Source organism: Bombina bombina, chromosome 1 (genome assembly GCF_027579735.1).
Source record: "Bombina bombina isolate aBomBom1 chromosome 1, aBomBom1.pri, whole genome shotgun sequence".
Lineage (NCBI taxonomy): Eukaryota > Metazoa > Chordata > Amphibia > Anura > Bombinatoridae > Bombina > Bombina bombina.
The window spans coordinates 364,418,165-364,490,253 of NC_069499.1; positions in this window are offsets into that span (position 1 = coordinate 364,418,165).

Consider the following 72,089-nt stretch of genomic DNA (forward strand, 5'->3'; position numbering starts at 1 on the left):
ACCTCTCCTCTCATCCATCTCCTCCTTTTCCTGCCCTGATCAATCTATCTGCCACTATAATTCCACCATTACATCGGTCCTTGACAATCTCTCTTACCATAGCTGGAAATCACACACTCATCCTCAGCCCTGACATACTCCTTTGACACGGTACCTATGCAGATGTTCCCATACTGCTAAGTGGCACTGGAGAAAATCTCAGAGTTCAGCTCACTACAAGTTCATCTTGAACTCCTACTATTCTGCCATAAATCACTATAAGCAACATTACTTCTCTACTCTTATCTTTACTTTCTTCAAACCCAAAATGTCTGTTCTCCACATTCAATACTCTTCTCCGCCCACCCCCACCTCCTAACACAACTTCTCTGTCAGCTCAAGAATTTACCAGCTACTTCAATAGCAAATCAACTCCATTAGAAACTAAATCAGCTCTCAACATACTTCCATTCTCTCACCTCCTCAAATGCTTGCAATCAACCACAACCTACATAGCCATAAATGTAGCTCTTTCTCCCCTGTAACTGAGGAAGAAGTCTCTGCACTTAAACTGTGCTCTCATCTCACTACCTGTCCCCTTGACCCTATCGACCCTATCCCCTCACAGCTACTCCGCTCCCTCTCTTCTACCCTTACCCCTATACTAACACACATTTTCAACCTCTCACTCTGTATATTTACCTCATCTCTGAAACATGCACTGGGCACACCTCTCCTCAGAAAACCTTCTCTCGATCCAACCTCCCCATCCAACTAATGCCCTATTTCCCTACTCCATCTTCTCTCAAAGCTTCTCGAAAAGCTAGTATATGCACACCTATCCCATTTCTTTACATTAAACTCCCTCCTTGACCCACTGCAATCTGGATTTTGTCCCCATCACTCCACAGAGCAATCAAACAATTGTTACAGCAATCGTTAAGGTTACCATCGACCTATTTACTGCAAAATCAAAAGGCCACTTCTCTTTGCTTATCCTCCTTGATCTGTCCGTAGCTTTTGTCCACCCTCTTTTGCTCCAAACCCTCCAATCCTTCAGCATTTGTGATACAGCCCTCTCGTAGTTCTCTTCCTACCTGTCTAACCGTAACTTTATTGTCGCCTTCTCTGGGGCTTCCTCTGCCCACTTTCTGTTGGTGTACTGCAAGGCTCCATCCTCGGTCCCCTTCTCTTCTCAATCTACACGTCATCATTAGGTTCCCCAAGTCCCACGGGTTCCAATATCATTTGTATGCCGACGACACCCAAATCTACTTCTCTGCACCAGACCTATCTCTTTCCTTGCTAACCCAAAGTCCTCTCACTACCTCAAACTAAATCCCTCCAAAACTGGGGTCCTTATTTTCACCCCTTCTTCCAAAATCTCCACCCCTAATCTCTCTAACTGTTGACAGCTCCATCATTACCCCTATTATTATTATTATTCTTTATTTATAAAGCGCTGACAGATTCCGCAGTGCTGCCCATGGGTACAAGGATAACAGTACAGTGGAGAAACAATACGATAAGACACCTACCCTGCATGCCTGCTGTCTTGTGGTCGCACTTGACTCCGATCTTTCTTTCACTACTCACATTCAGTCATTGGCTAAATCATGCCACCCCAACCTTAAAAACATCTCTAAAATTAGACATTTCCTTACACAAGACACAACTAAGATTTTAATCCACTCTCTCTCCTTTCCCGCCTCGACTACTGCAATTCTGTCCTCTCTGGTCTCCCTAGCTGCCGCCTAACTCTTTTTGAAATCCATAATGAATGCCTCAGCCAGGCTCATCTTCCTTACAGAATATGCTACTGTACCTGGGGAACATATCTGGTAAATATCTAGTTGATATGTATCATCGTTTAGTTTCTATAGCACTTTTAAATTTAATCCCATTATAGTCTATGTGCATTCCATTATGTCATTCACCCTTGTCATTCCATAGAAAGCAGCTATAATCTGATGTAATCTCACTTTCAGAATATGCTAATGTACCTGGGGAACATATCTGGTAAATATCTAGTTGATGTGTATCATAGTTTAGTTTCTATAGCACTTTTAAATTGAATCCCATTATAGTCTATGGGCATTCCATTTTGTCATTCACCCTTGTCATTCCATAGAAAGCAGCTATAATCTGAAGTAATCTCACTTTCAGAATATGCTACTGTACCTGGGGAACATATTTGGTAAATATCTATTTGATATGTATCAGAGTTTTAGTTTCTATAGCACTTTTAAATGTAATCCCATTATAGTCTATGGCTATTATGTATCATAGTTTTGTTGCTTAACACTTTTAATTTTACATCCCATTAAAGTCTATGGGCATTCCATTTTGTCATTCACCCTTGTCATTCCATAGAAAGCAGCTATAATCTGAAATAATGTCACTTTCAGAATATGCTACTGTACCTGGGGAACATATCTGGTAAATATCTATTTGATATGTATCATAGTTTAGTTTCTATAGCACTTTTAAATGTAATCCCATTATAGTCTATGTGCATTCCATTTTGTCATTCACCCTTGTCATTCCATAGAAAGCAGCTATAATCTGAAGTAATCTCACTTTCAGAATATGCTACTGTACCTGGGGAACATAACTGGTAAATATCTAGTTGATATGAATCATAGTTTAGTTTCTATAGCACTTTTAAATTGAATCCCATTATAGTCTATGGGCATTCCATTTTGTCATTCACCCTTGTCATTCCATAGAAAGCAGCTATAATCTGAAGTAATCTCACTTTCAGAATATGCTACTGTACCTGGGGAACATATTTGGTAAATATCTATTTGATATGTATCAGAGTTTAGTTTCTATAGCACTTTTAAATGTAATCCCATTATAGTCTATGGGCATTCCATTTTGTCATTCACCCTTGTCATTCCATAGAAAGCAGCTATAATCTGATGTAATCTCACTTTCAGAATATGCTACTGCACATGGGGAACATATCTGGTAAATATCTATTTGATATGTATCATAGTTTTGTTGCTTCAACACTTTTAATTTTACATCCCATTAAAGTCTATGGGCATTCCATTTTGTCATTCACCCTTGTCATTCCATAGAAAGCAGCTATAATCTGAAATAATGTCACTTTCAGAATATGCTACTGTACCTGGGGAACATATCTGGTAAATATCTATTTGATATGTATCATAGTTTAGTTTCTATAGCACTTTTAAATGTAATCCCATTATAGTCTATGGGCATTCCATTTTGCCATTCACCCTTGTCATTCCATAGAAAGCAGCTATAATCTGAAGTAATCTCACTTTGAGAATATGCTACTGTACCTGGGGAACATAACTGGTAAATATCTAGTTGATATGTATCATAGTTTAGTTTCTATAGAACTTTTAAATTTAATCCCATTATAGTCTATGGGCATTCCATTTTGTCATTCACCCTTGTCATTCCATAGAAAGCAGCTATAATCTGAAGTAATCTCACTTTGAGAATATGCTACTGTACCCGGGGAACATATCTGGTAAATATCTAGTTGATATGTATCATAGTTTAGTTTCTATAGCACTTTTAAATGTAATCCCATTATAGTCTATGGGCATTCCATTTTGTCATTCACCCTTGTCATTCCATAGAAAGCAGCTATAATCTGAAGTAATCTCACTTTCAGAATATGCTACTGTACCTGGGGAACATATCTGGTAAATATCTATTTGATATGTATCATAGTTTAGTTTCTATAGCACTTTTAAATGTAATCCCATTATAGTCTATGGGCATTCCATTTTGTCATTCACCCTTGTCATTCCATAGAAAGCAGCTATAATCTGAAGTAATCTCACTTTGAGAATATGCTACTGTACCCGGGGAACATATCTGGTAAATATCTAGTTGATATGTATCGTAGTTTAGTTTCTATAGAACTTTTAATTTTAATCCCATTATAGTCTATGGGCATTCCATTTTGTCATTCACCCTTGTCATTCCATAGAAAGCAGCTATAATCTGATGTAATCTCAATTTCAGAATATGCTACTGTACATGGGGAACATATCTGGTAAACATCTAGTTGATATGTATCATAGTTTTGTTGCTTCAACACTTTTAATTTTACATCCCATTAAAGTCTATGGGCATTCCATTTTGTCATTCACCCTTGTCATTCCATAGAAAGCAGCTATAATCTGAAGTAATCTCACTTTCAGAATATGCTACTGTACCTGGGGAACATAACTGGTAAATATCTAGTTGATATGTATCATAGTTTAGTTTCTATAGCACTTTTAAATTGAATCCCATTATAGTCTATGGGCATTCCATTTTGTCATTCACCCTTGTCATTCCATAGAAAGCAGCTATAATCTGAAGTAATCTCACTTTCAGAATATGCTACTGTACCTGGGGAACATATCTGGTAAATATCTATTTGATATGTATCAGTTTAGTTTCTATAGCACTTTTAAATTTAATCCCATTATAGTCTATGGGCATTCCATTATGTCATTCACCCTTGTCATTCCATAGAAAGCAGCTATAATCTGAAGTAATCTCACTTTCAGAATATGCTACTGTACCTGGGGAACATATTTGGTAAATATCTATTTGATATGTATCAGAGTTTAGTTTCTATAGCACTTTTAAATGTAATCCCATTATAGTCTATGGGCATTCCATTTTGTCATTCACCCTTGTCATTCCATAGAAAGCAGCTATAATCTGATGTAATCTCACTTTCAGAATATGCTACTGCACATGGGGAACATATCTGGTAAATATCTAGTTGATATGTATCATAGTTTTGTTGCTTCAACACTTTTAATTTTACATCCCATTAAAGTCTATGGGCATTCCATTTTGTCATTCACCCTTGTCATTCCATAGAAAGCAGCTATAATCTGAAATAATGTCACTTTCAGAATATGCTACTGTACCTGGGGAACATATCTGGTAAATATCTATTTGATATGTATCATAGTTTAGTTTCTATAGCACTTTTAAATGTAATCCCATTATAGTCTATGGGCATTCCATTTTGCCATTCACCCTTGTCATTCCATAGAAAGCAGCTATAATCTGAAGTAATCTCACTTTGAGAATATGCTACTGTACCTGGGGAACATAACTGGTAAATATCTAGTTGATATGTATCATAGTTTAGTTTCTATAGAACTTTTAAATTTAATCCCATTATAGTCTATGGGCATTCCATTTTGTCATTCACCCTTGTCATTCCATAGAAAGCAGCTATAATCTGATGTAATCTCACTTTCAGAATATGCTACTGTACATGGGGAACATATCTGGTAAATATCTAGTTGATATGTATCATAGTTTAGTTTCTATAGCACTTTTAAATTCAATCCCATTATAGTCTATGGGCATTCCATTTTGTCATTCACCCTTGTCATTCCATAGAAAGCAGCTATAATCTGAAGTAATCTCACTTTCAGAATATGCTACTGTACCTGGGGAACATATCTGGTAAATATCTATTTGATATGTATCAGTTTAGTTTCTATAGCACTTTTAAATTTAATCCCATTATAGTCTATGGGCATTCCATTATGTCATTCACCCTTGTCATTCCATAGAAAGCAGCTATAATCTGAAGTAATCTCACTTTCAGAATATGCTACTGTACCTGGGGAACATATTTGGTAAATATCTATTTGATATGTATCAGAGTTTAGTTTCTATAGCACTTTTAAATGTAATCCCATTATAGTCTATGGGCATTCCATTTTGTCATTCACCCTTGTCATTCCATAGAAAGCAGCTATAATCTGATGTAATCTCACTTTCAGAATATGCTACTGCACATGGGGAACATATCTGGTAAATATCTAGTTGATATGTATCATAGTTTTGTTGCTTCAACACTTTTAATTTTACATCCCATTAAAGTCTATGGGCATTCCATTTTGTCATTCACCCTTGTCATTCCATAGAAAGCAGCTATAATCTGAAATAATGTCACTTTCAGAATATGCTACTGTACCTGGGGAACATATCTGGTAAATATCTATTTGATATGTATCATAGTTTAGTTTCTATAGCACTTTTAAATGTAATCCCATTATAGTCTATGGGCATTCCATTTTGCCATTCACCCTTGTCATTCCATAGAAAGCAGCTATAATCTGAAGTAATCTCACTTTGAGAATATGCTACTGTACCTGGGGAACATAACTGGTAAATATCTAGTTGATATGTATCATAGTTTAGTTTCTATAGAACTTTTAAATTTAATCCCATTATAGTCTATGGGCATTCCATTTTGTCATTCACCCTTGTCATTCCATAGAAAGCAGCTATAATCTGATGTAATCTCACTTTCAGAATATGCTACTGTACATGGGGAACATATCTGGTAAATATCTAGTTGATATGTATCATAGTTTAGTTTCTATAGCACTTTTAAATTCAATCCCATTATAGTCTATGGGCATTCCATTTTGTCATTCACCCTTGTCATTCCATAGAAAGCAGCTATAATCTGAAGTAATCTCACTTTCAGAATATGCTACTGTACCTGGGGAACATATCTGGTAAATATCTATTTGATATGTATCATAGTTTAGTTTCTATAGCACTTTTAAATGTTATCCCATTATAGTCTATGGGCATTCCATTTTGTCATTCACCCTTGTCATTCCATAGAAAGCAGCTATAATCTGAAGTAATCTCACTTTGAGAATATGCTACTGTACCCGGGGAACATATCTGGTAAATATCTAGTTGATATGTATCATAGTTTAGTTTCTATAGAACTTTTAAATTTAATCCCATTATAGTCTATGGGCATTCCATTTTGTCATTCACCCTTGTCATTCCATAGAAAGCAGCTATAATCTGAAGAAATCTCACTTTCAGAATATGCTACTGTACCTGGGGAACATATCTGGTAAATATCTATTTGATATGTATCATAGTTTAGTTTCTATAGCACTTTTAAATGTAATCCCATTATAGTCTATGGGCATTCCATTTTGTCATTCACCCTTGTCATTCCATAGAAAGCAGCTATAATCTGAAGTAATCTCACTTTGAGAATATGCTACTGTACCCGGGGAACATATCTGGTAAATATCTAGTTGATATGTATCATAGTTTAGTTTCTATAGAACTTTTAAATTTAATCCCATTATAGTCTATGGGCATTCCATTTTGTCATTCACCCTTGTCATTCCATAGAAAGCAGCTATAATCTGATGTAATCTCAATTTCAGAATATGCTACTGTACATGGGGAACATATCTGGTAAACATCTAGTTGATATGTATCATAGTTTTGTTGCTTCAATACTTTTAATTTTACATCCCATTAAAGTCTATGGGCATTCCATTTTGTCATTCACCCTTGTCATTCCATAGAAAGCAGCTATAATCTGAAGTAATCTCACTTTCAGAATATGCTACTGTACCTGGGGAACATAACTGGTAAATATCTAGTTGATATGTATCATAGTTTAGTTTCTATAGCACTTTTAAATTGAATCCCTTTATAGTCTATGGGCATTCCATTTTGTCATTCACCCTTGTCATTCCATAGAAAGCAGCTATAATCTGAAGTAATCTCACTTTCAGAATATGCTACTGTACCTGGGGAACATATCTGGTAAATATCTATTTGATATGTATCAGTTTAGTTTCTATAGCACTTTTAAATTGAATCCCATTATAGTCTATGGGCATTCCATTATGTCATTCACCCTTGTCATTCCATAGAAAGCAGCTATAATCTGAAGTAATCTCACTTTCAGAATATGCTACTGTACCTGGGGAACATATTTGGTAAATATCTATTTGATATGTATCAGAGTTTAGTTTCTATAGCACTTTTAAATGTAATCCCATTATAGTCTATGGGCATTCCATTTTGTCATTCACCCTTGTCATTCCATAGAAAGCAGCTATAATCTGATGTAATCTCACTTTCAGAATATGCTACTGCACATGGGGAACATATCTGGTAAATATCTAGTTGATATGTATCATAGTTTTGTTGCTTCAACACTTTTAATTTTACATCCCATTAAAGTCTATGGGCATTCCATTTTGTCATTCACCCTTGTCATTCCATAGAAAGCAGCTATAATCTGAAATAATGTCACTTTCAGAATATGCTACTGTACCTGGGGAACATATCTGGTAAATATCTATTTGATATGTATCATAGTTTAGTTTCTATAGCACTTTTAAATGTAATCCCATTATAGTCTATGGGCATTCCATTTTGCCATTCACCCTTGTCATTCCATAGAAAGCAGCTATAATCTGAAGTAATCTCACTTTGAGAATATGCTACTGTACCTGGGGAACATAACTGGTAAATATCTAGTTGATATGTATCATAGTTTAGTTTCTATAGAACTTTTAAATTTAATCCCATTATAGTCTATGGGCATTCCATTTTGTCATTCACCCTTGTCATTCCATAGAAAGCAGCTATAATCTGATGTAATCTCACATTCAGAATATGCTACTGTACATGGGGAACATATCTGGTAAATATCTAGTTGATATGTATCATAGTTTAGTTTCTATAGCACTTTTAAATGTTATCCCATTATAGTCTATGGGCATTCCATTTTGTCATTCACCCTTGTCATTCCATAGAAAGCAGCTATAATCTGAAGTAATCTCACTTTGAGAATATGCTACTGTACCCGGGGAACATATCTGGTAAATATCTAGTTGATATGTATCATAGTTTAGTTTCTATAGAACTTTTAAATTTAATCCCATTATAGTCTATGGGCATTCCATTTTGTCATTCACCCTTGTCATTCCATAGAAAGCAGCTATAATCTGAAGAAATCTCACTTTCAGAATATGCTACTGTACCTGGGGAACATATCTGGTAAATATCTATTTGATATGTATCATAGTTTAGTTTCTATAGCACTTTTAAATGTAATCCCATTATAGTCTATGGGCATTCCATTTTGTCATTCACCCTTGTCATTCCATAGAAAGCAGCTATAATCTGAAGTAATCTCACTTTGAGAATATGCTACTGTACCCGGGGAACATATCTGGTAAATATCTAGTTGATATGTATCATAGTTTAGTTTCTATAGAACTTTTAAATTTAATCCCATTATAGTCTATGGGCATTCCATTTTGTCATTCACCCTTGTCATTCCATAGAAAGCAGCTATAATCTGATGTAATCTCAATTTCAGAATATGCTACTGTACATGGGGAACATATCTGGTAAACATCTAGTTGATATGTATCATAGTTTTGTTGCTTCAACACTTTTAATTTTACATCCCATTAAAGTCTATGGGCATTCCATTTTGTCATTCACCCTTGTCATTCCATAGAAAGCAGCTATAATCTGAAGTAATCTCACTTTCAGAATATGCTACTGTACCTGGGGAACATAACTGGTAAATATCTAGTTGATATGTATCATAGTTTAGTTTCTATAGCACTTTTAAATTGAATCCCTTTATAGTCTATGGGCATTCCATTTTGTCATTCACCCTTGTCATTCCATAGAAAGCAGCTATAATCTGAAGTAATCTCACTTTCAGAATATGCTACTGTACCTGGGGAACATATCTGGTAAATATCTATTTGATATGTATCAGTTTAGTTTCTATAGCACTTTTAAATTGAATCCCATTATAGTCTATGGGCATTCCATTATGTCATTCACCCTTGTCATTCCATAGAAAGCAGCTATAATCTGAAGTAATCTCACTTTCAGAATATGCTACTGTACCTGGGGAACATATTTGGTAAATATCTATTTGATATGTATCAGAGTTTAGTTTCTATAGCACTTTTAAATGTAATCCCATTATAGTCTATGGGCATTCCATTTTGTCATTCACCCTTGTCATTCCATAGAAAGCAGCTATAATCTGATGTAATCTCACTTTCAGAATATGCTACTGCACATGGGGAACATATCTGGTAAATATCTAGTTGATATGTATCATAGTTTTGTTGCTTCAACACTTTTAATTTTACATCCCATTAAAGTCTATGGGCATTCCATTTTGTCATTCACCCTTGTCATTCCATAGAAAGCAGCTATAATCTGAAATAATGTCACTTTCAGAATATGCTACTGTACTTGGGGAACATATCTGGTAAATATCTATTTGATATGTATCATAGTTTAGTTTCTATAGCACTTTTAAATGTAATCCCATTATAGTCTATGGGCATTCCATTTTGTCATTCACCCTTGTCATTCCATAGAAAGCAGCTATAATCTGAAGTAATCTCACTTTGAGAATATGCTACTGTACCTGGGGAACATAACTGGTAAATATCTAGTTGATATGTATCATAGTTTAGTTTCTATAGAACTTTTAAATTTAATCCCATTATAGTCTATGGGCATTCCATTTTGTCATTCACCCTTGTCATTCCATAGAAAGCAGCTATAATCTGATGTAATCTCACTTTCAAAATATGCTACTGTACATGGGGAACATATCTGGTAAATATCTAGTTGATATGTATCATAGTTTAGTTTCTATAGCACTTTTAAATTTAATCCCATTATAGTCTATGGGCATTCCATTTTGTCATTCACCCTTGTCATTCCATAGAAAGCAACTATAATCTGATGTAATCTCACTTTCAGATTATGCTACTGTACCTGGGGAACATATCTGGTAAATATCTATTTGATATGTATCATAGTTTAGTTTCTATAGCACTTTTAAATGTAATCCCATTATAGTCTATGGGCATTCCATTTTGTCATTCACCCTTGTCATTCCATAGAAAGCAGCTATAATCTGAAGTAATCTCACTTTGAGAATATGCTACTGTACCCGGGGAACATATCTGGTAAATATCTAGTTGATATGTATCACAGTTTTGTTGCTTCAACACTTTTAATTTTACATCCCATTAAAGTCTATGGGCATTCCATTTTGTCATTCACCCTTGTCATTCCTTTTAGTACACCCCCCTGTCAATACATTAAAGGGGTATTAAATACATTATTTGCATATGCAAGCCTTATATATGCATAACTTAAGGGACATTCCAGCCAAAATTTAAATGCACATAGATGAATTACATATTTGATTAGAAACATATTTGCAATAAACATGTATTATTTAAAATCCTTCTGGTAAAAGTTATTATGGTTAAGTTTTAATGTTAACATTTTTCTCTGCATGTGCATGTGAAACATAGCTAGATATTGTCAGTGCACCAGCATTTTAAATACTGTAGCTGCTCAGAGCACCAGTGGGGATTGTACCATGTCAGCAATAACAAAATTAGTATTTACCAGATGGTACAAGCACCTTAGGGCTCTCTGAGCAAGTGCTGTGTTTAAAATGCTGGTGCACGGTGCATATTTAAATACACTTTTAAAACAGCTATAGCTTTTATTAGAAGTTAACACATGTATATTACAAAAATGCTTCTGTTCAAAACTGAAATGCATTCATGTGGATTTCAATTTTGACTGGAATGTCCCTTTAAGTATATAGTGTCATCCATATGAAAAGGTGCTTTGGACATTCTAATATACTTTGCTGGGAGAAAAAAAATAGTTCTGACAGTGTTGTGTTATTCTGAGGTTATTTTTCTGATGTTTTTATAATTTTTTTTCCCATTTTTATTCCTTTTTCCCCTTTTTGTTCTTATTATCTTCCTTCATCTTTTTTTTATTTTCTTCCTTTTTCTTATGTTTTTCAGTTTTCAATATATATTGCCATTTATCATTGTATTAACATTTGTTTGTGTGTTCAATACTTTTATTAATGGTTAAAGGGATATGAAACCTATTTATTTTCCTTTCATGATTCAGATAGAGCATGCAATTTTAAGCAACTTTCTAATGTACTACTATTATCAATTTTCTTAGTTCTCTTGAAATCTTTATTTAAAAAAACAAGAATGTAAGGAGCCGTCCCATTTATTACTCAGCACCTGAGTAGCGCTTGCTGATTGGTGGCTACATTTAGATGCCAATCAGCAAACGCTACCCAGGGTTCTGAACCAAAAATGGGCCGGCTCCTAAGCTTACATTCCTGCTTTTTTAAATAAAGATACCAAGAGAACAGACAAATTGATAATAGGAGTAAATTAGAAAGTTGCTTAAAATTGCATGCTCTATCTGAATCATGAAATAAAAAATGGGGTTTCATATCCCTTTAATATTGCTAAGTATGTTGTATACCTGATACCTGTCTTCAAAATTCCTGAAAAATCATTTAGATATAAATTTGTTTAATTTTTAAAGTTAAAGTTTTGCATCTCATGTCATATCCCATGTCATATATTACTCGCTCACTTGCTAATAAGGACAACATTCCCAACCTTCCCGGATTCTGCAGGATTGTCATGGGTTAGCAGATCTGCCTGTTAGTTTGCCCATTGGTAGCATCTTCGACCAGGGCGGAGCAAAGGCAGTTCCTAGTTTTATGAAAATTGTATGAAGCTTATGCACAGGTCTAAGAAATAACTGAGTAGCCTGTAATTATTATTATTATTATTATTTACTGTATTTGTATAGTGCTGCAAAATTCCTGTAGTGCTGGGTACAATGTTAGGAGTATACAATGACTAGGTTTTATGATAAAATACAAAACATAACCACTAAACAAATCTAGTACAGGAGGAAGAGGGCCCTGCTCCGGGGAGCTCACAGTCTACAGGTTTAGGGTGCAGAGACATAAGGTTTGGGGTAGCTTGTTACATTAGTTGTAGTTGCAGCAGTAAGTCAGGCAGTTCATGTATTAGTTTGGTTCGGATGAGGGATGGAGGAGAGATGGTAAGCCTCTCTGAATAGGTGGGTTTTGAAGGCGCGTCTGAAGCTATACAAGGTTGGAGACAGTCTTATGGAGCGGGGTAGAGAGTTCCAGAGACAAGGAGCAGCACGTGAGAAGTCTTGGAGACAGGAGTGGGACGTAGAGATAACAAGAGTGGAGAGACGTAGGTCAGAGGTTGATCGAAGAGGACAGATTGGGGAATATTTGGAGATGAGAGCGGAAAAATAGTTGGGAGTTAGACTGTTGAGTGCTTTGTAAGTTAGGGTTAATACTTTAAATTGTATTCTGGAGTGTATGGGGAGCCAGTGTAGAGACTGGCAGAGAGGAGCAGCTGATGTAGATCGGCGACTTAGGTGGATGAGTCTAGCTAAAGCATTTATAATAGATTGGAGGGAGGCGAGGCAGTGTTTAATCAATGCGTGACAAAATGAGGGAATGAATTAGTATTTTAATAGACTCAGGTAGTTAGGTACATACTTAGTTATGCAGAATGCACTCCAGGGGATAGAAAAAAAGTCAAATTTATATAGAAAATTACAAGAAAAGCAGGGAAAATAAAACAATGGAGCTAACTCTATCTTGTATCTGTTAAAAGGACAGTGAAGTCAAAGTTAAATTTTCATTATCTAGATGGAGCTTTCAATTTTAAACTTTCCAATTTACTTGTATTATCAAATTTACCTTGTTCTTTTTGTATCATTTGTTAAAGGGTAAACCTATGTGGGCTCATGGGACCTATGCAGATTTATGTGCCTTTAGCATTTCATGGCAGCAGTTTTTTCAATCTTTGTAGCACTGTTATTCCCAGCTGACATAAAGTGCTAAAAATGCATGCACACTCCTGAGATCCTATAAACCCACCTAGGTTTGCTCTTCAACAAATTATACCAAGAGAACAAGTCAAATTTGTTAATACAAGTAAATTGGAAAAATGTTTAAAATGACATGCTCTATCTGAATCACAAAAGTTTCATTTTGACTTTATTGTCCCTTTAACTTCTCACCCCATAGAACCTCTTCCACTGTTAAAGATACGAGCATCACAAAAACGTTTACAAAAATTACATAACAAAATAATTAATATTAGAGAAAACAAAATACCCTCTATAAAAGAGCCCATCTAACATATGCACAAAAAAGTTGAAAAAAGTCCAACAAGGAAAAAAAAGAAAATGAAAAACTTTACAACCTTGCCATGTTTGACATATCAAGACCAGGTTGTGTGAGATTCATTACAGGGGGTCACATTTATCTAAATTTAGGCGAAAAAATCCCGACCATGCCTCAAGAATTCTCAAGAGTTCCCAAGGTAACAACTTTGTTCACATCTGCAAGATTGCAGAACCACTTTTGCAAAAAAAAAAATTAAAAAGTTTTGCGGTTGTAATTTTTTTTTTCTGTGTTGGTTGCGGTTTTCATTTGCTATGCAAGATATCACACTCAAGTCAAAATTAAACTTTAATGCTTCAGATAGAGCAGCAATTTTAAACAACTTTCCAATTTACTTCCATTAACACAATGGCCCCTATTTAAGAAAGTCTGACGGACCTGATCCGACAGTGCGGATCAGGTCCGCCAGACCTCGCTGAATACGGCGAGCAATACGCTCGCCATATTCAGCATTGCACCAGCAGCTCACAAGAGCTGCTGGTGCAACGCCGCCCCCTGCAGACTCGCGGCCAATGGGCCGCCAGCAGGGGGGTGTCAATCAACCCGATCGTACTCGATCAGGATGATTTCCGGCGATGTCTGTCCACCTGCTCAGAGCAGGCGGACAGGTTATGGAGCAGCGGTCTTTGTGACCGCTGCTTCATAACTGCTTTTTCTGGCGAGCCTGCAGGCTCGCCAGAAACACAGGGCATCAAGCTCCATACGGAGCTTGATAGATAGGCCCTAATGTGCAGTCTTTTTATTTTTTACACTTTTTGAGTCGCCAGTTCCTACCGAGCATGTGCAAGAATTCACAGAATATACGTATATGCATTTGTGATTGGCTGATGGCTGTCACATGATCCACGAGGAATGGAAATATACATAACTTTGAAATTTGTCAGAAAAAAATCTACTACTCCTTTGAAGTTCAGACTAAGGGGCCTATTTATCAAGCTCCGTAAGGAGCTTGATGCCTCATGTTTCTGGCGAGCCTGAAGGCTCACCAGAAACACAAGTTATGAAGCAGCGGCGGACAGACTTCGCCGAAAATCAACCCGATCCAATACAATCAGGTTGATTGACACCCCCTGCAGGTGCAATGATAAATGCTGAGAGCGTATGCTGTCGGCATTTATCGATGTGCGGCAGACATGATCCGCAATATCAGATCATGTCCGCGCGTACCTTCTTAAATATGCCCCTAAGTGCTATTGCATTGTCTTTTTATCATACTTTTATTGATTATGTAAATCTACTGTATTTACTGGTCCACTAACAAAGCACTGGCAAAGATAGGTGAAACCAGCCTCAATACATTTTGAAAATGATCTCGTCTAATTAACAAGGTCCCTCAGCAGCCTAAAGAACATCCATGCATCTAACCCAATTGATCAGTAAAGAGAAAAAGTCGTTGTATATGGGGCAATATAATTAGGAAACTATCCTGATATAATTTGTGTACCACTGAAGTTTCAAAGGACATTCATTGCCTCTACTGGAGGATATATGTGGCTTTAGCACCCTTCGCCCCTCTCCTTGACAACATAACTAATGATTAATGTCCAAAGAACAGAAAAAGTTATTATTCAACTTAATAGACACTTGAAAGTGAAGACATTCTTGCTCCTCTGGCTACATCTCTGTCCACTGAGCTAAAGCTTCACATTGTCTTGCATTACCCCTGTATCAGCTATTGACTGGGCTGCAGCCAAACCAGAGCTCCTAAAGGAATAATTCATTAGAGCATGCATTATAAAGGCAGTGGAGAGTACCAAAGGCAGCTGCGCCTTTGCAAAAAGAGCCATATGCAGCATGGTAAAGAATATGCTCATATTCAGGAATTAATTCCCTTATTTACCAGAAACATGAATGTAATAAAGTTATAAAACTCAATGTATCCTTCCTGGTAAAATATTTTATAAATAAATAATATTTGTGTTCAAATTTTCAGTCTAATGTAATCAACCCATGTCCCAGGAAGTGCACCCATCTGAGGAAGCAATCAACATTCTTTAAGCAAATGTGAAAGCCAGGACTAATTAGCAATGGTACTAGTTACAGAAGGTGATCACAGAGACCAGAGGCCCAGTGCATTACTCATGTACCACAAACCAGCAACAAAAAACACTGATCATTTCACCTTGCCTCTCACTGTTTTATTGTAATTGGCTCATGCTGTGAACATAGAGTAACCTTTCACCTACTAGGTGCTAGAAGTGCTTCAGATGAGTGATGTGAGATTGTTATTTAGCAAGACACTGTACTGTTAATCAGGGCCCTTTATCAGAGACATAGACAGCCGATGATTTAACTTGATGACTTTTACTGGGAATACTGCTTTGTTTGTGATACCTTCAAAAGATCGGAAGGCTTTTCTTATGCATCAACTTTTGTTTTTTATTCTGTAAAAGGGCGACATTTTAACACTTTGCAGTAGATCACAAACGTTGTCAAAGGGAAGCTGTAGTAAGGCAAATAATAGACTCTTAATAGTAAATGCAATTTAAATAAGATTTCACAAACTGGAATTTGTGGAACTGGCACAACCAACTGCCTCTAACCGAGTGCAATAAGCAATGGGCCAGATTACAAGTGGATCGCTATTTAAAGCTCCTGTTCGAGCGTTAAGTGCACTAGAAGTAAGCTTTTTGCGCTTGTCGGGTTGTGCTCCTATTGCAAGTTGAAAGTAAACTGTTTTCGCTCTCACGCTAACCTGACGAAAAAAGACAAACTTAAAATATTGTGTGAGCGTTTATATATTTTCCCATAGAAGTCAATGGAGCAAAAAAGTGAAAAAAACACCATACTCGTGGACAAACCCGATCGCATAATATTCTCATGTGCGCTAACCCGACATGAAAATATGAATATTTTACGTTTCAGTGTTCTGCACATTGAAGAATATGTTCAATATATTCATAATGACATATTTCTACATACAGGGAGTGCAGAATTATTAGGCAAGTTGTATTTTTGAGGATTAATTTTATTATTGAACAACAACCATGTTCTCAATGAACCCAAAAAACTCATTAATATCAAAGCTGAATAGTTTTGGAAGTAGTTTTTAGTTTGTTTTTAGTTATAGCTATTTTAGGGGGATATCTGTGTGTGCAGGTGACTATTACTGTGCATAATTATTAGGCAACTTAACAAAAAACAAATATATACCCATTTCAATTATTTATTTTTACCAGTGAAACCAATATAACATCTCAACATTCATAAATATACATTTCTGACATTCAAAAACAAATCAGTGACCAATATAGCCACCTTTCTTTGCAAGGACACTCAAAAGCCTGCCATCCATGGATTCTGTCAGTGTTTTGATCTGTTCACCATCAACATTGCGTGCAGCAGCAACCACAGCCTCCCAGACACTGTTCAGAGAGGTGTACTGTTTTCCCTCCTTGTAAATCTCACATTTGATGATGGACCACAGGTTCTCAATGGGGTTCAGATCAGGTGAACAAGGAGGCCATGTCATTAGATTTTCTTCTTTTATACCCTTTCTTGCCAGCCACGCTGTGGAGTACTTGGACACGTGTGATGGAGCATTGTCCTGCATGAAAATCATGTTTTTCTTGAAGGATGCAGACTTCTTCCTGTACCACTGCTTGAAGAAGGTGTCTTCCAGAAACTGGCAGTAGGACTGGGAGTTGAGCTTGACTCCATCCTCAACCCGAAAAGGCCCCACAAGCTCATCTTTGATGATACCAGCCCAAACCAGTACTCCACCTCCACCTTGCTGGCGTCTGAGTCGGACTGGAGCTCTCTGCCCTTTACCAATCCAGCCACGGGCCCATCCATCTGGCCCATCAAGACTCACTCTCATTTCATCAGTCCATAAAACCTTAGAAAAATCAGTCTTGAGATATTTCTTGGCCCAGTCTTGACGTTTCAGCTTGTGTGTCTTGTTCAGTGGTGGTCGTCTTTCAGCCTTTCTTACCTTGGCCATGTCTCTGAGTTTTGCACACCTTGTGCTTTTTGGGCACTCCAGTGATGTTGCAGCTCGGAAATATGGCCAAACTGGTGGCAAGTGGCATCTTGGCAGCTGCACGCTTGACTTTTCTCAGTTCATGGGCAGTTATTTTGCACCTTGGTTTTTCCACACGCTTCTTGCGACCCTGTTGACTATTTTTAATGAAACGCTTGATTGTTCGATGATCACGCTTCAGAAGCTTTGCAATTTTAAGAGTGCTGCATCCCTCTGCAAGGTATCTCACTATTTTTGACTTTTCTGAGCCTGTCAAGTCCTTCTTTTGACCCATTTTGCCAAAGGAAAGGAAGTTGCCTAATAATTATGCACACCTGATATAGGGTGTTGATGTCATTAGACCACACCCCTTCTCATTACAGAGATGCACATCACCTAATATGCTTAATTGGTAGTAGGCTTTCGAGCCTATACAGCTTGGAGTAAGACAACATGCATAAAGAGGATGATGTGGTCAAAATACTCATTTGCCTAATAATTCTGCACTCCCTGTATATCTGATGGTATACATATATACACATATTATAAATACAGATGTACATGCATATCCATCTTTAGACATGTATATGTATGCATCTCTATGGTAAAACCAGACACCTGAGACCTCATATCTTTGAGCCCTTATAACTTTTGTGTGCAATATTTTTTTTAAATATTTTTATTAGTGCTTTTAGAGTGTAACTGTACATTGTGATGCATTTTTCATGTGTTTTGAGACACTTTTTTGTTTTGCGAAACAGTTAACCAGAGCTCTGATGATTCGGTAATCATTCTAGCATAAATCGCAATTGTGCTCAAGCGATCATATTTACTTTCAACCTGTAATATGAGCAGTAAAACCGATGAGCGCAAACACCCGCGATAAACCATTCATCGCTTGCGCGTAACTATTAGCGATCCACACGTAATCTAACCCAATATTGTTAAAAATCGATATTGGTTGTTAGCGTTACTTTGAAGACTCCTACCTAATCACTTGACTAAATGATGCTAAAGGTCTTGAAAACAGTTGTAATATTATTGTAAACCTAAATGTTTTAGATTTTATTTTGTTGGACTTAAAATGTAACTGTCTTGTTGAACAATATAGGTATCATAGGTTGCTCCAGATTATAGTTATAAAAACCCACATTTTAAATACAGGTAAAAAACACTTTATCCAAACTGCTTGGGACTGGAAAAGGTTTGGATTTCGGAATAGTTTGGATTTAGGAATACTTGCATCTGTAAAATGAGACAGTTTGTAGAGGATATAGAACCAAGTGTAAACAACAATATGTTATGTCATTTAGGTAATGTTTACATGTCATAATACAGCTTATACATGTAACCTTAAGGTAGTTTTATATCATTTGTAATACTTTTGTATACATAGTACCCTCAGAAATATAGTATAGTATTGTAATAAAAAATGTCATATTTGTTGTTTTAAATAATATGGGCTATTTGCATTTTCGAACACAGAAAAACAGGTAGGGAAATTTATAATTTTTGATCATTTTTTTAAAATATTAATTTAACACGGTTTAATTTAAGAATAAGTTTGGATTTTGGAATTATTGATTTGGGGATTTGTACCTGTCTGATAGCACCCATTTTTTTTATTTTTATTTTTTTGTAAGGTTACACTGACACAAAACTATTGTTCTGTATTACCAGAACAGTTAATTTTTCTGACCAATAGACCTTCCCTTTTTAAATTTTGCTTGTATACATTTTATAAAATGCCTAACAGGAACTCACCCTCTTCCATCTTAAAAAAAAAAGTAAAGGCTGGTCATTTATAATTACACACATTTCAATGTTCTTCACATAGGGAAATATGTTCTAAGTATTTTTTTATAGATATTCCTATATATATATCTGTATATAAGTATACCTAAGGCTATATATAATCATATATTTGACCAAAAAATTATATATATATATATATATATATATATATATATATATATATATAATATATATATTTATTTATTTAAGAATAAATAAAACATATTCTTCTATGTGAAGAACACTGGATTGTTTAGTGCTCTTTACTAAATGCGTTTTTTTTGTAGTTTTCACGCTCCATTGAAGTCTATGGGAGAATACATTAACGCGGTTGCGATATTCGAAGTCCAACTCTTAGTGCGCGTTGGATTTTTGCTGTTTCCCTAACTTTTTACTTGCAACGTGTAATACGAGTGCAACCCGAAGTGAAGCAAAAGATCGCTCCACTCGTAATCTAGCCCAAAATCAGCTATTTCAAATGAGAAAGTAAAGGAGAATGAGCTATTTGTAAACAATTTAATACACTTTAGTCAGTAAAATGAATAATTGGGAACATATTAAAGGGAAGAAAATATAAGTGTACACTGTCCCTTTAATTTCAAGAACACCATATAACTGGTCAGATTTCCCAAAAAAAGCTGAAATGATCATGCCTAGCACAGAAAAAAAGGTTTAGTAGACCACTGCCTATATTTACTTACCTTCTCTACTTTTTCACTCTTATATCTTAAGATCTTCCATTGAGTGTATTTATGTACATATATGATAGCAAAATACAAAGCTCTTCATATAGTAATAATATGTTGTAATATAAAAATGAGTTCTCCTTTCCTATTATCATAGTAAGTCAGCCATTTTGTTTAACAATTCAGCCCATATACCTTTTAAAACAATGTAATAAAAATACCATATATGTGCACAATTATGTATATCAATGTTTATATTTTTCCCGACTCCATGGTGTGAGAATGCTTTCCCATAGTATTATATAAAATAGACCCCAATTAGTGTTTCATACTATGTGATAGCTTCCCTTTTCCTCTCTGTTCTGTGATCTCTAAAATGTTCACCTCATTTTTCTCATCTCCCATCACCCACTGCTATCCTCTTGCCACCTCTCTGAAAGATGTTATATAGGCATTAGTGGGGTCACATCGAGTCATGTCATGTGGAATCTGAATACAACACATTATTATTCAACTGTTTACATATTAGAGAATAGGTCAGGTCAGGAGGATCACTGAATAATTGCTTTAATGTTCTTATAGCTCCAAGGCAATGTTGCTGACAACACAGAAACCAACCCCTTTGAGACAATTTAAAAATATTACTTTTAAAAATGTAAAAATACAGATTAAATCATTTGTAATATACTTTTGCATAACAAAGCCACATGTAGGGTTGAGTAATATTTGTAGACAGCAGCTGACTCTCGTTCAGGTCAAGATAAGTAGCATGTTTGACTAATATATGGGTTTACTAAAAGTCATTAAACTACAAATAAAGTTATATTTGTGGAACAAATAATCCACTACATCAGCCCTGCTTTCTAAATGATATACATTGTGTGTTTTTTAATATGATATTTTAAGAGGGGCCATTTGCAGAAAAATAATAGTTGACTTGTGTGCCCCTTTATGGTTATAGGTGAATTGATCAGTCAGTATAAAAGGGAGAGAGAGTGTAAAAAAAAGTCTAACGATAATTCACATCTTTGAATCTTGGAAGAACCATGTGATAAATAAACCCATAGCATAGAGGATATCACCGTTCAAAGCAGGTACTAGAGTGAATTATACAAATGAAAGTCACGTAATGTTACCAGCCTTTTATAGGTTTTGGTTCATTTTGGTCATTTGGAATAAATAAACTAAGCATGGAATTTCTCTATTAGTCCAGTCTATTTTGAAAAAGCAAAAACAACAAAAAAGAAAGTTCATCTTAAAGCAAAGTTAAAATCTTTAGATTTATGGTAGTATTTGTCATGAGATGCAGGACACAGCATAGAAGGTACAACGCTATTTTATTGCAGAGCATAGAAGTATACAGCTTGCACAACACATCTAACTTGGTAACTGACACATAGACAATAACGGACCCAAACCACGCCCCCATTCGGTGACGTCACTTCCGACTCTCATCACATCTTCCCCCTTTTCAAAGGACAAAGCATACATTTTTTTTTTCATTTGAATACATCAAATAACAAGGTATACAAGAAGCATACAAAAAATAGTTTTGTTTAGTATACAACAAATAACAAGTTAAAGAGAATATCTGTATAAACAACATGAATTACATCCTAACTTGAACATCGGGGTAGACTACCCTAGTCCACAGTGACCATGGGATTATTCTGCCCATACTTCCGGTCACTGCTCTAACTAGTGCTAATCCCGATATCTGGCTGGAAGTTTCACCACTCTTTCACTTGATGTAATTCTACACAAACTGTCCTCTGATACAGAAGAATGTGATTGAGAGTCTGCTGGAGACAAAGACGTATCCCTGCTGTGATCTTGCTGAGGGGAAGGCACCCCTCGTAAAACAGGGGATCCCACCGGCGGTGGTACTGAGGCATCCAGTTCCAAACTCTCAGGTACAGGCTGAAGATGTTTTCGATTTCGACGTGTGACTGTCCCTCCATCAGTAAGGACTACATAAGACCTTGGTTCTGGAGAGCGTCCAATTACTGTAGCAGGGGCCTTCCACTTCTTCTCATCATCCAGTTTAATTCTGACACTTTGCCCCGCATTCAGCTCCTGCAAGGGCCTCACAGAGTGTCTCCTGTCGTAGAAGAATCGATAGCCCCTTTTTGCCTCTTTATCCCTCCTAAGGACCTTGTCCCGAGGAATAGAGCTAGTTGGCTGGAAGACACCCACAGAGGGTAAGGTGGTGCGAATCTGACATCCTAGCATCAGCTGTTCCGGGCTAAAACCTGTGGCTTGAATGGGAGTCGCCCTATAGGACAAGAGGGCTAGGTACGGCTCAGATTGCTTCAAAATGAACTTTGTTGTTTGAACTGCCCTTTCATCCATTCCATTGGCCTGCGGGTAATGTGGACTTGACGTGGAATGGACAAAATCATATTCACTGCTGAAAGAACTGAACTCCATGGAAGCAAACTGCATACCGTTATCACTCACTAACTCCATTGGTATGCCCCACCGGGCGAACAAGCTCTTGAGACAAGTGATAACGGCTTGACTTGTGATCTCATTCAAGGGTTCAATCTCCAAATACCTGGAATAGTAGTCAAGCATGACTAGGTACTTTTTCCTGTACAGTTCGCACAAATCAGCAGCTATTTTCTGTCACGGGCCTGCAGGCAGTGGAGTAGAAATTAAGGGCTCCCTTCTCTGAGTAGGCCGGCGTTCCCGGCAAAAGGCACATTTTGACACATGGCTTGCAATGTCAGAACTGATCCCAGGCCACCATACTGCCATAGCTGCCCTTTCTCTGCACTTTGTAATGCCCAAGTAGCCATCATGAATCCTGCTTAACATCTCCTGCCGCATGCTAACAGGAATAACAACAGCACCAACCCATCCAGCTCTGTGAGCTGCAACCTTTCTGACTGGTAAGAACTTAAAGACATCCAGGCTGTCTGGCTCTCGGGCCAACCTTCTTTTATGTACTTAATAACTTCTTGAAGGTCTGTATCTAAATATGTCTCCTTTCTTATTTGTTCTAGCTTTCCTGAAGAAATGGATTTGGAGGCCAGAACTGAATCTACATACACTTTCACATCTGATTCCGTTGAAGATTCTTCAGCAGCAGCCAGCGGGAGCCTGGAAAGTGTATCTGCCACTACCAGTTGTTTCCCTGGCACATGCACTGCCTAAACATTGAACCTGAGCAGCCTCATCAGAAGTCTCTGGCATCTTAGGGGTGTTTTGTCAATATCAGTTGATTAGAGGGACTAGCGGTTTATGGTCAGTCTCCAGACTAAATTTCTCTAAACCCACTAGGTAATGCTGGAAGCGCTCACAGGCCCAAACTGCAGCCAGGCACTCTTTCTCAATTTGGGCATATTTCGACTCAGCAGCCATCAGTGTACGGGAACAGTAGGTGATGGGCTGTAGTTTGTTCTCATTCAACTGCAGGAGGGCGGACCCTAACCCATAACTGCTCGCATCAGCACTAACCACAGTCTTTTTGGAAGGGTCATAGAACCCCAACTCTGGGGCAGACCCCAGCAGGGACTTGACCTGCACAAAGGATTCTTCCTGTGAAGGTCCCCAGACCCAGGCAGCATCTTTCTTTAGCAACTCTGTGATAGGGTGTAGTATTGTGGATAAATCTGGAAGGAACCTGCCCACATAATTTACAAGGCCCAATATTTGTCTCAGCTCATGTACATCAGAAGGACTTTTCATCTGTTCAATAGCACGGATTTTATCGGGGTCCGACTTGATGCCATCCCCATTGATGATATGCCCAAAGTAACATAACTCAGCTTTCCTAAAATGGCATTTCTCCTTATTTAATTTCAGCCCTGACTCTCTAATGGTCTGCAGCACACAGCTCAATCACTGGTTATGTTCTTCCATTGTAGACCCATACACCAAAATCTCGTCCATGACGACTGCCGTGCCCTTGTGGTCTCTTAGGAGAGAACTCATCTCTCTTTGAAAGATTTCAGGAGCAGAGGATATTTCGAAGGGGAGTCTGCAGAAGCAAAACCGACCTACCGGTGTAATGAAGGTAGTCAGTTTGCGGCACTTTGGATCTAGAGGTGTCTGCCAGAAGCTGCTGGAAGCATCCAGTGTAGAGAAGAACTTCGCCCCAGCCAATTTCAGAGCTATGTCTTCAAGTGTCAGCAGCACATATCTATCTCTCTTCACCGCCTCATTCGGCCTTTTCAAGTTTACGCAGATGCGTACCTCCCCATTTTTTCTTCGCAACAGGCACAAAGGAGGCACACCAGTCAGTTGCTTCAACAACCTCTTCGATGACTCCCTTATTATTCATACGCAGAGGTTCCTTCTCCACTTGAGGCATGAGCGGGAACGGAATTCTATGAGGAGTGGTAATGCTGTATGGGACTGGATTGCAATTCAGGAGGCCCAATTCACCGAACATGTCTTCTGAAATCTCATTCACTCTGGCGACCAGGCCCAAACCACAGGCTGCTTTTCTGCTCAATAGGTTGTTAACACACTGACCTCTAACCACATGTACCCATATGGTGAATTTCCTCTGCTTGTACTCGCAGCTGGCAAGAAATTTCCCCGCACAATCAATGTGGCCACCAGTACTATGAACTTTTTTGTAACTTTCGCCAGCTGAGGCTGTCAAGGCAGTTTTATGAATGCTGCAAAGGACATAACAGTCATGTCTGCTCCTGTGTCAATCTTAAAGGCAACTTTGGCTCCGATTACAGTAAGAGTAACCCCCCAATCTTCATCTGAACATGACCGTTCAACAACAGCCCCAACAAAGGACACTTCTTGACCCTCCTGGTCACTATCCACCTGCATCTCTTTAATGTATTCGGTTTTACACAACACTTCAAAATGACCCATTCGGTTACATTTTCTACATCTTTTATCTTTAGTAGGGCATACAACACTCTGATCATGGGTCCGGTTACACCGCATGCAGCGAGCATGCTGCGCCCATCTGCTTCTGGGCCTATCTGTTGCCCTTGGTCTACCACTCACACTGTGCCTTTCACTAGCAGCTCTCCTGAACTGCTGCACTTCATCCACAATACTCTCAGACCTCAGATCACTTTGCTTTTTTACCAGTTCACTCAGACGGGCCATCCTAATAGCCCCATCTAACGTAAATTCAGCCTCCAACTGTAGCTTCAGTGAGACTTCAGCATCTGCAATTCCTATGACTATTCTGTCTCTGATTTGTTCCTCTTTAGCAACACCAAACTCACAAAACTCAGCTGGTTCATACAGACTGTGCACAAATTACTCCACAGATTCTCCCACACGCTGGGCACGTTTGTGAAAACAAGTCCTCTCATGAATCACATTTCTTTTGGGTTCAAATTATTCCCCTTCTTGGAAAGTAAAGGCATTGAACACTGGCTCCATATCTTTCCCCATAGAGTATAAAAGATAATTAACTTGTACTTCACCACTCTCCTTGTCCAGCTTGGAAGCAATCCTGGAGCGTTGAAACCGCTGACGCCATGTGGGCCAAGCTGCAGGCTGAGAGAAATCAAAAGGCTCAGGTGGGTTAAACTTCGACATCGTCATTAATTAGGAAACAGAAGCGCAGGCCAGTACTTCTGACACAATATCATGAGATGCAGGACACAGCATAGAAGGTACAACGCTATTTTATTGCAGAGCATAGAAGTATACAGCTTGTACAACACATCTAACTTGTTGTCAGGGTGCCAGGAATCAGACTGAGACGAGAAGTGCAAAAATAATCACACCTTTATTAATAGCAAAAAATAATAAAAAAAGTCCACATGTCAAATAACAAGCCAGGAGTCAAAACCAGAGCTGGTAGTCAGACGAGCCGAGTCAGGAGCCAAAGCGAATAGTCAGACGAGCCGGAATCAGGAACAAGGAAAAACAGCAGAGTCAGGAACAAGCCAGGGATCAGGAACCGGGAAGGACATCAGGCAGCCAAATAATACATAGGAGCTTACACAAACAGGTCTGTGACAACGCAAAGGCAAAGCATACTGAACAGAGGCCCTTTAAACAATAAGTGATGACATCACAATTCTGAGACTGCATCCTGTCTCACATGGATGATGCACAACAGTCTGGCCATAAAAGGAAGTGCAGGCAATGAGCAGCATCCCCCACAATGCACCAAGTCAGGAAGAGAGGCGAGTAAAATGGCTGAGAGAAGCACAAGGCAAACACAACAGGGAAAAAACCCTGACAGTACCCTCCCCTCAACGACCCCTCCCCCACGGGAGGACAAAAGGCTTATTGGGGGAACGGGCATGGAAGGCACGGTGGAGGGCAGGAGCATGAACATCAGAGGAGGGAACCCAAGAACACTCCTCCGGACCGTAGCCCCTCCAGTGAACCAAATACTGTACACGGCCCCTGGACATACGAGAGTCAATAATGCTGCTGACCTCATACACAGTGGATTACAAACCAATGGTTTCAAGAGGGAGACATGAAAAACATTGGAGATGCACATAGCAGGAGGAAGGTCAAGAGCGTAGGCCACAGGATTAACCCGTCGGAGTATTCGAAAAGGACCAACATAACGGGGAGCCAATTTATTGGAAGGCACACGAAGGTTCAAGTTGTGGGAGGACAGCCAAACTCTCTTGCCAACCTGGTAGGAAGGTGCAGGGAGATACCTACAATCAGCCTGGAACTTTTGGCGCTGCATAGAACGATGAAGGCAATCCTTAATCTGCACCCACGTGGAACGCAGTTGCCGGAGATGCTCCTCCAAAGCCAGAATACCCTGAGACATGAATGAATCGGGCAACAAGGATGGTTGAAACCCATAATGCGCCATGAACGGGGATAACTTGGAGGAAGCATTAATAGCACTATTACGAGCAAACTCTGCCCAAGGTAACAGTTCAGACCAATTATTGTGGTGATCTGAGACATAGCAACGGAGGAACTGTTCCAGAGCTTGATTAGACCGTTCCGCAGCCCCATTGGATTGAGGGTGATATGCCGAGGAGAAGGAAAGCTGGATCCCCATTTGACCACAAAAGGAACGCCAAAATCTGGAGACAAACTGGCTACTCCGGTCCGACACTATCTCCTTGGGTAACCCATGTAAACGGAAGACCTCCCGGGCAAAAATTGAAGCAAGCTCCTGAGCGGTAGGCAGCTTCATCAAGGGAATGCAATGTGACATTTTAGAAAAACGGTCAACCACCATAAGGATAACAGTATTGCCATTAGAAACAGGGAGCTCGACAATGAAGTCCATGGAAAGATGTGTCCAAGGACGCTCACCATTAGCAATAGGTTGAAGAAGACCCACAGGAAGACGTTGAGGAGTCTTATTCTGTGCACAAACTGAGCAGGAGGCAACATACGCAGCAACATCAGAACGAAGACCTGGCCAACAGAATTGTCGAGTGACAGACCAAATCATTTGGTTCTTGCCTGGGTGACCTGCGGCTTTAGGATAGTGGTAAGTGTGCAAAAGTTAAGTTCGAAGATTCTCAGGAACAAAACACTTACCACTAGGTTTCTCAGGAGGTGAATTAGTTTGTGCACCCAGGATCTCCTCCCCCAAGGGAGAAGTTAAATTAGTACGTATGGTAGCCAAAATATGGTCAGGAGGTATAACAGGAGTAGGTGCAGACTCCTCCTTGGACAGAGGCAAAAATTGTCGAGAGAGGGCATCAGCCCTAACATTCTTACTACCAGGCAGGTAGGACACCACATAATTAAACTGAGACAAAAATAGCGCCCATCTGGCCTGTCGGGGCGACAAACGTTTTGCTTCAGATAGATAAGTTAAATTCTTGTGGTCAGTAAGAATGAGCACTGGCATGCTAGTACCCTCGAGAAGATGCCTCCATTCCTTAAGTGCCAAAATTATAGCCAGTAATTCCCTGTCACCAATTTCATAATTGCACTCCGCTGGAGACAATTTCCTAGAGAAGAAACCACACGGATGCAAGGAACCGTCAGGCATAGGACGTTGAGTCAAGACGGCACCTACTCCAGTCTCAGACGCATCAACCTCAAGAACGAAAGGCAGGACAGGGTTAGGATGAACCAGAACTGGAGCGGCATCAAAGGCAGTCTTAAGACTATCACAGGTTTTAATGGCAGTAGGTGACCAATGGAGTGGATCATTCTCTTTACGGGTCATGTCTGTGATAGGTTTGACCAAGGAAGAAAAGTTTTTAATAAATTTCTATAGTAATTGGTGAACCCCAAAAAACGTTGAATAGACTGAAGACCAACTGGGCGAGGCCACTGCAGAACTGCAGATAACTTGTCAGGATCCATGGAGAACCCTGCAATGGAGATAACATAACCTAGGAAGGTTACTTGAGTCTGATGGACCTCACATTTCTTGAGTTTACAAAACAGGCCATTCTCACGTAGTCTCTGAAGAACCCGTGTAACATCAGAACGATGAGCCTCAAGTGTGGGTGAGTGTATGAGGATGTCGTCTAAGTACACCACAACACACTGTTGCAACATATCTCGTAGGACATCATTAATAAATTCCTGGAAAACATCAGGAGCATTACATAGGCCAAAGGGCATTACAAGATACTCATAATGTCCGCTCCTGGTGTTAAATGCTGTTTTCCATTCGTGGCCCTCCTTAATCCTAACGAGATTGTACGCTCCTCTCAAATCAAGTTTAGTAAAGACCGTAGCTCCCTTGAGGCGGTCAAAGAGTTCCGTAATAAGCGGAATAGGGTAAGCATTCTTAATGGTAAGACGATTAAGACCCCTATAATCGATACATGGTCTTAACTCGCCACCCTTTTCTTTCACAAAGAAGAAGCCAGCCCCTGCAGGAGAGCAGGATTTGCAGATGATCCCCCGTGACAGAGCATCGGCAACATACTCCTCCATAGCACAATTCTCTGCAACAGACAGAGGGTACACCCGGCCCCGAGGAGGAATAGCTCCGGGTTGCAGGTCTATGGCACAATCGTAAGACCGTTGAGGAGGCAACGTACCGGCACGCACCTTGTCAAACACGTCTAGGAACTCTCGGTACTCCTCTGGCAATTGAGATACCGAAGCAGTGCACCAGACTTTAACTGGTTTCCGAAGACAAGTGGAAATACAATGCGGGGACCACAACAAAATTTTGGACCTGCGCCAGTCGAGACTGGGATTGTGCTTTTGGAGCCAGGGATAACCCAGAACAACCGGTAAATGCGGAGAGTTTATCACCTGGAACTGGAGGGTTTCAAAATGGAGAGCCCAAACAGCCATGGACAACGGAGCAGTTTCGTGAGTAACGAGTGCGGGCTGAAGGGGCCTGCCATCAATGGCCTCAATAGCAAGCGGAACGGACCGAGGCAAAACAGGAATGGAGTGCTTTGATACAAAAGCACTGTCAATGAAATAGCCCGCAGCACCGGAGTCAACAAGAGCCTGAGTGACTATGGAGGAGTCCACCCAGGAAAGGACAACCGTGACCAAAGGTTTCTCCTTAAGTGGTTCCGGGGACGAGGATAAACCACCCAAGGTCTGCCCCCAACAGGACCTTAGGTGTGAGCGTTTCCCGGCCGTGTAGGACAAGACTTCAAAAAGTGACCCTGTAACCCACAATAGAATCAGAGCCCCTCCCTCCTCCTAAAGGCCCTCTCCGCAGCGGAGAGACGCGTGAATCCCAGCTGCATCGGCTCAGCAGTACCTGGTGACTCAGGACCAGGAGGCATGGGAGGAAAGGGAGGCATGGGTGGGAACAAACACGTAGGAGACAATGGAACAGGAGGCTTCCGCAAGCGCTCCTTGAAAGAGGGCCTCTCTCTGAGTCTGATGTCAATTAGGATCAAAAAAGACACCAATGCCTCGAGATCCTCTGGTAAATCTCTGCCAGCAACTTCGTCTTTGATCACATCAGAGAGCCCATGAAAGAAGGCGGCAACAAGGGCTTCATTGTTCCAACCTACCTCTGCGGCAAGCGTACGGAACTCAATAGCATACTGAGCAACAGATCTTGTACCTTGCTGAATGGACATGAGTCGTTTAGCAGCAGAGGAGGAGCGAGCCGGAACATCAAATACCCTTCGAAAGGAGGCCACAAATTCAGGGTAATTTGAAATCACAGGTTTATTAGTCTCCCACAAGGGATTAGCCCAGACAAGAGCTGTGTCAGAGAGTAACGAGATGAGAAATCCCACTTTAGCTCTGTCAGAGGGAAACGCCTGAGGTAACATCTCAAAGTAAATGCCTACCTGGTTCAAAAACCCTCTGCACTGAATAGGATCACCTCCATAACGCTGAGGTAGAGGTGCAGAACCGGACATGCTCCTGGTTGGCATAGGTGCAGCAGCGGAAACAGGAGCAGCCATAACTTGCGGGACACTTTGGTCCAAATGTGCAGTGCGAGACAGCAGGGTTTGCAGGGCTAGTGCAAATTGATCCAAGCGGTGATCCTGTTCATCCATCCTGGAAATGATAGCAGGTAAAGGTGGATTATTAGCACCATCAGGATTCATGGCCTTTGCGTAATGTCAGGGTGCCAGGAATCAGACTGAGACGAGAAGTGCAAAAATAATCACACCTTTATTAATAGCAAAAAATAATAAAAAGTCCACAAGTCAAATAACAAGCCAGGAGTCAAAACCAGAGCTGGTAGTCAGACGAGCCGAGTCAGGAGCCAAAGCGAATAGTCAGACGAGCCGGAATCAAGAACAAGGAAAAACAGCAGAGTCAGGAACAAGCCAGGGATCAGGAACCAGGATGGACATCAGGCAGCCAGGTAATACACAGGAGCTTTCACAAACAGGTCTGTGACAACGCAAAGGCAAAGCATACTGAACAGAGGCCCTTTAAATAATAAGTGATGACATCACAATTCTGAGACTGCATCCTGTCTCACATGGATGATGCACAACAGTCTGGCCATAAAAGGAAGTGAAGGCAATGAGCAGCATCCCCCACAATGCACCAAATCAGGAAGAGAGGCGAGTAAAATGGCTGCCAGCAGCACATGGCAAACACAACAGGGAAAAAATTCTGACACTTGGTAACTGCCACATAGACAATAACGGACCCAAACCACGCCCCCATCCGATGACGTCACTTCCCACCCTCATCACAGTATTATTTTATGTAAAGTTTTTTTCTGGTATCACTGTACAAGAAGAATACACACACACAGTATATTTATTAAAGGGACATAGTGGATAAATAATAGCATGCCCTGATATTTTTATTACAGCACTATTGCCTGCATAGAACAATAAACTGCTTGTGTAATGCCACTCCCTGCTCACTAGTGGCCAATCGACTTCTAGAGGGCTGTCACTCATCATGATCGGATCAGGATGATAAGGAGCATCTTTTTATGACCGCTGCCTCTTTGTTTCACTCAATCCTGAAACGATGGGCATCCAAACTAGCAACTGCTGCTTAATAAATGGAGCCCATAGTGTGAGCTCTGAAGAAGCAATGCATAACTGGTCCTTGCCAAAACAGGTTGGTAAGCCAATCAGGGGTAGCATATGTGAGTAGCCACAAATCACTGGCTGTGTACACCTCAGGAGTGGAAGTACAATGCTGCTCTGGAGCTGACTTTTACTGTGTATTAAACTGTTGCAAAGGGGTTAAACACATTAGAGCATGCTATTATTGCTTTTATGTCCATTTAACACACACACAAAGGGCTCCATTTATTAAGGAGCGGATGCTGCTTCGGAGGCCCATCGTTTCATGCTCACCTGAAACATAAGTTAATAAACAGCGGTCATAAGGCTGCTGCTCCTTAACCTGTTCGCCACCTTTTAGATGGTGGATTGGAATAATTCCGGGCCGATCGGGATGATTGACAGCCCCTACTAGCAGCTGATTGGCCACCAGCGAGTAGGGGGCGACATTCCACAAGTATTTCACCAGAAATGGTTGTGCAATGTTAAATGCGGATAGCATATGCTGTCAGCATTTGGCGATGTCTAACATACATGATTCACTACAGTGAATCATGTCCTCTCGACAGTTAATAAATCTACCCCAAAGTCTTTGCCCTGTAAATTAAAGGTACATCCTATTACAAAAATAAATAAATAAAAAACCTGTCAACACAAAGGGGTAACTACACCTAACTAAAGTATTTCTCAATATAATCCATCAGAATAATGGACATATTTTACAATAACTTTAGCCAGTTGAAGCCCCATTTGACCACTGCAGCATGGCACACCCAGGCTTTTCACGTGACTTTTTAATTTACTTGCATAGTTCACTATCAAACCACACTTTAAAAGTATAAAACGTTCACATCAGGATGTTTTTTTTAATCATTGTAATCAAGTAAACATTAAAAAAATAATAATCATATATTGATAAGAAAGTTTAACTGTGTATCATGATCTGAGTATGTTAGGAGACTGCAAAACACCAGGCAATCAACAGCAATAATCCATTTTTGATGTTTGCCGATGTTCTCCTTTCCCACCGGCTGTTTTTCCTTCTGTGTTGGTTTGTAAAAAGCGAGCAGAACTGCCAGTTATAGTTTCTGCACATGTACCCAATCAGAATGTTTGAAAACCAGATGTTTCAGAATTATCGCATGCATATGTCATATTCAAACACCAGAATTTCACAGGGATTGAAATACAGTTGTAAGATTGCCAAAAAAATACCTGGGGTGAGAATTATGATTTTAGGCAGAAAATTCTAAGAGATTTATACTTCATGGACAATTATGTAGACAGTAGGTTCATCCTTTAACAATATCATTTAGTAGTTTTGTTATAGCAGCTGTTCAAAATAAATTTGGAATCATTTACATTCTATGCAAATGTGTGTGTGTGTTACAATGTCAGGTGAACAACTCTTTATATTGGTTATTTCGAGATTACTTACCCTTTCTTTTTTCTTTTTTTGTCACAAGAAGCATTGCAACTAGTATTTTACTGAGAATACCCATATAGGTCAATATAATAAATACAAATGTAATATAGCAATGAGACCCAAATATAGCAGGGACTTCTAGGGTTAAGGGAATCTGTTAAATGATGTAATTATCGCTTGTATCAGATTTTGTTTCTTTGGATGTCACACAAATAAATAATATGCAGGTCCATTAAATTATCTATAAAGGGTATCTGACTTGTCTCTCCATCCAATATCTCCTATAATTGGTTGTTTCCTTTCTCCATTGCCCATTACAGTCAGCAATTTGTTGCCAATGAGGGAACAAGGTTTGCTCGTAAAACAGACATTAACATTCTTAGTAAAACATCTGGCCATGGGCACATATGGATTCTACTAAAAATGTTGTACTATTTTACAGAGTTGACACTAGAGCTTTATAATAGTATGTATATATACAGTGTTGTATTTTAATTCTCAGCCAAGTTAATTACAAAAATAAATAGCCAAGCAGTGCTGAAATCTACATATACTCTCTCATTTTTTTTCTCTATCTCTCTTATTCTATCTCTCTCATTCTCTCTATCTCTCTCATTCTCTCTCTCTCTCTTTCTTCTCTCTATCTCTCTTATTCTCTCTCTCATTCTCTCTATCTCTCTCATTCTCTCTCTCTCTCTCTTCTCTCTCTCTATCTCTCTTAGTCTATCTCTCTCATTCTCTCTATCTCTCTCATTCTCCCTATCACTCTCATTCTCTATCTCTCTCATTCTCTCTCATTCTCTTTTCTCTCTCTCACACTCTCTATCTCTCTCTCTCTCTATCTCTCTTAGTCTATCTCTCTCATTCTCTCTATCTCTCTCATTCTCTCTATCTCTCTCACTTTCTCTCTCTCCTCTCTATCTCTCTCATTCTCTATCTCTCTCATTCTCTATCTCTCTCATTATCTCTCATTCTCTTTTCTCTCTCTCACACTCTCTCTCTCTCTCTCTCTCTCTCTTCTCTCTATCTCTCTTAGTCTATCTCTCTCATTCTCTCTATCTCTCTCATTCTCTCTATCTCTCTCATTTTCTCTCTCTCCTCTCTATCTCTCTCATTCTCTCTATCTCTCTCATTCTCTATCTCTCTCATTCTCTATCTCTCTCATTATCTCTCATTCTCTTTTCTCTCTCTCACACTCTCTCTCTCTCTCTCTCTCTCTTCTCTCTATCTCTCTTAGTCTATCTCTCTCATTCTCTCTATCTCTCTCGTTCTCTCTATCTCTCATTCTCTCTATCTCTCTCATTCTCTATCTCTCTCATTCTCTCTCTCTCATTCTCTAACACACAAACACTCTCTCTATCTCTCTATCTCTCTCTCTCTATCTCTCTTAGTATATCTCTCTCATTCTCTCTATCTCTCTCATTCTCTCTCTCTCTCATTCTCTTTTCTCTCTCACACTCTCTCTCTCTCTCTCTCTCTCTCTCTCTCTCATTCTCGCTCTCTCTCATTCTCTTATCTCTTACTCTCTCTTCTCTCTATCTCTCTCATTCTATATCTCTCACTCTCTCTCTATCTCTCTCATTCTCTCTCTCTCTCTCTCTCTCTCTCTCTCTCTCTGGAGAAGTGCACTTTACCCAGACATAAAAATATATTTATTTTAGTATTTATTTTCTCTGCCTTAAAGAAAGATATGACTAGTTTAACTACTACTGGTTAATAGTTGCTAACTGTCCAATATCCCTTCAAAGTTGTCTGTCATCATATTTATTTTGATTATCTGTTTTGTTTTGTTTTTTAGCTGTAAAACTAAAATCAAAAGGAGCCTCAGCCAGTCTGCTGCCACTTGGAAAACCCATCAGCTTTGATGTTGTTATTGTTTGTATTTTTGGGGATGGAAAAAAAATAGAGGGACAATCACATTTCAAGGATGAGCTCCCATCTGACAAAGTTTAAACAGTCAACACACATATGTAAATTCTGCCCCAAGTCTAACCTGTGAACAAAGTAAGACTAAACAAACACTTAACACTAACTATCCAAACAATCACAATGAAGAGAGGATTTTAGAAGAACAATGGCAATAAATGGTCCATGAAGAAAAATATAATGGGAAATAAAGCTTTATTTATAAAATGCTTTCCCATTAGATATATTGAGGTGGTTTAACCCCTTGACTTTAAAAGAGGGCAAGAACACAATACTTGCAGATATCAGGTTTCAAAATAATCTTATTTCAGAATCAAAGGCCAATTAACATATTATGTGTATAAAATGCATATCTATGTCTATAAACTTCATTTTAAATTCACAATGTGCCAATGTGTGTCACTTTCCAAACCATATATTGCAGAAATAAAAAAAAGGGTTGGGGATAGGACATACCATTAATATGGAGTTTGTGCTATGTGCTAATATCCGTGTTACTGAGACTTATTTTATGTGTATATTGGAATGGGTTAAGACATAAAAATGAATGCTTGGACTACTTAAATTCTCCCTTTCCAAAATGGCTACTTAGTGTGGAATACCTGGTAATACTCCTCTAGTGATAATGGCTCTTCCATATGACAATAACAATGTTATAAAGTTCCTGAGGCCCTACAGCACTATGATGTTACTGTAGACAAGAGTAAAGGAAAAAGGAGAAGTATAATATACTTTTATGTGAGTTTGAACCCTCTCCATGGAATAGGCGTATACAAGCAAACAACTGTTACTAGGTAACTAAGGGGAGATACACCTGCAAAGGTTCCTGGATCATTTTTTTAAACCTGCAATGTGTGCATAAACTCTTACTATAGATATGAGACTCTGGTATCCTGGTTTAATGTTATTTTTATTATTATTATACTTTATTTAATAAAGCACCAACACTATACAGTGCTGAATATAAACTGCACAGTGCAGCTCAGTAATCTTGCTGCTCTAAATAGAGAAAATGTAAAATGCCAACATAGCATAGCAGTAAGGCTTTTACTTAGAGTTAAATACAAAATAAATGCTAGATAGAATGATGCAGTAAAAAAAAAGATTAGTCTGAGAATAGCATGTAGATGTATTTATCATTAGCTGTTTAAATATTGACAAAATAAGTGTAAAGTTTTAGGGGCTGATTTATCATCGGTCTCTCCGACTTGATCCGCTCAGCGGATCATGTCCGCCAGACATCGATGAATGCCGACAGCATACACTGTCAGCATTTATCATTGCACAAGCAGTTCTTGTGAACTGCTTGTGCAATGCCACCCCCTGCAGATTTGCGGCCAACAGGCCACTGGCAAGGGGTGTCAATCAGCCAGATCGTATAGGATCAAGCGGATTGATGTCCGCAGCCTCAGAGCAGGCGGACCAGTTATATAGCAGCGATCTTAAGACCGCTGCTTCATAACTGCTGTTTCCGACGAGCCTGAAGGCTCGTGCGGAAACACGGCCCCTTAGTGTCTATAAAACAATGGGAGCTGGCATATTGTAACTTAGATTACCTTCTCTGCTGTGGTCAATTAGAGACAGTTATAAATAGGTCACTAGAGTGTGCAGCCAATGGCTGTGTGGAATATAATAGTGTTATGCATCTGACCGGTGGCAACCACATGGATCGTGCTCCTAGTAAAATTCATTGCTTTAGCAGGACAAAGTGCCAATAATTCCAATAGCAATATCAGGCCCAGTGCTTAAAATGCAATAAGCAAAATCTTCCAGCGCACCCGGCAGCAGTGAGACATAGTCACAAAAAACACCAAGCAATTGAAATAAATGAATACCTGTTTATTGGGAAAGTCCTTCACATATACAATGATGCACCATGTTGTCCCACAGGTAGGATAGCAAAACAGCAAAAGACAGGCAGCAAGGTAGAAAAATATATATAAACTGGTCAGACGCGTTTCCTTGTATTACATCCTCAGTGACCATACTTACTACCCATGATACACTGCCTTAAATACAAGTGAGCTGTTAACTCACAGCAATCAATTAGTCAATTAAAGTGAACTTGATACTATAAGGCAGGTAAGCATAAGCAAAGTATGTATTTTAAACTTCAAATTTATTTGTCCTGTCATAAATACTCAAATGAACAATTAAATTAAAAGACATAATAAACATTCTAAATGTAAAGATATAACATGTTTAATTAAATACCAATATAAGTATTAAACTGAGTGATAATAGTAATAAAAATAAAATTAATTATTAAATAATGTCTTTTAATCTGAAAAAATTGTCAAAAATCACTAAAAATGTATTTCAACAATTATGTCGAAATAAGTGAACATTGTAAAAATAAACTAAATTATACTATTGATCTACAAAAAGTTTTACATCCCAATCAAAGTTTAGACCTGCTGGCACCCTGGTGCCCAACTGAAAAATCCAGTAAACTTCTCTTTTACTGAGAGCAATACCTCTATTGCCACCTCTTGGATGCCTAGGAATCAGTTGGATCGCCTGGAATGTCAGCAGTGAGCTGTCAGAGTGGTGATATTTTTTGAAATGCAGGGAAATAGGCGTAGTGGACTCTGGATCATCAATTGAGCGTAAATGCTCTAAAAAGCGATCTTTTAACGCACGAGTCGTTTGTCCTACATATTGCCTATAGCACCCCCTACAGGTCAAAAGGTATATAACGTAGCAGGAATTGCACGTCATATGTTCACGAATTTCAAATATCTTTTGATAATTCGTAGATGTAAAAGTAGTACCAAAAGATGCAAAAGCACAAGACTTACACCTTTTACTTCCACATTTATAAAACCCAGGTTTAATAGAGAGCCAGTTTTTTTGAGTTTGTTGACGTGGTAACATAGAGGGAGACAGCATGTTTCCCAAGGTTTGTGCCTTACGGGACACAAAGCAAATACCCTCCCTAACAATATCTACCAAACTTTCATCAGTGGTCAATATGGGGAGAGCTTTCCTGATTATGTCACAAATCTTACCATATTCCATACTGTAGGAAGTAATAAATTTTAGTTTATTAAATTTGTCTGAGGCCTTAAATTTGCCTGACACAAATAAATCTGTTCTGTCTAATTGATCAACATCACTTTTAGTTTGGAGTAAGGCTGTGCGTGAATAACCTCTCATGACTAATCTGTCGGTCAAATCACTAGAGTGTTTTTCATAACTAGTTGAGCTTGTACAATTACGTTTAATTCTCATGTATTGACTTTTAGGAATGGATTTGATAGTATGATATGGATGACATGATTTGGCATTCAAAATTGTATTTCCAGCCATTGGTTTTCTGAACAACTCAATCTCTATGCAGGATTTTTGAACATTTGAATGTAATTCAATATCCAAAAAAGGAATTGAATGTGTACTAATTTCCATGGTGAACTGTAAATTAAGTGAGTTGTTCTGTAAGTATTCGAGAAACGGGTCAAGGAGGTCTCTAGGACCTTTCCAAATCAACAAAATATCGTCGATATAGCGACCAAAATAATGGATATAATCCCTGAAGGGGTTCCCATCTCCATAGACGTGGGACAGCTCCCACCAACCCAAATATAGGTTGGCATAGGAGGGGGCAAATTTGGCCCCCATCGCCGTCCCACGCCTCTGGAGATAGAAATCCCCCTCAAACAGAAAATAATTGTGGGTCAGCAAATAGTCAACTGAGACCTCAATGAACCGCTTCAATGCAACATCATATGTAGAAAAATTGTCCAAAAAGAATTTGATAGCCAAGGCTCCCTTGTCGTGAGGAATACAAGTATATAAAGAGACCACGTCAATAGTAACGAACATATAGTCCTCCTGCCAAACTAGGCTCTCAATTTGTCTGATAACATCAGACGTGTCTCTTATATAACTCATAAGGCTCAAGACAAAAGGTTTTAAATACCCATCTATCAATTCAGAAAGTGGCTCATTCAATGAGCCTATTCCTGCCACTATGGGTCTGCCAGGTGGACTGGTGGCGTGTTTGTGAACCTTCGGCAAATAATGAAATATAGCCGAAACAGGGTGCTCAGTATATAAGAAGTCAAAATTAGCCTGTTTAATAATGCCATCACTCATGGCTTGCTCCAAAATAATCTTCAATGCTGATTTAAAATAAAATACAGGATTACTTTTGAGTTTCTCATATACCGAGACATCCAAAAGTTGTCTGTAAGCTTCACTTAAATAATCTTGACGATTAAGAACCACCACCTTACCACCTTTGTCAGAATTACGTATGACAAGTTCATGCTTATTTTTTAATTCTTGAATAGATTGAAATTGTGCTTTTGACATATTAGCTCTATGGTGCTGTTTCTCACTTTCAGTTAAACTTAGTTTTTTCAATTCTTGTTCGACAGTTTTTTGAAAGACTTCTATGGAATTGGATCTAGATTTAACTGGATAAAACTTTGATTTACCCTTCATTTTTGTTATATCCTGGGTAGCCCCAACAGGATAAGGGTTAAATACCAAGTTTTCTCTATCCAATTCCATTAAGTCCAAAATAGAGCATTCCTCAGAAAAATCTAGACCACATCTAATGGGAACTGGTCTCTCCTCTACCACCACACCCTGAGTATCTTCAGTGACTCCCAAAAAATATTTTTTGAGAACAAGCGATCTCACAAATCTATTGAGATCTACCACCGTATTAAAAAGATCAAAGTGTGTGGTAGGAGAGAAACCAAGACCCAGAGATAAAACCTCAATTTGTGTTTTAGTTAAAACACAAGAAGAAAGATTAATAACATTATTAAGATTCATGCATATTTCTGGAACTGCGTTGCTCTTCTCCTCTGTGGGTACCGCCTGGGCTTGGGTATCTGATCCTGACTTGAACTTCCCTGACCTTCCTCGTCCCCCTCTGCGTATTTTTTTCGGCGTGCAGTGGACTTCTGTTGGTCCTTCCCGTTTTTTGACTGTGAAACATTGCCTGTGTTTAATGCAAAAGATGATAGTCCTTCCGTGACAGTAGAGGCTTCAACAGATGTCTCAATGTCAGAGGAGTCATAGTCATATTCAGTGTCAGTATCTGCAAATCTCACTTTTTTATTATCAGAACCTCTGCCCTTATAGGAACTTCTGTATCTCCTTCTTATGTTTGTCACTGTCCATTTATATACTTTATTTGACTCATAGTCCTGTTTATCTCTCATTATTTTCTGTTTTTTAAAATTCCAAAGATTAATCTTAAAATCAGAAATGACCTGTTGCAATTTATTATCATATTTTGCAAAATCTGGATTATCAGAAAGTGGACGTAAATATGACTGCAATTTCTGTTTTTCATCACTCAATTCTTGACGCAAAGATTTTTTATATTCTATAAGTAGATCAATGAGTGCTAAAGAACACTCTGTAAGAATATTATTCCATTTATCAATGAAACCTTGATCTGACACTTGGAAAGAGGGAAATTTTCTGATTCTAAGCCCTCGTGGTATTCGCATTGCTTTTTTATACATCTGGAAGCTTTTAATATCCATCTCAATTCTTGTATCATTTTTCAATAGAGAATCCATTTTGAAAAAAAGACTGTCCAGATTAGAATTTGCCTCCTTTTCCATAGTGTCAGAGTTAAAAAGGTCTTCAGTGTCACTTATTTCTTCAGCAAATTGCTGCAAGACAAATCCCCCTGCTGCCATGTCTAGCTGTATAAATCCTTATATTTTAAATATGTTTGCTTAGTGTTTGTATACTAGAATGCTTCTTATGGTGTGTTATTACTTATAGCATGAGCTCACATGAGATTATATGCTATAATGTCTGTATTAATATACAAAGGCACTCGTAAACTGCTATATGTACTGCAGCTATTTCTTGGGTAAACACCTCTTCAGTGTGTACTACGACTTAAAGCGCTGTTGATTATATATTGCCAGACATTTAGAAAATAACACAGTAAAATCCGTGCAGCTTACCCCTCAAAAGTGATGGAGATCCAAATCCGTTTCAACTAGGGAAAGCGCTCAGACTGTAGCTGTGTCTGTTCACACTCACGTGACACTCTTCACGCTCTTCACGTAGTGAACACACACTAGACGTCCGATGACGTATCCTGTTTCACTCACAATGCTCCGGTGCAAGGGAAGCTGGGCGCTCCATCAACGCTCAAAGGAAAATACAATAAGCAAAATCTTCCAGCGCACCCGGCAGCAGTGAGACTTAGTCACAAAAAACACCAAGCAATTGAAATAAATGAATACCTGTTTATTGGGAAAGTCCTTCACATATACAATGATGCACCATGTTGTCCCACAGGTAGGATAGCAAAACAGCAAAAGACAGGCAGCAAGGTAGAAAAATATATATAAACTGGTCAGACGCGTTTCCTTGTATTACATCCTCAGTGACCATACTTACTACCCATGATACACTGCCTTAAATACAAGTGAGCTGTTAACTCACAGCAATCAATTAGTCAATTAAAGTGAACTTGATACTATAAGGCAGGTAAGCATAAGCAAAGTATGTATTTTAAACTTCAAATTTATTTGTCCTGTCATAAATACTCAAATGAACAATTAAATTAAAAGACATAATAAACATTCTAAATGTAAAGATATAACATGTTTAATTAAATACCAATATAAGTATTAAACTGAGTGATAATAGTAATAAAAATAAAATTAATTATTAAATAATGTCTTTTAATCTGAAAAAATTGTCAAAAATCACTAAAAATGTATTTCAACAATTATGTCGAAATAAGTGAACATTGTAAAAATAAACTAAATTATACTATTGATCTACAAAAAGTTTTACATCCCAATCAAAGTTTAGACCTGCTGGCACCCTGGTGCCCAACTGAAAAATCCAGTAAACTTCTCTTTTACTGAGAGCAATACCTCTATTGCCACCTCTTGGATGCCTAGGAATCAGTTGGATCGCCTGGAATGTCAGCAGTGAGCTGTCAGAGTGGTGATATTTTTTGAAATGCAGGGAAATAGGCGTAGTGGACTCTGGATCATCAATTGAGCGTAAATGCTCTAAAAAGCGATCTTTTAACGCACGAGTCGTTTGTCCTACATATTGCCTATAGCACCCCCTACAGGTCAAAAGGTATATAACGTAGCAGGAATTGCACGTCATATGTTCACGAATTTCAAATATCTTTTGATAATTCGTAGATGTAAAAGTAGTACCAAAAGATGCAAAAGCACAAGACTTACACCTTTTACTTCCACATTTATAAAACCCAGGTTTAATAGAGAGCCAGTTTTTTTGAGTTTGTTGACGTGGTAACATAGAGGGAGACAGCATGTTTCCCAAGGTTTGTGCCTTACGGGACACAAAGCAAATACCCTCCCTAACAATATCTACCAAACTTTCATCAGTGGTCAATATGGGGAGAGCTTTCCTGATTATGTCACAAATCTTACCATATTCCATACTGTAGGAAGTAATAAATTTTAGTTTATTAAATTTGTCTGAGGCCTTAAATTTGCCTGACACAAATAAATCTGTTCTGTCTAATTGATCAACATCACTTTTAGTTTGGAGTAAGGCTGTGCGTGAATAACCTCTCATGACTAATCTGTCGGTCAAATCACTAGAGTGTTTTTCATAACTAGTTGAGCTTGTACAATTACGTTTAATTCTCATGTATTGACTTTTAGGAATGGATTTGATAGTATGATATGGATGACATGATTTGGCATTCAAAATTGTATTTCCAGCCATTGGTTTTCTGAACAACTCAATCTCTATGCAGGATTTTTGAACATTTGAATGTAATTCAATATCCAAAAAAGGAATTGAATGTGTACTAATTTCCATGGTGAACTGTAAATTAAGTGAGTTGTTCTGTAAGTATTCGAGAAACGGGTCAAGGAGGTCTCTAGGACCTTTCCAAATCAACAAAATATCGTCGATATAGCGACCAAAATAATGGATATAATCCCTGAAGGGGTTCCCATCTCCATAGACGTGGGACAGCTCCCACCAACCCAAATATAGGTTGGCATAGGAGGGGGCAAATTTGGCCCCCATCGCCGTCCCACGCCTCTGGAGATAGAAATCCCCCTCAAACAGAAAATAATTGTGGGTCAGCAAATAGTCAACTGAGACCTCAATGAACCGCTTCAATGCAACATCATATGTAGAAAAATTGTCCAAAAAGAATTTGATAGCCAAGGCTCCCTTGTCGTGAGGAATACAAGTATATAAAGAGACCACGTCAATAGTAACGAACATATAGTCCTCCTGCCAAACTAGGCTCTCAATTTGTCTGATAACATCAGACGTGTCTCTTATATAACTCATAAGGCTCAAGACAAAAGGTTTTAAATACCCATCTATCAATTCAGAAAGTGGCTCATTCAATGAGCCTATTCCTGCCACTATGGGTCTGCCAGGTGGACTGGTGGCGTGTTTGTGAACCTTCGGCAAATAATGAAATATAGCCGAAACAGGGTGCTCAGTATATAAGAAGTCAAAATTAGCCTGTTTAATAATGCCATCACTCATGGCTTGCTCCAAAATAATCTTCAATGCTGATTTAAAATAAAATACAGGATTACTTTTGAGTTTCTCATATACCGAGACATCCAAAAGTTGTCTGTAAGCTTCACTTAAATAATCTTGACGATTAAGAACCACCACCTTACCACCTTTGTCAGAATTACGTATGACAAGTTCATGCTTATTTTTTAATTCTTGAATAGATTGAAATTGTGCTTTTGACATATTAGCTCTATGGTGTTGTTTCTCACTTTCAGTTAAACTTAGTTTTTTCAATTCTTGTTCGACAGTTTTTTGAAAGACTTCTATGGAATTGGATCTAGATTTAACTGGATAAAACTTTGATTTACCCTTCATTTTTGTTATATCCTGGGTAGCCCCAACAGGATAAGGGTTAAATACCAAGTTTTCTCTATCCAATTCCATTAAGTCCAAAATAGAGCATTCCTCAGAAAAATCTAGACCACATCTAATGGGAACTGGTCTCTCCTCTACCACCACACCCTGAGTATCTTCAGTGACTCCCAAAAAATATTTTTTGAGAACAAGCGATCTCACAAATCTATTGAGATCTACCACCGTATTAAAAAGATCAAAGTGTGTGGTAGGAGAGAAACCAAGACCCAGAGATAAAACCTCAATTTGTGTTTTAGTTAAAACACAAGAAGAAAGATTAATAACATTATTAAGATTCATGCATATTTCTGGAACTGCGTTGCTCTTCTCCTCTGTGGGTACCGCCTGGGCTTGGGTATCTGATCCTGACTTGAACTTCCCTGACCTTCCTCGTCCCCCTCTGCGTATTTTTTTCGGCGTGCAGTGGACTTCTGTTGGTCCTTCCCGTTTTTTGACTGTGAAACATTGCCTGTGTTTAATGCAAAAGATGATAGTCCTTCCGTGACAGTAGAGGCTTCAACAGATGTCTCAATGTCAGAGGAGTCATAGTCATATTCAGTGTCAGTATCTGCAAATCTCACTTTTTTATTATCAGAACCTCTGCCCTTATAGGAACTTCTGTATCTCCTTCTTATGTTTGTCACTGTCCATTTATATACTTTATTTGACTCATAGTCCTGTTTATCTCTCATTATTTTCTGTTTTTTAAAATTCCAAAGATTAATCTTAAAATCAGAAATGACCTGTTGCAATTTATTATCATATTTTGCAAAATCTGGATTATCAGAAAGTGGACGTAAATATGACTGCAATTTCTGTTTTTCATCACTCAATTCTTGACGCAAAGATTTTTTATATTCTATAAGTAGATCAATGAGTGCTAAAGAACACTCTGTAAGAATATTATTCCATTTATCAATGAAACCTTGATCTGACACTTGGAAAGAGGGAAATTTTCTGATTCTAAGCCCTCGTGGTATTCGCATTGCTTTTTTATACATCTGGAAGCTTTTAATATCCATCTCAATTCTTGTATCATTTTTCAATAGAGAATCCATTTTGAAAAAAAGACTGTCCAGATTAGAATTTGCCTCCTTTTCCATAGTGTCAGAGTTAAAAAGGTCTTCAGTGTCACTTATTTCTTCAGCAAATTGCTGCAAGACAAATCCCCCTGCTGCCATGTCTAGCTGTATAAATCCTTATATTTTAAATATGTTTGCTTAGTGTTTGTATACTAGAATGCTTCTTATGGTGTGTTATTACTTATAGCATGAGCTCACATGAGATTATATGCTATAATGTCTGTATTAATATACAAAGGCACTCGTAAACTGCTATATGTACTGCAGCTATTTCTTGGGTAAACACCTCTTCAGTGTGTACTACGACTTAAAGCGCTGTTGATTATATATTGCCAGACATTTAGAAAATAACACAGTAAAATCCGTGCAGCTTACCCCTCAAAAGTGATGGAGATCCAAATCCGTTTCAACTAGGGAAAGCGCTCAGACTGTAGCTGTGTCTGTTCACACTCACGTGACACTCTTCACGCTCTTCACGTAGTGAACACACACTAGACGTCCGATGACGTATCCTGTTTCACTCACAATGCTCCGGTGCAAGGGAAGCTGGGCGCTCCATCAACGCTCAAAGGAAAATACAATAAGCAAAATCTTCCAGCGCACCCGGCAGCAGTGAGACTTAGTCACAAAAAACACCAAGCAATTGAAATAAATGAATACCTGTTTATTGGGAAAGTCCTTCACATATACAATGATGCACCATGTTGTCCCACAGGTAGGATAGCAAAACAGCAAAAGACAGGCAGCAAGGTAGAAAAATATATATAAACTGGTCAGACGCGTTTCCTTGTATTACATCCTCAGTGACCATACTTACTACCCATGATACACTGCCTTAAATACAAGTGAGCTGTTAACTCACAGCAATCAATTAGTCAATTAAAGTGAACTTGATACTATAAGGCAGGTAAGCATAAGCAAAGTATGTATTTTAAACTTCAAATTTATTTGTCCTGTCATAAATACTCAAATGAACAATTAAATTAAAAGACATAATAAACATTCTAAATGTAAAGATATAACATGTTTAATTAAATACCAATATAAGTATTAAACTGAGTGATAATAGTAATAAAAATAAAATTAATTATTAAATAATGTCTTTTAATCTGAAAAAATTGTCAAAAATCACTAAAAATGTATTTCAACAATTATGTCGAAATAAGTGAACATTGTAAAAATAAACTAAATTATACTATTGATCTACAAAAAGTTTTACATCCCAATCAAAGTTTAGACCTGCTGGCACCCTGGTGCCCAACTGAAAAATCCAGTAAACTTCTCTTTTACTGAGAGCAATACCTCTATTGCCACCTCTTGGATGCCTAGGAATCAGTTGGATCGCCTGGAATGTCAGCAGTGAGCTGTCAGAGTGGTGATATTTTTTGAAATGCAGGGAAATAGGCGTAGTGGACTCTGGATCATCAATTGAGCGTAAATGCTCTAAAAAGCGATCTTTTAAACGTATGTTTAAATACATACTTTGCTTATGCTTACCTGCCTTATAGTATCAAGTTCACTTTAATTGACTAATTGATTGCTGTGAGTTAACAGCTCACTTGTATTTAAGGCAGTGTATCATGGGTAGTAAGTATGGTCACTGAGGATGTAATACAAGGAAACGCGTCTGACCAGTTTATATATATTTTTCTACCTTGCTGCCTGTCTTTTGCTGTTTTGCTATCCTACCTGTGGGACAACATGGTGCATCATTGTATATGTGAAGGACTTTCCCAATAAACAGGTATTCATTTATTTCAATTGCTTGGTGTTTTTTGTGACTAAGTCTCACTGCTGCCGGGTGCGCTGGAAGATTTTGCTTATTGTATTTTCCTTTGAGCGTTGATGGAGCGCCCAGCTTCCCTTGCACCGGAGCATTGTGAGTGAAACAGGATACGTCATCGGACGTCTAGTGTGTGTTCACTACGTGAAGAGCGTGAAGAGTGTCACGTGAGTGTGAACAGACACAGCTACAGTCTGAGCGCTTTCCCTAGTTGAAACGGATTTGGATCTCCATCACTTTTGAGGGGTAAGCTGCACGGATTTTACTGTGTTATTTTCTAAATGTCTGGCAATATATAATCAACAGCGCTTTAAGTCGTAGTACACACTGAAGAGGTGTTTACCCAAGAAATAGCTGCAGTACATATAGCAGTTTACGAGTGCCTTTGTATATTAATACAGACATTATAGCATATAATCTCATGTGAGCTCATGCTATAAGTAATAACACACCATAAGAAGCATTCTAGTATACAAACACTAAGCAAACATATTTAAAATATAAGGATTTATACAGCTAGACATGGCAGCAGGGGGATTTGTCTTGCAGCAATTTGCTGAAGAAATAAGTGACACTGAAGACCTTTTTAACTCTGACACTATGGAAAAGGAGGCAAATTCTAATCTGGACAGTCTTTTTTTCAAAATGGATTCTCTATTGAAAAATGATACAAGAATTGAGATGGATATTAAAAGCTTCCAGATGTATAAAAAAGCAATGCGAATACCACGAGGGCTTAGAATCAGAAAATTTCCCTCTTTCCAAGTGTCAGATCAAGGTTTCATTGATAAATGGAATAATATTCTTACAGAGTGTTCTTTAGCACTCATTGATCTACTTATAGAATATAAAAAATCTTTGCGTCAAGAATTGAGTGATGAAAAACAGAAATTGCAGTCATATTTACGTCCACTTTCTGATAATCCAGATTTTGCAAAATATGATAATAAATTGCAACAGGTCATTTCTGATTTTAAGATTAATCTTTGGAATTTTAAAAAACAGAAAATAATGAGAGATAAACAGGACTATGAGTCAAATAAAGTATATAAATGGACAGTGACAAACATAAGAAGGAGATACAGAAGTTCCTATAAGGGCAGAGGTTCTGATAATAAAAAAGTGAGATTTGCAGATACTGACACTGAATATGACTATGACTCCTCTGACATTGAGACATCTGTTGAAGCCTCTACTGTCACGGAAGGACTATCATCTTTTGCATTAAACACAGGCAATGTTTCACAGTCAAAAAACGGGAAGGACCAACAGAAGTCCACTGCACGCCGAAAAAAATACGCAGAGGGGGACGAGGAAGGTCAGGGAAGTTCAAGTCAGGATCAGATACCCAAGCCCAGGCGGTACCCACAGAGGAGAAGAGCAACGCAGTTCCAGAAATATGCATGAATCTTAATAATGTTATTAATCTTTCTTCTTGTGTTTTAACTAAAACACAAATTGAGGTTTTATCTCTGGGTCTTGGTTTCTCTCCTACCACACACTTTGATCTTTTTAATACGGTGGTAGATCTCAATAGATTTGTGAGATCGCTTGTTCTCAAAAAATATTTTTTGGGAGTCACTGAAGATACTCAGGGTGTGGTGGTAGAGGAGAGACCAGTTCCCATTAGATGTGGTCTAGATTTTTCTGAGGAATGCTCTATTTTGGACTTAATGGAATTGGATAGAGAAAACTTGGTATTTAACCCTTATCCTGTTGGGGCTACCCAGGATATAACAAAAATGAAGGGTAAATCAAAGTTTTATCCAGTTAAATCTAGATCCAATTCCATAGAAGTCTTTCAAAAAACTGTCGAACAAGAATTGAAAAAACTAAGTTTAACTGAAAGTGAGAAACAACACCATAGAGCTAATATGTCAAAAGCACAATTTCAATCTATTCAAGAATTAAAAAATAAGCATGAACTTGTCATACGTAATTCTGACAAAGGTGGTAAGGTGGTGGTTCTTAATCGTCAAGATTATTTAAGTGAAGCTTACAGACAACTTTTGGATGTCTCGGTATATGAGAAACTCAAAAGTAATCCTGTATTTTATTTTAAATCAGCATTGAAGATTATTTTGGAGCAAGCCATGAGTGATGGCATTATTAAACAGGCTAATTTTGACTTCTTATATACTGAGCACCCTGTTTCGGCTATATTTCATTATTTGCCGAAGGTTCACAAACACGCCACCAGTCCACCTGGCAGACCCATAGTGGCAGGAATAGGCTCATTGAATGAGCCACTTTCTGAATTGATAGATGGGTATTTAAAACCTTTTGTCTTGAGCCTTATGAGTTATATAAGAGACACGTCTGATGTTATCAGACAAATTGAGAGCCTAGTTTGGCAGGAGGACTATATGTTCGTTACTATTGACGTGGTCTCTTTATATACTTGTATTCCTCACGACAAGGGAGCCTTGGCTATCAAATTCTTTTTGGACAATTTTTCTACATATGATGTTGCATTGAAGCGGTTCATTGAGGTCTCAGTTGACTATTTGCTGACCCACAATTATTTTCTGTTTGAGGGGGATTTCTATCTCCAGAGGCGTGGGACGGCGATGGGGGCCAAATTTGCCCCCTCCTATGCCAACCTATATTTGGGTTGGTGGGAGCTGTCCCACGTCTATGGAGATGGGAACCCCTTCAGGGATTATATCCATTATTTTGGTCGCTATATCGACGATATTTTGTTGATTTGGAAAGGTCCTAGAGACCTCCTTGACCCGTTTCTCGAATACTTACAGAACAACTCACTTAATTTACAGTTCACCATGGAAATTAGTACACATTCAATTCCTTTTTTGGATATTGAATTACATTCAAATGTTCAAAAATCCTGCATAGAGATTGAGTTGTTCAGAAAACCAATGGCTGGAAATACAATTTTGAATGCCAAATCATGTCATCCATATCATACTATCAAATCCATTCCTAAAAGTCAATACATGAGAATTAAACGTAATTGTACAAGCTCAACTAGTTATGAAAAACACTCTAGTGATTTGACCGACAGATTAGTCATGAGAGGTTATTCACGCACAGCCTTACTCCAAACTAAAAGTGATGTTGATCAATTAGACAGAACAGATTTATTTGTGTCAGGCAAATTTAAGGCCTCAGACAAATTTAATAAACTAAAATTTATTACTTCCTACAGTATGGAATATGGTAAGATTTGTGACATAATCAGGAAAGCTCTCCCCATATTGACCACTGATGAAAGTTTGGTAGATATTGTTAGGGAGGGTATTTGCTTTGTGTCCCGTAAGGCACAAACCTTGGGAAACATGCTGTCTCCCTCTATGTTACCACGTCAACAAACTCAAAAAAACTGGCTCTCTATTAAACCTGGGTTTTATAAATGTGGAAGTAAAAGGTGTAAGTCTTGTGCTTTTGCATCTTTTGGTACTACTTTTACATCTACGAATTATCAAAAGATATTTGAAATTCGTGAACATATGACGTGCAATTCCTGCTACGTTATATACCTTTTGACCTGTAGGGGGTGCTATAGGCAATATGTAGGACAAACGACTCGTGCGTTAAAAGATCGCTTTTTAGAGCATTTACGCTCAATTGATGATCCAGAGTCCACTACGCCTATTTCCCTGCATTTCAAAAAATATCACCACTCTGACAGCTCACTGCTGACATTCCAGGCGATCCAACTGATTCCTAGGCATCCAAGAGGTGGCAATAGAGGTATTGCTCTCAGTAAAAGAGAAGTTTACTGGATTTTTCAGTTGGGCACCAGGGTGCCAGCAGGTCTAAACTTTGATTGGGATGTAAAACTTTTTGTAGATCAATAGTATAATTTAGTTTATTTTTACAATGTTCACTTATTTCGACATAATTGTTGAAATACATTTTTAGTGATTTTTGACAATTTTTTCAGATTAAAAGACATTATTTAATAATTAATTTTATTTTTATTACTATTATCACTCAGTTTAATACTTATATTGGTATTTAATTAAACATGTTATATCTTTACATTTAGAATGTTTATTATGTCTTTTAATTTAATTGTTCATTTGAGTATTTATGACAGGACAAATAAATTTGAAGTTTAAAATACATACTTTGCTTATGCTTACCTGCCTTATAGTATCAAGTTCACTTTAATTGACTAATTGATTGCTGTGAGTTAACAGCTCACTTGTATTTAAGGCAGTGTATCATGGGTAGTAAGTATGGTCACTGAGGATGTAATACAAGGAAACGCGTCTGACCAGTTTATATATATTTTTCTACCTTGCTGCCTGTCTTTTGCTGTTTTGCTATCCTACCTGTGGGACAACATGGTGCATCATTGTATATGTGAAGGACTTTCCCAATAAACAGGTATTCATTTATTTCAATTGCTTGGTGTTTTTTGTGACTAAGTCTCACTGCTGCCGGGTGCGCTGGAAGATTTTGCTTATTGTATTTTCCTTTGAGCGTTGATGGAGCGCCCAGCTTCCCTTGCACCGGAGCATTGTGAGTGAAACAGGATACGTCATCGGACGTCTAGTGTGTGTTCACTACGTGAAGAGCGTGAAGAGTGTCACGTGAGTGTGAACAGACACAGCTACAGTCTGAGCGCTTTCCCTAGTTGAAACGGATTTGGATCTCCATCACTTTTGAGGGGTAAGCTGCACGGATTTTACTGTGTTATTTTCTAAATGTCTGGCAATATATAATCAACAGCGCTTTAAGTCGTAGTACACACTGAAGAGGTGTTTACCCAAGAAATAGCTGCAGTACATATAGCAGTTTACGAGTGCCTTTGTATATTAATACAGACATTATAGCATATAATCTCATGTGAGCTCATGCTATAAGTAATAACACACCATAAGAAGCATTCTAGTATACAAACACTAAGCAAACATATTTAAAATATAAGGATTTATACAGCTAGACATGGCAGCAGGGGGATTTGTCTTGCAGCAATTTGCTGAAGAAATAAGTGACACTGAAGACCTTTTTAACTCTGACACTATGGAAAAGGAGGCAAATTCTAATCTGGACAGTCTTTTTTTCAAAATGGATTCTCTATTGAAAAATGATACAAGAATTGAGATGGATATTAAAAGCTTCCAGATGTATAAAAAAGCAATGCGAATACCACGAGGGCTTAGAATCAGAAAATTTCCCTCTTTCCAAGTGTCAGATCAAGGTTTCATTGATAAATGGAATAATATTCTTACAGAGTGTTCTTTAGCACTCATTGATCTACTTATAGAATATAAAAAATCTTTGCGTCAAGAATTGAGTGATGAAAAACAGAAATTGCAGTCATATTTACGTCCACTTTCTGATAATCCAGATTTTGCAAAATATGATAATAAATTGCAACAGGTCATTTCTGATTTTAAGATTAATCTTTGGAATTTTAAAAAACAGAAAATAATGAGAGATAAACAGGACTATGAGTCAAATAAAGTATATAAATGGACAGTGACAAACATAAGAAGGAGATACAGAAGTTCCTATAAGGGCAGAGGTTCTGATAATAAAAAAGTGAGATTTGCAGATACTGACACTGAATATGACTATGACTCCTCTGACATTGAGACATCTGTTGAAGCCTCTACTGTCACGGAAGGACTATCATCTTTTGCATTAAACACAGGCAATGTTTCACAGTCAAAAAACGGGAAGGACCAACAGAAGTCCACTGCACGCCGAAAAAAATACGCCGAGGGGGACGAGGAAGGTCAGGGAAGTTCAAGTCAGGATCAGATACCCAAGCCCAGGCGGTACCCACAGAGGAGAAGAGCAACGCAGTTCCAGAAATATGCATGAATCTTAATAATGTTATTAATCTTTCTTCTTGTGTTTTAACTAAAACACAAATTGAGGTTTTATCTCTGGGTCTTGGTTTCTCTCCTACCACACACTTTGATCTTTTTAATACGGTGGTAGATCTCAATAGATTTGTGAGATCGCTTGTTCTCAAAAAATATTTTTTGGGAGTCACTGAAGATACTCAGGGTGTGGTGGTAGAGGAGAGACCAGTTCCCATTAGATGTGGTCTAGATTTTTCTGAGGAATGCTCTATTTTGGACTTAATGGAATTGGATAGAGAAAACTTGGTATTTAACCCTTATCCTGTTGGGGCTACCCAGGATATAACAAAAATGAAGGGTAAATCAAAGTTTTATCCAGTTAAATCTAGATCCAATTCCATAGAAGTCTTTCAAAAAACTGTCGAACAAGAATTGAAAAAACTAAGTTTAACTGAAAGTGAGAAACAACACCATAGAGCTAATATGTCAAAAGCACAATTTCAATCTATTCAAGAATTAAAAAATAAGCATGAACTTGTCATACGTAATTCTGACAAAGGTGGTAAGGTGGTGGTTCTTAATCGTCAAGATTATTTAAGTGAAGCTTACAGACAACTTTTGGATGTCTCGGTATATGAGAAACTCAAAAGTAATCCTGTATTTTATTTTAAATCAGCATTGAAGATTATTTTGGAGCAAGCCATGAGTGATGGCATTATTAAACAGGCTAATTTTGACTTCTTATATACTGAGCACCCTGTTTCGGCTATATTTCATTATTTGCCGAAGGTTCACAAACACGCCACCAGTCCACCTGGCAGACCCATAGTGGCAGGAATAGGCTCATTGAATGAGCCACTTTCTGAATTGATAGATGGGTATTTAAAACCTTTTGTCTTGAGCCTTATGAGTTATATAAGAGACACGTCTGATGTTATCAGACAAATTGAGAGCCTAGTTTGGCAGGAGGACTATATGTTCGTTACTATTGACGTGGTCTCTTTATATACTTGTATTCCTCACGACAAGGGAGCCTTGGCTATCAAATTCTTTTTGGACAATTTTTCTACATATGATGTTGCATTGAAGCGGTTCATTGAGGTCTCAGTTGACTATTTGCTGACCCACAATTATTTTCTGTTTGAGGGGGATTTCTATCTCCAGAGGCGTGGGACGGCGATGGGGGCCAAATTTGCCCCCTCCTATGCCAACCTATATTTGGGTTGGTGGGAGCTGTCCCACGTCTATGGAGATGGGAACCCCTTCAGGGATTATATCCATTATTTTGGTCGCTATATCGACGATATTTTGTTGATTTGGAAAGGTCCTAGAGACCTCCTTGACCCGTTTCTCGAATACTTACAGAACAACTCACTTAATTTACAGTTCACCATGGAAATTAGTACACATTCAATTCCTTTTTTGGATATTGAATTACATTCAAATGTTCAAAAATCCTGCATAGAGATTGAGTTGTTCAGAAAACCAATGGCTGGAAATACAATTTTGAATGCCAAATCATGTCATCCATATCATACTATCAAATCCATTCCTAAAAGTCAATACATGAGAATTAAACGTAATTGTACAAGCTCAACTAGTTATGAAAAACACTCTAGTGATTTGACCGACAGATTAGTCATGAGAGGTTATTCACGCACAGCCTTACTCCAAACTAAAAGTGATGTTGATCAATTAGACAGAACAGATTTATTTGTGTCAGGCAAATTTAAGGCCTCAGACAAATTTAATAAACTAAAATTTATTACTTCCTACAGTATGGAATATGGTAAGATTTGTGACATAATCAGGAAAGCTCTCCCCATATTGACCACTGATGAAAGTTTGGTAGATATTGTTAGGGAGGGTATTTGCTTTGTGTCCCGTAAGGCACAAACCTTGGGAAACATGCTGTCTCCCTCTATGTTACCACGTCAACAAACTCAAAAAAACTGGCTCTCTATTAAACCTGGGTTTTATAAATGTGGAAGTAAAAGGTGTAAGTCTTGTGCTTTTGCATCTTTTGGTACTACTTTTACATCTACGAATTATCAAAAGATATTTGAAATTCGTGAACATATGACGTGCAATTCCTGCTACGTTATATACCTTTTGACCTGTAGGGGGTGCTATAGGCAATATGTAGGACAAACGACTCGTGCGTTAAAAGATCGCTTTTTAGAGCATTTACGCTCAATTGATGATCCAGAGTCCACTACGCCTATTTCCCTGCATTTCAAAAAATATCACCACTCTGACAGCTCACTGCTGACATTCCAGGCGATCCAACTGATTCCTAGGCATCCAAGAGGTGGCAATAGAGGTATTGCTCTCAGTAAAAGAGAAGTTTACTGGATTTTTCAGTTGGGCACCAGGGTGCCAGCAGGTCTAAACTTTGATTGGGATGTAAAACTTTTTGTAGATCAATAGTATAATTTAGTTTATTTTTACAATGTTCACTTATTTCGACATAATTGTTGAAATACATTTTTAGTGATTTTTGACAATTTTTTCAGATTAAAAGACATTATTTAATAATTAATTTTATTTTTATTACTATTATCACTCAGTTTAATACTTATATTGGTATTTAATTAAACATGTTATATCTTTACATTTAGAATGTTTATTATGTCTTTTAATTTAATTGTTCATTTGAGTATTTATGACAGGACAAATAAATTTGAAGTTTAAAATACATACTTTGCTTATGCTTACCTGCCTTATAGTATCAAGTTCACTTTAATTGACTAATTGATTGCTGTGAGTTAACAGCTCACTTGTATTTAAGGCAGTGTATCATGGGTAGTAAGTATGGTCACTGAGGATGTAATACAAGGAAACGCGTCTGACCAGTTTATATATATTTTTCTACCTTGCTGCCTGTCTTTTGCTGTTTTGCTATCCTACCTGTGGGACAACATGGTGCATCATTGTATATGTGAAGGACTTTCCCAATAAACAGGTATTCATTTATTTCAATTGCTTGGTGTTTTTTGTGACTAAGTCTCACTGCTGCCGGGTGCGCTGGAAGATTTTGCTTATTGTATTTTCCTTTGAGCGTTGATGGAGCGCCCAGCTTCCCTTGCACCGGAGCATTGTGAGTGAAACAGGATACGTCATCGGACGTCTAGTGTGTGTTCACTACGTGAAGAGCGTGAAGAGTGTCACGTGAGTGTGAACAGACACAGCTACAGTCTGAGCGCTTTCCCTAGTTGAAACAGTGCTTAAAATGTATTGAATAAAAGAGTGTTTGTTGCTTTAATGATCATCCATATCTATTTTTCGGCCTTTTTATTAAGATACAAACAGAAAATACAGGAAATATGTGCACAATATATATAAGCCCCCCACAATTTTCAGAACAAAATGGCTTCTTCAAGCAAAAGTCAGTATTTAGTGTGACCTCATTTAGCACTAAGCATATCTTGAACTCTTTTGGGGAGACTGTCCTGAAGTTTTCTGAAGTAATCTTCTGGTATATTATACCAGGCATCTTTCAGGACTTCCCAGAGTTCTTCTTTAGATTTAGGTTGTCTTTTATTTCTTTCTCTGTCCATATGATCCCATACTGCCTCTATAATATTCAGGTCTGACCAGTCCATGACTGTCAGTGTTTTATCAGCAGTTTTTCTCTCCAAATATGATTTCACGGCATTAGCAGTGTGTTTGGGATTGTTATCCTTAAAAATAAAGCTATTCCCAATCAGGTGCTTTCCAAAAGGAATTGCATGATGAATTAAAACCTGTCTGTGCTTTTCAGCATTCATGATCCCATCAGTTCGCACAATATCGCCAACACCACTGGCTTAAATGTGGTGAAACTAGGACAGACCCTCCACCATATTTCACTGAAGGTCGTAAGCACTCATTCTGCCATCTCTCTCAAAGTCTTCTTCTCACATATTGTCAACAATTAGACCCAAAAATTTAAAACTTGGATTTGTCACTCCATAATACTCTTTTCCACTGGTCTTCATTCCAATATTAGCATATTTTAGCCTTTTCACCCTGTTCCCTTTCCAAAAAAGTGGTTTCTTGGCTGCTACCCTTCCACAAAGACCATTCCTGATCAAGCTTCTTCGGACTGTAGAAGGGTCAACTTAACATCCAGATGAAGTTGTCAGATGCTGAGCCAGGTCCTTGCTGGATTTGGTCTCTCAAAGAAGAAACTCTGAGAAACTTCTCATCAGATTTCGAAAGTTTTCTTGGCCTTCCAGTCCTTTTTTTTCCCTTGACCTCTTTTGATTCTTCCCATTTCTTTATAACAGCTTGAATACCACAACGTGAGTATCCAGTTTGTTTGCTGATTTCCCTTTGAGTGTGGCCTTTCTGATGCAAAAGTATGATTTTATGTCTGTCAAATTCTGCGATCTTTTTCATTTTGAATGGAATGATGTGATTGAAAGTTGGTCTTATTAGCAAGCTTCCAATGAATTAAACTTATACCACATGTGTATGTAATGCTCAAGCATGTCTTGCACAAACCTGGTGTAATAGGCCTTTTTCACAGCAGTCATTTTGACATGAAATAGTGGGACAAATATAGGTATTAGCAATGACATTAATTAAGGTTCCATTCAATTTACCTTTATGAGAGCCAGGTTCCTGCTGTTGTTCAAGTGTAAGGGGAGGTTACACTAAATACTTGCCACTTTAGCCTATAGAAGCTGTTTTTTTCTGGAGTATTTTTTTTCCTGTTTATTTTAATACTGCATACAAATATCCTGTATTTTCTGGTTGTATTCTAATAAAGAGACTGAGAAATAATTATATATGGTCATTATACCATTGCTAAAACACCAAATCTAATGGTGGCCTAAGACTTCTGCACAGTACTGTATATATGCAACAGGCATTTAAAAGTGAGAACTTCCTAAGTTGTTATCTAGAACAACAAAGCCTGATGCAGATGTTTCTTATGGAAGTGAAATTCATATGTTGAATACCATGGCATCATGTACTGTATTTTAGAGGAAATTTGAAACAAGGCTGTGATAAGAAATTACTATATTGAAAATCTAAGAATTAGTATGTTTTATTACAAGTGAATAAGATCCTAAAATATACCCATTGTCATAAACTGCTGAGTAAAAAGTCTCATCTCATTTTCTTATTTTGTGGAATGAAGTATATGAATAACCTCAATAAGGAGGGCATAATTCTAAAGATTAGAAATGGGTAATATTGAGTGGTCTTGTTGCTGGCTATGAGCTAAGCAGGAATTTGTGAGGTGAAATCACCCTGTAATAATATACATGCTGCTCTGTATAATGATTTTGAGGATAGATAGATAGATTAATGGTTGGCAACCTGCACTAATAAAAAAGGCTCCACTGAATTATGATTGTACATACCTATGTACAGGGAGTGCAGAATTATTAGGCAAATGAGTATTTTGACCACATCATCCTCTTTATGCATGTTGTCTTACTCCAAGATGTATAGGCTCGAAAGCCTACTACCAATTAAGCATATTAGGTGATGTGCATCTCTGTAATGAGAAGGGGTGTGGTCTAATGACATCAACACCCTATATCAGGTGTGCATAATTATTAGGCAACTTCCTTTCCTTTGGCAAAATGGGTCAAAAGAAGGACTTGACAGGCTCAGAAAAGTCAAAAATGGTGAGATATCTTGCAGAGGGATGCAGCACTCTTAAAATTGCAAAGCTTCTGAAGCGTGATCATCGAACAATCAAGCGTTTCATTCAAAATAGTCAACAGGGTCGCAAGAAGTGTGTGGAAAAACCAAGGCGCAAAATAACTGCCCATGAACTGAGAAAAGTCAAGCGTGCAGCTGCCAAGATGCCACTTGCCACCAGTTTGGCCATATTTCAGAGCTGCAACATCACTGGAGTGCCCAAAAGCACAAGGTGTGCAATACTCAGAGACATGGCCAAGGTAAGAAAGGCTGAAAGACGACCACCACTGAACAAGACACACAAGCTGAAACGTCAAGACTGGGCCAAGAAATATCTCAAGACTGATTTTTCTAAGGTTTTATGGACTGATGAAATGAGAGTGAGTCTTGATGGGCCAGATGGATGGGCCCGTGGCTGGATTGGTAAAGGGCAGAGAGCTCCAGTCCGACTCAGACGCCAGCAAGGTGGAGGTGGAGTACTGGTTTGGGCTGGTATCATCAAAGATGAGCTTGTGGGGCCTTTTCGGGTTGAGGATGGAGTCAAGCTCAACTCCCAGTCCTACTGCCAGTTTCTGGAAGACACCTTCTTCAAGCAGTGGTACAGGAAGAATTCTGCATCCTTCAAGAAAAACATGATTTTCATGCAGGACAATGCTCCATCACACGCGTCCAAGTACTCCACAGCGTGGCTGGCAAGAAAGGGTATAAAAGAAGAAAATCTAATGACATGGCCTCCTTGTTCACCTGATCTGAACCCCATTGAGAACCTGTGGTCCATCATCAAATGTGAGATTTACAAGGAGGGAAAACAGTACACCTCTCTGAACAGTGTCTAGGAGGCTGTGGTTGCTGCTGCACGCAATGTTGATGGTGAACAGATCAAAACACTGACAGAATCCATGGATGGCAGGCTTTTGAGTGTCCTTGCAAAGAAAGGTGGCTATATTGGTCACTGATTTGTTTTTGTTTTGTTTTTGAATGTCAGAAATGTATATTTGTGAATGTTGAGATGTTATATTGGTTTCACTGGTAAAAATAAATAATTGAAATGGGTATATATTTGTTTTTTGTTAAGTTGCCTAATAATTATGCACAGTAATAGTCACCTGCACACACAGATATCCCCCTAAAATAGCTATAACTAAAAACAAACTAAAAACTACTTCCAAAACTATTCAGCTTTGATATTAATGAGTTTTTTGGGTTCATTGAGAACATGGTTGTTGTTCAATAATAAAATTAATCCTCAAAAATACAACTTGCCTAATAATTCTGCACTCCCTGTATAGACTGGCAGCTATGGGCCCCTGCACCAATGGACATAAAACCCCAAATTATCTTTTTGTTGCAAATCATACCTAGGTAGTGCACTTCTGGTAACTAGCTGCTGGTTGGTGGCTGCACATATATTACTTTTATCATTAGCTTACCTGATGTGTTCTGCTAGCTCCCAGTAGTGCATAGCTGCTCCTCTAACAAAGGATACCAAAATGATTAAGCAGATTTTATAATATAAGTAAATTGGAAAGTTGTTTAAACTTCTATCTGAATCCTGGGTTCCGGTGGAGGAGGAGCAAGGTGCTAGTTGCTCTGCTCTCTGCTCCAGTCCTACAGCTGCTGGCGGTTTCTCTCGCGCCTCACCCCAATCAGTGGGGTAGCTAATTAGATAGCCTGAGACAACGCCTCTGGAACCTGCACAGCGTAGCTACATCTCGCTGTATTGTAAAATAAACCTAGCCAAAGGGAAAGAAAACCCTCTAAAACTAATGCTGCTGATGCTTAAAGTCTTCCTGAATAAATATTTATCTGAAATGGCAAACCCCTGCCCTTAACTGGACATATGGAACAAAGAATGGAGAATTAAATTGCTAGAAAGGAGAAAATCAAACTCTCCATACCACACCTGTTAAGCAGGAGGACTCCTGTGCTTTGAATCAGTAGGGACAGGAGTATTTTTTGTATTTCTGGACCCTCTTATGTGTCCCTCTGAATACGGCTGCTGGCAGGGAGTTAAGCGGCAATCTACCACTGTGCTTGCCCTTGAGAAATCTTATCCCCGCTGCTACCTGTGGACTGGATCCCTCTCCCGCACGCTGACTCCTTGTCCCCTATCTCTCCTCTGCAGGACTGAATGAGACAGCGCCTGGAGCCGGTGAGACACGCAGTCCCTGGAAGAGTGTATTTCAACATAAAAGAAGCCTGCCCGAGTCCTCCAAACCTCTATTCTGTTATTACCTGCAATTGGCGAAAAGGGCTCTCTTCTCTCCTGAGGGGATCACGACTCCGGCGTAACATCGGCATCCTTGTGGTGCTTGCAACGGAAGCCCAGCCTCTGCATTTTTTCTTGTCGGATCCTCCCCTCTCCCAACGGTGCTGCAAGAGAGGGGTAGGAGCTTGTGCCCTAAAGGCAGAAGGGTGAAGAAGACCGCGGAAGATCTCCGCACAAGCTCTGAAGGCTGGCGCGTTAACTCTCTTTCCTCTCCCACCGGTGCTGCGTGAGAGGAAGAGAGATTGCCACGTATCCCGGGAAGGGTCCTGAGAGGACCAGAATCAGGATTATCATTACTGCTTCTTGACCCACGGCTGACAGGGGAAGCAGCGTGCGAGGGGAGGTAAGTTTGTCTGTCTTGACAGACCCAGCATATACCAAAGAATTAAACTTATCAGGCTGCAAAGACGCACAGGGGGTACAGCAGGTAAGAACATTTAAAAAGTAGATTATTTAAGGGCTGAATAGGGGCTACTGGTATATATGAAAGCATATAAACTTTACAAAGAAAAAGAAAGGAGAAAAACAAAAAGGAAAATATCCGTCTGGGATAAGTAACTGTAAAAGAAGTAACAATTACTCCTAGAGGAATGCCTGGAGAGAGGAGTAAGAGATAAGGAAAATGTGCTGATCTAAATACAAATATATGCTGCTCAAAGGACACTCTGTGGCTCTTTATTGCTACACAAAATTGCAAATGTCTTACTGTTAAAGGAAAAAGAAAAGAAAGTAAAAAAAAAAAAAAAAAATAGATTGTGATTCTATGCAATCCTCTCTCTCTCTCCCTGTGATTACTTTTTCACTAAAAAATCTTTCCACTATATGTCTTAAGCTATAAATGGTTTAAAGAGTACTGAGTCAGGTATAGCATAACTTAACACTGACCGGAAATTTATTTAAATGGTGGGTAGCCTCTAATAGTTAACTTTGGATTTGCTTTGTGGTGCTGAGGTATAATCTTTTTATTTTCTTCTAATTATCCAAAGGAATTAGGTATATACTCTCTATGAATTGGGCAGTGACACTTTGAGTAAAGTTTGAGCATACTAAGGCCTAGATTTAGAGTTCGGCGGTAGCCGTCAAAACCAGCGTTAGAGGCTCCTAACGCTGGTTTTGGGCGCCCGCTGGTATTTGGAGTCAGTGATTAAAGGGTCTAACGCTCACTTTTCAGCCGCGACTTTTCCATACCGCAGATCCCCCTACGCCATTTGCGTAGCCTATCTTTTCAATGGGATCTTTCTAACGCTGGTATTTAGAGTCGTTTCTGCAGTGAGCGTTAGAGCTCTAACGACAAGATTCCAGCCGCCTGAAAATAGCAGGAGTTAAGAGCTTTCTGGCTAACGCCGGTTTATAAAGCTCTTAACTACTGTACCCTAAAGTACACTAACACCCATAAACTACCTATGTACCCCTAAACCGAGGTCCCCCCACATCGCCGCCACTCGATTAAAATTTTTAACCCCTAATCTGCCGACCGCCACCTACGTTATACTTATGTACCCCTAATCTGCTGCCCCTAACACCGCCGACCCCTGTATTATATCTATTAACCCCTAACTTGCCCCCCACAACGTCGCCGCAAGCTACTTAAAATAATTAACCCCTAATCTTCCGACCGCAAATCGCCGCCACCTACGTTATCCCTATGTACCCCTAATCTGCTACCCCTAACATCGCCGACCCCTATGTTATATTTATTAACCCCTAATCTGCCCCCCACAACGTCGCCGACACCTACCTACACTTATTAACCCCTAATCTGCCGAGCGGACCTGAGCGCTACTATAATAAAGTTATTAACCCCTAATCCGCCTCACTAACCCTATCATAAATAGTATTAACCCCTAATCTGCCCTCCCTAACATCGCCGACACCTACCTTCAATTATTAACCCCTAATCTGCCGACCGGAGCTCACCGCTATTCTAATAAATGTATTAACCCCTAAAGCTAAGTCTAACCCTAACACTAACACCCCCCTAAGTTAAATATAATTTTTATCTAACGAAATAAATTAACTCTTATTAAATAAATAATTCCTATTTAAAGCTAAATACTTACCTGTAAAATACATCCTAATATAGCTACAATATAAATTATAATTATATTATAGCTATTTTAGGATTAATATTTATTTTACAGGCAACTTTGTAATTATTTTAACCAGGTACAATAGCTATTAAATAGTTAAGAACTATTTAATAGTTACCTAGTTAAAATAATTACAAATTTACCTGTAAAATAAATCCTAACCTAAGATATAATTAAACCTAACACTACCCTATCAATAAAATAATTAAATAAACTACCTACAATTACCTACAATTAACCTAACACTACACTATCAATAAATTAATTAAACACAATTGCTACAAATAAATAACATTAAATAAACTATCTAAAGTACAAAAAATAAAAAAGAACTAAGTTACAGAAAATAATAAAATATTTACAAACATAAGAAAAATATTACAACAATTTTAAACTAATTACACCTACTCTAAGCCCCCTAATAAAATAACAAAGCCCCCCAAAATAATAAATTCCCTACCCTATTCTAAAATACAAATATTACAAGCTCTTTTACCTTACCAGCCCTGAACAGGGCCCTTTGCGGGGCATGCCCCAAGAATTTCAGCTCTTTTGCCTGTAAAAAAAAACATACAATACCCCCCCCCAACATTACAACCCACCACCCACATACCCCTAATCTAACCCAAACCCCCCTTAAATAAACCTAACACTACCCCCCTGATGATCTTCCTACCTTGTCTTCACCATGCCAGGTTCACCGATCCGTCCTGGCTCCAAGATCTTCATCCAACCCAAGCGGGGGCTAGACATCCACTGAAGAAGTCCAGAAGAGGGTCCAAAGTCTTCCTCCTATCCGGCAAGAAGAGGACATCCGGACCGGCAAACATCTTCTCCAAGCGGCATCTTCTATCTTCTTCCATCCGATGACGACCGGCTCCATCTTGAAGACCTCCAGCGCGGATCCATCCTCTTCTTCCGACGACTAGACGACGAATGACGGTTCCTTTAAGGGACGTCATCCAAGATGGCGTCCCTCGAATTCCGATTGGCTGATAGGATTCTATCAGCCAATCGGAATTAAGGTAGGAATTTTCTGATTGGCTGATGGAATCAGCCAATCAGAATATAGTTCAATCCGATTGGCTGATCCAATCAGCCAATCAGATTGAGCTCGCATTCTATTGGCTGTTCCGATCAGCCAATAGAATGCGAGCTCAATCTGATTGGCTGATTGGATCAGCCAATCGGATTGAACTATATTCTGATTGGCTGATTCCATCAGCCAATCAGAAAATTCCTACCTTAATTCCGATTGGCTGATAGAATCCTATCAGCCAATCGGAATTCGAGGGACGCCATCTTGGATGACGTCCCTTAAAGGAACCGTCATTCGTCGTCTAGTCGTCGGAAGAAGAGGATGGATCCGCGCTGGAGGTCTTCAAGATGGAGCCGGTCGTCATCGGATGGAAGAACATAGAAGATGCCGCTTGGAGAAGATGTTTGCCGGTCCGGATGTCCTCTTCTTGCCGGATAGGAGGAAGACTTTGGACCCTCTTCTGGACTTCTTCAGTGGATGTCTAGCCCCCGCTTGGGTTGGATGAAGATCTTGGAGCCAGGACGGATCGGTGAACCTGGCATGGTGAAGACAAGGTAGGAAGATCATCAGGGGGGTAGTGTTAGGTTTATTTAAGGGGGGTTTGGGTTAGATTAGGGGTATGTGGGTGGTGGGTTGTAATGTTGGGGGGGGGGTATAGTATGTTTTTTTTTACAGGCAAAAGAGCTGAAATTCTTGGGGCATGCCCCGCAAAGGGCCCTGTTCAGGGCTGGTAAGGTAAAAGAGCTTGTAATATTTGTATTTTAGAATAGGGTAGGGAATTTTTTATTTTGGGGGGCTTTGTTATTTTATTAGGGGGCTTAGAGTAGGTGTAATTAGTTTAAAATTGTTGTAATATTTTTCTTATGTTTGTAAATATTTTATTATTTTCTGTAACTTAGTTCTTTTTTATTTTTTGTACTTTAGATAGTTTATTTAATGTTATTTATTTGTAGCAATTGTGTTTAATTAATTTATTGATAGTGTAGTGTTAGGTTAATTGTAGGTAATTGTAGGTAGTTTATTTAATTATTTTATTGATAGGGTAGTGTTAGGTTTAATTATATCTTAGGTTAGGATTTATTTTACAGGTAAATTTGTAATTATTTTAACTAGGTAACTATTAAATAGTTCTTAACTATTTAATAGCTATTGTATCTGGTTAAAATAATTAAAAAGTTGCCTGTAAAATAAATATTAATCCTAAAATAGCTATAATATAATTATAATTTATATTGTAGCTATATTAGGATGTATTTTACAGGTAAGTATTTAGCTTTAAATAGGAATTATTTATTTAATAAGAGTTAATTTATTTCGTTAGATAAAAATTATATTTAACTTAGGGGGGTGTTAGTGTTAGGGTTAGACTTAGCTTTAGGGGTTAATACATTTATTAGAATAGCGGTGAGCTCCGGTCGGCAGATTAGGGGTTAATAATTGAAGGTAGGTGTCGGCGATGTTAGGGAGGGCAGATTAGGGGTTAATACTATTTATGATAGGGTTAGTGAGGCGGATTAGGGGTTAATAACTTTATTATAGTAGCGCTCAGGTCCGCTCGGCAGATTAGGGGTTAATAAGTGTAGGTAGGTGTCGGCGACGTTGTGGGGGGCAGATTAGGGGTTAATAAATATAACATAGGGGTCGGCGATGTTAGGGCAGCAGATTAGGGGTACATAGGGATAACGTAGGTGGCGGCGGTTTACGGAGCGGCAGATTAGGGGTTAAAAGTGTAATGCAGGGGTCAGCGATAGCGGGGGCGGCAGATTAGGGGTTAATAAGTGTAAGGTTAGGGGTGTTTAGACTCGGGGTACATGTTAGGGTGTTAGGTGCAGACTTAGGAGGTGTTTCCCCATAGGAAACAATGGGGCTGCGTTAGGAGCTGAACGCTGCTTTTTTGCAGGTGTTAGGTTTTTTTTCAGCTCAAACAGCCCCATTGTTTCCTATGGGAGAATCGTGCACGAGCACGTTTTTGATGCCGGCCGCGTCCGTAAGCAACTCTGGTATCGAGAGTTGCATTTGCGGTAAAAATGCTCTACGCTCCTTTTTTGGAGCCTAACGCAGCATTTGTTTGAACTCTCGATACCAGAGTTAAATTTATGGTGCGGCCAGAAAAAAACCCGCGGAGCGTTAACAGCCCTTTTACCGCCGAACTCTAAATCTAGGCCTAAGAATACTGGTTGAAAAAATATGGCTCAATATCCTTTTTCTCTCTCCTCTAAAGTCTTGGCATAAAGAGTGTTAATTTTCTCTGGTGGCAGATACAAAATACAAGGACCTCTTAAATAAATAACTCATTGTCATCTATTTAGGTACTAAGTTTTAAATTCTTTATCTTTAGGGATACGTGAAAGAAATTATATACATATAATCCTAGTGCCAGGCACTGATATTATTTGTGCAAACTCTGGATCTCTAAAACAACTGCTAGAAAGTTATAGCACAAATATCCATTTCTCCCTTTGAGGTTCTAAAACTTAGTTCTGTGAGCTGAAAGCAGTAGCTGCAGGAATAGGGGAAGATAAAAGTAAAATTGACATTACATTAAACAAAAACTATTAGAGTAACTATTATTAAACCTGAGACTTCAGGTAAATTCAATTTTAAATATTGTTTCCTCACATGGCTGAAAGGAGAACATAACATAAACGCAAGATCACACACTAGTCACTTAAAACACGTTCTGAATAAAATAAAATAAACTAACACTTGGGTGGTTTCCACCCATCCTCCCCCCTTTTTTTTTTTTTTTCTTCACAATACCTGGTACGTGGTACTTTTTAGGGATAACGTAATTATATATGGATAAATTTTTGCATGGTCACCCAAAAACTTCTCCATCAGCCATGGCGGGGAGAAGAGACAAAAAAAGTAAAACTACTCCTGAATCTCAGATAGAGACACAAATAGCAGGGGCTAACCCCTCACATATAATGGAACCTCTAGATATGCAAACACTGGTAAATCATATACTGATTGCTTTAACTCCTAAATTTGATTTTCTTAAGGTAGAAATAAAACAGGATATTGCTGCTTTGTCTACTGAAGTTAAACAGTTTGCACATAGAATCTCTGAGGCCGAACAAAGGATCTCGGATCTTGAGGACATGACCTCATTCTATAAATCTGCTCTTGAATCAACAAATAATACATTAACGAAAATGCAAAGTAAGATCGAAGATCTAGAGGATAGGTCAAGAAGAAATAACCTTAGGATTATTGGGGTCCCAGAAAGTAAACAATTTGAAGATTTAGAAAAACTGCTCTCAATCACCTTACAACGGCTACTTCAGATTTTAGAATCCCATCCCCAGATAACAATTGAGAGGGCTCATAGAATAGGTTCACCTAATCAAAGTAAAGCAAACACAAGACCCAGACCAATTATTGCAAAAATCTTAAATTTCCAACATAAAGTTACACTACTTCAGGCATACCGCAAACATCAACCTATCTTTTTAGAAGGCACAAACATTTTAATGTTTCAGGACTATTCATCTGAAACAGCTACAAAAAGAAGGGAACTCGCTCCACATTGTACAAAATTTATCAAGCAAGGTGCAAGGGCTACCCTACTTTACCCGGCAAAACTGAAAATACTAATAGAAGGTCACAACTATTTCTTTGACTCAGCTCAGGATGCTGAAAAATTCTATAAGGAAACATACCCCACAGCAACAGAATAGAGTAGAGGCACAGTTAACTGAGACTAAAGCTAGCTTTCTGCTCTTAATTCTTTTTTTTTTTTTTTGCACTATAAAAATGGAAGAAATTGAGTTTAAGGATTGCAGAGGAAGTGGGAACGTACTTCCCCTGAGGGCTTGGTTTAGATGGGATTTTAGGGATATTAAAAATTTGAATTACCTGCTTCATGGGATCTTTTTCCTTTTTAAATTTATTTATTTATTTATTTTTTATTTATTTTTTTCTCTCCCTTTCCCTTCTAAGTATTTACTAGATGAGTATAAAAAATAAGCTTAAAATGACATCCTGGAACATAGGAGGTTTAACCTCCCCTATCAAACGTAAGACTATACTTTCTTACTTAAAAAAAACAATACGGATTTAGCCTTTTTACAGGAAACTCACTTAAAACCAGAAGAAGTCCGTAAGCTCAAGACCTCCTGGGTAAAGGAAGTTATATTTTCATCTACATCTAAAAGGAAAAGCGGGGTAGTAATTCTGCTAGGCAAGAAAATACCATATGAAGTTATACAAGTAGAAACAGATGATGAGGGTTGATATCTTATTGTTAAAATTAAAATTTTAAATATTCTGTATACACTTTGCAATGTCTACGCTCCTAATGTTTTTAATCTTTATTTCTGGGGAAAATTGCAGAACAAACTTATGGTATGTGCAGAGGGGTACTTGATCCTCTGTGGGGATTTTAATATGGCACTTATATTTCCTATTGATAGGCTTAGAAGAGACTCCACTTCAAAAAAAAACCAAAGAGAGATAACCTAGAAGCTAAATTATTCCTCAAACTAAATAAAAATCTGAAAGTATGTGATATCTGGAGACTTCAGAATTCAGATGTTAAAGAGTACACGTGTCACTCCCGAGCACATAAAACACTATCCAGGATAGATCTTTTTTTGGTGGATGAAAGAATCTGCAAATCCCAGATAAAAGCCGGGATCTCACCAATCACAATATCGGACCATGCCCCGATTCAGCTAGTAATTCAACTTGATAACCTTAAGAAAGGGATTAGATCTTTTCAGTTTCCGCGCTACTTGACTTCTAACAATAAATTTAAAAACTGGGTGAATACCAAGTTCCGCGAATATGCCCAACTAAATCGTGAACACATAACTAGACCGGTCTTGTTCTGGGAAACAGCCAAGGCAGTTCTAAGAGGGGAAATACTGGCCTATAGTATATCTAGTACCAAGAAGTTGAAGTTAAGAGAGGGGGAGCTTCTGAAGGCAGTAACGAATGTGTATAATTGATATATATATATATGAAAACTTCAGAGAGCTGGTCTAGGCATATATCAGCACTAGCCGATAGGGATTCCTTTTTATTGTATAAAACAACACAAAAAGATTTAAGACTCCAGACTAAACTATATCATTATGGGAATAAAACAGGGAAACTCCTGGCAAATCTGGTTAGACGGGATAAATCATCTCCCATAATACATACAATTATAACAGAGGAAAAGTGTCTTAAAACACCAACTGAATTGATTGGAGTATTTGAAGACTATTATAGAAATCTTTATACTGCTAAAACCTCAAACTTTATAGAACGTGAGGAATTTTGGAAGAATTTAGCTCATCCAGTTTTAACCCCTGATCTTATAGATAAACTATACTCTCCCATTTCTGAACAAGAAACTCTATTAACTATTCAAAATCTAGCCTCAAATAAAGCTTCTGGGCCAGATGCACTTCCCAACGAAATATATAAAATAATGGCTCCTGAAATAACAACCTATTTAACCTCATTATATAATGAATTATATATTAAAGGTCTGACCCCATCATCTGACTTTGTTGCTTCAAACACAGTCCTTATTCTAAAATCTGGAAAAGACCCAAAGAGGAAAGAATCTTATCGACCTATTGCATTACTAAACACAGATTATAAAATACTAATGACGATTCTGGCAGGAAGGCTTCAATCCCTTCTTCCTAATATCATCCACACAGACCAAGCTGGCTTTCTATTGAAGCGCAACTCCTCTGCTAAAATTAGGGAAGTATTCCTTACTATAGAATATTTCAAAGTAACGGGAGAACTAGGAAATAGAAGGGAAGAGGATGCCCCTGACAAGGCGATTATTTTTATTGATGCTGAAAAAGCATTTGATTCAGTACATTATGATCACCTATCTTTTACTTTAAAGAGATTTGGCCTGGGAGGCAATTTTCTCAGTTTCTTTGACAATTTATACAAAAATGCCTCAACTAAAATCATAGTGAATGGTGATCTATCTCAGGACATAAAACTAGGTAGAGGAACAAGGCAGGGGTGTCCTCTCTCCCCACTATTATTTGACCTAGCTATAGAACCGTTGGCCAATGCAATTCGGCAACAACTAGAAGGTATCAGGATTAATAAGAAGGAGATGAGAATGGCGCTTTATGCGGACAATGTTTTGATATATGTCTCAAACACTTCCAAAAATATACCTAAACTGCTTAAAATAATTGATCAATTTGGATCATTCTCAGGATATAGGGTGAACACCACAAAGTCAGAGCTATTGTGGATTAAACAAACAAAACACTCTACCCTGGAAATTCCTTTTAGTATAGTTAAAGATGCAGTTAAATATTTGGGAATATGGATATCAGATAATCCTGAGAACTGGTATAATTTGAATATACTCCCGGTTCTCAAAAAAGTAAAAGAGGCATTCAAGAACTGGCAGATATTCCCCCTCTCTTTATCTGGTTGTATAGCTTTGTATAAAATTACTCTCTTACCAAAAATATTATATGTTCTTCAAAATACTCCAATTATCCTCAAATCTAAGGATATTCTTTCTTTCAATTCGGCTCTATGTTTATTTATTTGGCAGAATAAAAAGCCCAGAATCTCCCTAGCTAAATTAGCTCTACCTATGAAATTTGGAGGTCTCTCTCTCCCTGACATACGCATATATAATCAGCTGTTATTAGCGCGTATTATAGTAGATTGGTTAACGAGTAATAACTATATTACAAACATTGAGCTGGATTCTAATATAACATACCCAGCTGACTTACGGGCCTTAGTACATTGTAATAAAAATGCGCTTCCTCTAATAACAAAAAAAATGAGATCAATATGCAATCCACTTCTTATGTGGAAAAAGGTTTGTAAATTGCTATCTATAGAATATAGAGTATCAAAAAAAAATCCACTGTTAAATAACCCGCAGTTTGAAGCTGGTATGCAATCAGCTATCTTCTCGCAGTGGAAGACTCAAGGGCTTATATACGTACATCAAGTATTAGATTTTGAAACTAAGGGCACTAGAACTTTTAACTCCTTAAAGGAAGAATTTAATATACCTAACAAAAACTTTTTCGCATACTTACAGGCAAGACATTACGCTGCCAGTCTTACATCCAAATACGGATGGGAATGGTCTCTGGGAAAGTTAGAAAACTGGCTTCTATTAGTTAGAAATGGATTCACTTCAATTTCTTATATATACCAAAATTTGGTCTCCACTAAAGGTACAGAAATTATTGAAAAAAATTGTGAAAAATGGGCTGAGATGCTAAGAATAGAAACACTTGATACCACGGTAATCACCGAGTCAGTTCAAGTAGTTGCTAGGGCAACTCTTTCGGCAACATGGAGAGAGGAGCAGATTAAGCTTCTTCACATGTCATATTTTACACCGAAAAAGGGAGCACAGTGTCTGAACTCTAGCTTCAATGCATGCCCAAAATGCTCTCTGCCTCAAGCTAATTTAATACACATGCTCTGGCTGAAGGTCCAATACTGGATGGATAAAACGTTGGGTCTCCCCTGTATGTCTCTGTCACCGCTAATGGTGATAATATTAGCATATGAAGGGGAACTATCTCCCAATAATAGGAAAATGGTTAACTTAATAATACTAGCAGGCAGATATTTAATCTTAAAGAAATGGAAGAGTCGAGTAATCCCGAGTGTTAAAGAAATTAAAAATTGTTTAAAGAAACAATGCATGATTGAACAAGTGGACACTGACTTGCAAAGTGAGGCAGATGTAAAGAAGTTTTTTGCAAAGTGGTCTATTTTTATAAAAACTCTCCCCCCTACGGAAATTGAATATCTAATATACCCATTTAGAAATACTGAATTAGTATTGCTAGGTATCTGGTGAATTTGAGTGCTCCCTATCTTTTTATATCTTCTCTCTCTAAGTGAGGGAGGAGAGAAGAAGGAGGGGAGAGAAAAGGGAAGAATTTTTTTTTTCTCTTTTATTATTTTATTTTATTATTTTGTTTAGCAGGTAATTGCTTATTAATCTATCTAGAACACTGAGAATCAATATAGGAAAGTGTATAAAATTGGAAAAACCCAGCAGAATGTGCAGTTTATTTTGCATGTTCTATAGTGCAGTGTTTTTCAACCAGTGTGCCGTGGCACACTAGTGTGCCGTGGCACACTAGTGTGCCGTGAGAGATCCTCAGGTGTGCCACGGCAGACTGACAACAGTGTGACATATTTTTTAAACTTTGCTTGTTTTTTACTCCCAGTGCAGGGGTAGTTTGTAGGAGGCATGACATAACAGCACAATACATACAGTATGTGTGTGTTTGTGTGTATGTGTATATATATATGCTGTATTAGGCTACAATGTGTGATTTTTTTAAAATTTTGGGATGGTGGTGTGCCACAGGATTTTTTAATGTAAAAAAGTGTGCCACGGCAAAAAAAAGGTTAAAAATCACTGCTATAGTGTATCTCTATATAGTCATATTGTCTAAAATGGGCTTGTTTTACTTCTAAACTGATTTCTTTTTTTCACTCTTTG